Source organism: Nomascus leucogenys, chromosome 1a, assembly GCF_006542625.1.
Source record: "Nomascus leucogenys isolate Asia chromosome 1a, Asia_NLE_v1, whole genome shotgun sequence".
Taxonomy (NCBI): domain Eukaryota; kingdom Metazoa; phylum Chordata; class Mammalia; order Primates; family Hylobatidae; genus Nomascus; species Nomascus leucogenys.
Genome location: NC_044381.1, coordinates 45516484 through 45587658, shown reverse-complemented (window position 1 = coordinate 45587658; position 71175 = coordinate 45516484). Strand labels below are relative to the sequence as shown.

The following is a 71175-nucleotide window of genomic DNA, read 5'->3' as shown; positions in this document are numbered from 1 at the left end:
CCTTGTCAAACACAGGCACATGCACACAGCATGCATGCACATGCACTGGTGTTTGTCTTCATTCTGTCACCAGCAGACTTCCCTGTGGGGTCTTCTCATGCGGGTGTCCCCGCTATGTCACACCGTGCAGTTGTGTCCGCCAGAGAGGACCCTTTATGCGCTCTGCCACCTCATTCAAGGGCCTCACAGGGATGTGAACTTGCCTTCACAAATGCTGGGGACTGGGCCACCCATTATCTTGTTTGGCAAGTCACCACCCCAGCCGACAAAGTCATTGCAGTGGGAGACTCGAAAGCTGGACCCTGTGAGCAACAGGGCAGCTGAAGAACCCACACTCTGTGCAGGCAAAGTACTAGCGAGATAGTGCAGCTACGGGGACGCGAGGACAGACCCTGGGCCCGGCTCCTGGTGTGTGGTGTGTGTGTGTTTGGGTGGTGTGTGCTGTGTGCTGTGTGTTTATTTTATGTACAGTATATGTGATGTGAGTCCAGTGTATGTGTGCAGTGTGCGAGGGGTGTGTGTGTGTGGTGTGTCTGGTGTTGTGCGTGTGGTGTGTATGTGGTATGTGTATATGTGGTATGGTGCATGTGGTGTTTGTGGTATGTATATGTAGTGTGTGGTGTATGTAGTGTATGGTGTAGGTGGTGTGTGGTATATGTGGTGTGTGTGTGGTATGTGTATGTGGTGCATGTGGCATGTGGTGTGATATGTGTATATGTGGTGTGTGTGGTAGGTGTGTTGTGTATATTGTGGTGTATGTGTGATGTGTGTGGTGTGTATGTGGTATGTGTGTGTTGTGTATGGTGTGTGGCACGTGTGTTGTGTGTGGTGCGTGTGTGTGTGTGTGTGGTGTCCTCTGTCCCCGCCTGTCCTGTGTCATGCTGGGATCGGGGAGCCTCTCCCTCAGGGAAGGAGCTCACACCACAAACCCAAGCATGACCCGGGCTTTCGCAGTGACGCTGGGGCCCCTGCTGGGTCCTGTGTGGGTTCAGCAGACCTCAAGCCACACTGAGAAAACACCCCAGAGCCTCACAGACAGCACATGACTGAGAGCTCGGAAGGGCAGAGTCCCCACCAAAGTTTATTACCTACTTCTGTGTTCGGGATTGACATAAAATAAATTCTCATTGGGGTCATGTTCCAAAAACCTTTGAAAAGTTCGACTTTAGTTGAATCATTGTGCATGGAATGAACATGGTTGGGTCTACCACAAAGACTCTCACCCACAGATCATTAAATAAGTATGTTTGGTCTTGGCTATTTCAGAGAATTATGTAACAATGTGTGTGGACGGTGCATGTGGATGCTGTTGATGAGCAGTTGATCTAGTTGGTCTAGTGGCCGTATCCCATAAAGAGAAATAATTTTTTTGGGTATGATAACCAGCTCATGCTGCCTCTAGACCCGCCTCATCCACCATGGTAGCCACAGCCACGTGTGGCAGTGAGCATTGGCAGTGTGGCTGATCTGAATGCAGACGTGCTACCTGTGTGAGAACTGGAAGACTCGGCACACAAAATATCTCAGTAATTACGTTCTGTTGGTTAGATGTTTAAATGATAGTATTTTTGGCACGTTAGTCTCACTGTGCTATATTTTAAAAATCAGTGTTACCTGTGTATACTTTCTGTGTTTAATGTGGCTACGGGAAAATTTAAATTTACATTTGTGGCTTGCATTCTCTTTCTGGGGGCTGTGCTGGTGTCCATGTAACTGGGTGCTGTTTGTCCGCTAACAGGCCCACAGGCACACTACTGTCCTTGTTTGCAGCCCAGTGCCAGCCCCTTTGTGGTTTTCTCATTCATCTGGTACACAAACCCTTCCCAAACTACTCCTTGTCCAGTCCACACTTCCTTAGGAGGAGCTAACCAGAGCCCCAGTTCCTTCACTTCATTTGCTTCGGTTGCATGTGGCTTTGTTCAGCTGGAGACCATGACCCTGAAGAGGGTCTCTGCCGGGGCTGCAGAGAGGGCCTGCGTGGGGCTGCGCAGCTATGTCTTCCATTGCCTCTGGCCTTGCACCACGTGCAATCTTGCCTTTCCTGCCCCTTGCTGTTGCAAGAATGTAAACATATACTCCCTCCCTCCTCCTCTTGCCGACCTAGTCTAGGATGTCTAGGTGACCTGGGCATAGCCTCTTGAATTCTGACTGTTCACCTTCCATTTTTACCAACTCACTCAGGCATTTTTCTGCCAAAATACAATAGATTTCTCTTCTTTTCTGATCAAAACTCTGTGATAGGCCAGGGGTGGTGGCTCACGCCTGTAATTTCAGCACTTTGGGAGGCCAAGGCAGGCAGATCACCTGAGGTCAAGAGTTCGAGCCCAGCCTAGCCAACATGGTGAAAACCTGTTTCTACTAAAAATACAAAATTAGCCGGGCATGGTGGCACGTGCCTGTAATTCCTGCTACTCAGGACTCTGAGGCAGGAGAATCGCTTGAACCCGGGAGGTGGAGGTTGCAGTGAGCCGAGATCATGCCATTATACTCCAGCCTGGGCGACAAGAGCGAAACTCCATCTCAAACAAAACAAAACAAAACAAAACAACTCTGTGATAGTGTGAATGGATGCTCCTCCCCAAATTTTTAAGCAGTTTCCCACTAATAGACATTTAATTTTGTTTGTTATTATAAAAATGCTTCAGTGAATGTCCTTAGGCACAGTTTGGGGCATTTGTGAGTAGATCTGCAGAATAAAATTAGAGATGAAGGATTGCTAGATCAATATGTGTATGTATATATATTTTGAGAGAGTCTCACTCTGTTGCCCAGGCTGGAGTGCAGTGTCACGATCTGGCTCACTGCAACCTTCTTCTCCCGGGCGCAAAAAATTCTCTTGCCTCAGCCTCCCGACTAGCTAGGATTACAGGCATGTGCCACCACTCCTGGCTAATTTTTCTATTTTCAGTAGAGATGGGGTTTCACCATGTTGTCTAGTCTGATCTTGAACTCCTGACTTAAGGTAATCTGCCTACCTCGGCCTCCCAAAGTGCTGGGATTACGGGCGTGAGCCACCGCGCCTGGCCATGTGTGTATAAAAAGTTGTTAGATATAAGCTACCCACTGTGACTTCTAAACAACTTTTGGAAAATATTCATAATTTTAAGAAATCTGGTCATTTTCTCAGTAACTTCAAATAGTTTTCTGGAAAATGAGGATCATAAGAATAAATAACTTCCTTTTAAAAATCTACTTCATATTTTTATGATAAGGACAAAATTGTCAACTCTTGTTTAATTTTACCACACATGGACAAAAATGGCAATTTTGCAAGGAAATCCTAAAATAACTTGACCCTAAAACACTTTTTCTCATCTGAATATTTAAGTGTACTTTGATTTTATAAAGTGCCCTATTTGTCTTTTCACTTTGTTAGTTAAATGTTATAACATCCTGCACCCTTACAAATTGGTCTTAACAACTGTTATTTCAATGTAGCTTTTCCTATGCACTTAAGAAGACCCCTAGAGGAGAATTATCTCTGTGTTAAAAAAAAAACAAAAAACGGTGTCATTTGGCTGGGCGCAGTGGCTCACGCCTGTAATCCCAGCACTTTGGGAGGCTGAGGCGGATGGGTCATTTGAGGTCAGGAGTTTGAGACTAGCCCGACCAACATGGTGAAACCTCGTCTCTACTAAAAATACAACAAAATTAGCCAGGTGTGGTGGCGCCTGCCTGTAGTCTCAGCTACTTGGGAGGCTGAGGCAGGAGAATCTCTTGAACCCAGGAGGTGGAGGTTGCAGTGAGCCAAGATTGCACCACTGCACTCCAGCTTGGGCAACAGAGCAAGACTATGTCTCAAAACAAACAAACAAACAAAAAAACTGTGTCATTCAATGCACTTCTTTTCCATCTAGAAGCCCCTTCAAATGTGCAGAAGCCCCTGGGTGCATCCTGAGGCACTGGGATTGTGCAGTGGGCTCCCCCACAGTGGACACAGTTTAGGGAGTTGGTTAGGCTTGTGCTCTGTTTTTGGAGCTTTGCAAATTGAAAGAAACCCTGTTTATTTTCATGACTTGCTTAAGAATAAAGACACTCAGGTCATTTTTGTTAACTTTACATCTAGCACCCAGAGAAATGTGTCATTGTTTTTAATCTCAATGCTGTTAATCATGGTCTTATACAAAAAGGATTGGGGAGGTTGGGTGCAGTGGCTCATGCCAATAATCCCAGCACTTTGGGAGGCCAAGGCAGGCGGATCACTTGAGGTCAGGAGTTCAAGACCAGCCTGGCCAACATGGAAAAACCCCATCTCTGCTAAAAATACAAAAATTAGCCAGACGTGGTGGCACGTGCCTGTAACCCTAGCTACTCAGGAGGCTGAGACAGGAGAATCACTTGAACCCGGGAGGTGGAGGTTGCAGTGAGCCAAGATCACGCCACTGCACTCCAGCCTGGGCAACAGAGCGGGACTCCATCTCAAAAAAAAAAAAAAAAAAAGTAAAAGGAGTGGGGAAAATCAAAATCCCCAAAGTATGTTAATACCACAAAATAGTAGTGATTTTAAACATACAGAAGTAAGGGAAATTTTTATAGCAACTCTCACTAAGTCATTTTACAAACAGAAGAATATGAAATTACTCTAATGCGCATACATAGTAATCCGGTGTTTTAAGAAGAAACCACCATTTTAAAGTCCTAATGCTATTTATATGTGTGAAAATACAGGTATTTTCAATAGGAATGAAAATGGAATGAAGCCAATAAGAGTTAAATTGATGGCCAGAACGAGTGTCCTGGTTATTTTTATTAATAAAAATCCCCATTTGTGACAAAACAATTGAAATTCAGTTTAACCTCTAGCATGAAAACACTGCTGGCCTCTCCCACTGGGCTGCCAGTTGTCTGGCCTGTGTCCTGGTCATCAAAGCCAGCAAAGCGTGGCTTCTCTTTCTTAGGGCCAGGTGGTTTGTGAGTTAGTGAAAAAGTAAGGATGGGGAGAGAGGAACAGGTTAAAGTACACTTAGAGGAAGTAACTGGCCAGATTCCTAGTGTGAACAAGGCTCTTGGGCAACCACCAAGGAAGTGTCCACAAGTCTGTGGCATAAATAACAGGGGGCAGGAATGGAGGCAGTGGAGACTCTTATAGATTACAAACCTAAAAAAAAGAGGCTTTGGAGGTATACAAACCAAACACAAAGGGTGGACCTTGTTTGAATCCTAATTTGAACAAATCAATTGTAAAAACATATCTCACAGACAGTTGGGGCAATAATATAATATTGCGCTCTGTTTTTGGAGATTTGCAAATTGGCTATTTTTGTTATGTGTGAAAAGTTAACAATTTTATAAGAAGCATCAATGGGTGGAATGACAACATGTCTGGGATTTGCTTTAGAATGTTCCAGCAACATGTTGGCATGTGCCTGTAATCCTAGCTACTTGAGAATCCAAGGCAGAGGGGCCTGGCCACAATTCTGCTTGAGCCCAGAAGTTCAAGACCAGCCTGGGCAACACAGTGAGACCCTGTCTCAAAAAAAAAAAAAAAAAGAAAAAGAATATTCCAGCAAAATGCATCAATAAGCAGATACATAAATGGTGCAGGAGTACTCAAGAGGAATCCAGGATGGGTGGGGGTAGAGGAGATGAAGCCATATAGCAAGGTACAGTTGGTGGTTGAAGCTACGGAAGGGATAACTGGGATCCCTGCCCTCTGCTTTTGTGCATTTTTGGAAAATTTGTAAATAGCCTTAACAACCCCCATTTATTAAATGCCTGCCAGGTACAGAGCACAGTGCCAGCTCCCGGGATACCTCCCACCCAGTTCCTCAATCCCCAGCCATGTTCCCAAGCCAGATCCCCCACTGGAGGGCTCTGCAGTCTGGGACTGGGGTGAAGAGGATAGAGGGATAGCAGGGTGACCCAAAATTAACATCAGGAAAAGTTTATTCCTTAAAGTAAAAAGCCATCAATAAGCATAAAAGAATGAAGAAAGTAATGACTTCATTAGTTGATGATAAAAAGGAGCACCTTGTAAAGAATATATAATAATCCTATCTGTAGATACAAAATATACCTTCAAAATATATAAAACAGGCCAGGTGCTGTGGCTCACGCCTGTAATCCCAGCACTTTGGGAGGCCGAGGCGGGCAGATCACGAGGTCAGGAGTTTGAGACCAGCTTGGCCAATATGGTGAAACCCCGTCTCTACTAAAACTACAAAAATTAGCCAGGCATGGTGGTGGGTGCCTGTAGTTCCAGCTACTTGGGAGGCTGAGGCAGGAGAATTGCTTGAATCTGAGAGGCGGAGGTTGCAGTGAGCCGAGATCTCAACACTGCACTTTAGCCTGGGCGATGGAGCGAGACACCATCTCAAAAAAAAAAAAAAAATTCTGATAAAATATATAAAACAAAAAAGGACAGAATACAAAGAAATTGCCAAGTCAGCTATCACAATGGGAAAATGGAATGTAATTCTTTGAGAAATTGAGAGATCAGCAGAGAGAAATCAAAAAGGGCACAGAAGATTTGAACAATATAATGAATGAGCTTATTATAAGGACAGGCATAGATCCCTGCACCAAAAGGGATCTACGCCTGTTCTTATATCAAGCTCATTCATTATATGTAGCTCATATATTAATTATATGTAGGTAACATACACAATTGTCCTTGTTATTAGAGATGAGTTCTAAATTTCTTTTCAAATAATTAATATGTCAGTATGTTCAATTATTTGCCTTCTACTTTTAAACTTAACTTCCTTGTAAAGCAACCTTTTTCGATTACTTACTCCACCCTAACTCATTCCAATCACCTGCTCCACCCTAACTCATTCCAATCACCTGCTGCACCCTAACTCATTACGATTACCAGCTACCTGCTCTGCCCTGACTCCCATCAAAGCACTCACTCTGTCATTCTCTTTAAGTTAGCCAATTGGAATTAGTTTAGCCTGTGCAGTCTAACCCTAGCCAGTAGGAGAAGGACACAGCAGCAGGGGCCACGTGCCTCAGGGATAAGAACCCCTTCCCCTCCCTTGTCCAAGTGTACGCTCACCATTGCTCCATCTGTAAGGGTGCACCCTTCTATAGAAGTACCTTGCCTTGCTGAGAACTAAAAAGAAAATTTTATATTCTAGTGCTATTTATTTTGCGGCACCAAAACTTTATATATAACATTCAGTATCTACAGGGTACCAAAGTCAGGCAAGCTGATAGAAGAAACAAACAATTTAAAGAAGAGTATCCAATTATGGATAAAGTAAATATTTTAATAGTTATGAGAGAATACTATGAATATTTTATACCTTTGAATTAAAGCCTTAGACAAAATGGACAGCTTTCTAGAAAAGTCAGTGACCAAAACTCATTGAATAAAACAGAAAACCTGAATAGACCTTTAACTGTTAAATGAACGGAATCGCCAAAAATGTATCCACAGAAACAAAACAAAAGGCAAGCCAAGATGATTTTGCAGATGTGACCTACCAAACCCTTCAAGGAACAGATCATCTCTACTTTATACAGTTGCACCTAAGAAGAATAAAAGAGAGAAAGCCCTTCAATTTGTAACCGCCCAAGGGGTTCTCCTTGCCCGCTGCCTAGACAGGGGGATTGTAATAGAGAAAGAGGTTTTTTTGTTTTGTTTTGTTTTGTTTGGGGATGGAGTCTTGTTGTGTTGCCCAGGCTGTAGTGCAGTGGCGTGATCTCAGCTTACTGCAAGCTCTGCCTCCCGGGTTCACACCATTCTCCTGCCTCAGCCTCCTGAGTAGCTGGGACTACAGGCGCCCGCCACCACACCCAGCTAATTTTTTTTGTATTTTTTAGTAGAGACGGGGTTTCACTGTGTTAGCCAGGATGGTCTCGATCTCCTGACCTCATGATCCGCCTGCCTCGGCCTTCCAAAGTGCTGAGATTACAGGCGTGAGCCACCGTTCCTGGCCCTGAGAAGAGGTTTAATTCACGCAGAGCTGGCTCTACAGGAGACTGGAGTTTTATTTTTTTTCAAATCAGTCTCCTGATTTGAATTGGAGTTTTTAAGGATAGTTTGGTGGATGGGGGTGGGAAAGTGGGGAATGCTGATTGGTTAGGTTGGAGATGAAATCATAGGGGATTGAAGTGACTTTTTCTTGCTGTCTTCTATTCCTGGGTGGGATTGCAGAACAACTTGAGCCAGATTACCAGTCTGGGTGGCCTTAGCTTGTGCATTGGAATACAGGGTTTGCAAAATATCTCAAGCACTGATCTTAGGTTTTACAACAGTGATTAACATCCCAAGAGCAATTTGTGGAGGGTCCGACATTGCAGCTGGAGGCTGCCTAGCTTCTAAACCGCAATTTCTAATTTTGTAGCTTAATTTGTTAGTCCTGCAAAGGCAGACTGGTACCCAGGCAAGAAGGGGGTTTATTTGGGGAAAGTACTATTATCTTCTTTGTTTCAAAGTTGAACTATAAACTAAATTCCTCCCAAAGTTAGTTCAGCCTTCTCCCAGGATTGAACAAGGACAACTTAGAGGTTAGAAGCAAGGTAGATTCGATTAGGTCAGATCTTTTTCACTGTCATAATTTTCTCAGTTATAATTTCTGCAAAGGCAGTTTCCAATTCATTCCATGAGGCTAAGATTTTCTTTTTTTTTTTTTTGAGACGGAGTCTCGCTGTGATGCCCAGGCTGGAGTGCAGTGGCGCAATCTCAGCTCACTGCAAGCTCTGTCTCCTAGATTCACGCCATTCTCCTGCCTCAGCCTCCTGAGAGCTGGGACCACAGGTGCCCACCATCACGCCCGGCTAATTTTTTTTGTATTTTTAGTAGAGACAGGGTTTCACCGTGTTAGCCAGGATGGTCTCGATCTCCTGATCTCGTGATCTGCCCCCCTCAGCCTCCCAGAGTACTGGGATTACAGGCGTGAGCCACCACGCCTGGCCGAGGCTAAGATTTTCTTGATGCCAAGTGAATAGTGACAGTCTAGGGGTACCTCTTATGTTCCTGTTACTTATAAACAGAGGTGCTAATAGCCTTTGAACATCTTTGTTTATAGAGAATGAAGGATTTGAACCTAAGGGTTGAGGAGAAGATGTAGGGGAAGAATAAATGAATAAAAGCATTTTAAAGTTTTTAATTCAGTTGGCTTAGATTTTTTTTTTAAGTAAAAGATTTCTAAAGTCTTATCTCTTGAAAACAATATTTTGATCTGCAGTAGGATAGATCCTAAGGACTAAAGAACCATAAAGAAATTTTAAGTTGTATTCCAATGACTTAATTTTAGTAGTAAGATTGCTATTGTTATTTGGAAACTATTACATTTATACTGTAGAATAAAATAAATCAGTAATTTTTGATCATTTAGAACAAAACTTTACAGTGTAAAAGAAGACAGATACAGGCATAAGATTTTAAGTTTAGGGCCAGGCATGGTGGCTCATGCCTGTAATCCCAGCACTTTGGGAAGCTGAGGCAGGTGGATCACCTGAAGTCAGGAGTTTGAGACCAGGCTGGCCAACATGGTGATGTAGCAGGACAAGCCACAGACAAAACCCCTCAGACACTGAGTTAAAGAAGGAAGGGCTTTATTTGGCCGGGAGCTTCGGCAAGACTCACGTCTCCGACAACCAAGCTCCCCGAGTGAGCAATTCCTGCCCCTTTTAAGGGCTCACAACTCTAAAGGGGTCCGCGTGAGAGGGTCGTGATCCATTGAACAAGCAGGGGGTACGTGACTGGGGGCTGCATGCACCGGTAATTAGAACAGAAGAGAACAGGACAGGGATTTTCACAGTGCTTTTCCATACAGTATCTGTAATCTATAGATAACATAACCGGTTAGGTCAGGGGTTGATCTTTAACTACCAGGTGCAGGGTGTGGCACCAGGCTGTCTGCTTGTGGATTTCATTTCTGCCTTTTAGTTTTTACTTCTTCTTTCTTTGGAGGCAGAAATTGGGCATAAGACAATATGAGGGGTGGTCTCCTCCCTTAATTAAATCCCATCTCTACTAAAAATACAAAAATTAGCTGGGCGTGGTGGCGTGCGCCTGTAGTCCCAGCTACTCGGTAGGCTGCGGCAAGAGAATCACTTGAACCCGGGAGGTGGGGGTTGCAGTGAGCCGAGATTGCGCCACTGCACTCTAGCCTGGGCGACAGAGTAAGACCCTGTCTCAAAAAAAAAAAAAATTAAGTTTAGTAAAACCTCTATAATTTTAGATCTGAGTTAGAAATATCAGAATGAACACAGGATTTATTTTTCTCTTTTTACAACACAAATATTACCTAGTTCTGGCCATGAAAACACCTAGAAGCCATGATAACCTGGTAGCAATGAGCACTTCTGTCAGAGGTGTGTGAACCAGAGCAACCCCATCTTAAACAGGAGCTGGGTGAGATAAGACTGAAACCTACTGGGCTGCATTCCCAGACGGTTAAGGCATTCCGAGTCACAGGATGAGATAGGAGATCAGCCCAAAATACAGGTCACAAAGGCCTTGCTGATAAAACAGCTTGCAGTAAAGGAGCTGGCCAAAACCCACTGTCACACGCATCTGTGTGAAGAGACCACCAAACAGGCTTTGTGTGAGCAATAAAGCTTTTTAATCACCTGGGTGCAGGCAGGCTGAGTCCGAAAAGAGAGTCAGCAAAGGGAGTTAGGGGTGGGGCGGTTTTATAGGATTTGAGTAGGTAGTGGAAAATTACCGTCTAAGGGGGTTGTTCTCTGGCAGGTGGTGGGGGGGGGTGGGTCATAAGATACTCAGTGGCAGAGCTTCTGAGCCAGGAGAAGGAATTTCACAAGGTAATGTCATCAGTTAAGGCAGAAACTGGCCATTTTCACGTCTTTTGTGATTCTTCAGTTGCTTCAGGCTATCTGGACGTATACGTGCAGGCTTGGGTTCAGAGGCCTGACACCCACTAAAACCGAAATGGTGACGAGAGTGACCTCTGGTCATCCTCACTGCTACGCTCCCACCAGCGCCGGGGGGTTTACAAATGCCATGTAACGTCAGGAAGTTGCCCTATATGGCCTAAAAAGGGGAGGCATGAATAATCCACCCCTTGTTTAGCATATCATCAAAAAATAACTATAAAAATGGGCAACCAGCAGCCCTTGGCGCTGTGCTGTCTATGGAGTAGCAATTCTTTTTTTTGTTTGTTTTTTGAGACGGATTTTGCTTTTGTTGCCCAGGCTGGAGTGCAGTGGCATGATCTCGGCTCACTGCAACCTCCGCCTTCCAGGTTCAAGACATTCTCCTGCCTCAGCCTCCCAAGTAGCTGGGATTACAGGCATGCCACCACACCCAGCTAATTTTTGTATCTTTAGTAGAGATGGGGTTTCAGCATGTTGGTCAGGCTGGTCTTGATCTCCTAACCTCGTGATCCGCTCACCTCAGCCTTCCAAAATGCTGGGGTTACAGGTGTGAGCCACCGCACCCGGCCGTTGGAGTAGCCATTCTTTTATTCCTTTACTTTCTTAACAAACTTGCTTTCACTTTGCACTGTGGACTTTCCCTGAATTCTTTCTTGTGTGAGATCCAAGAACCCTCTCTTGGGGTGTGGATTGGGACCCCTGTCGTGTAACACTTCTAATTCTCTAATGATTTGGTTGCTAAATACTGTATTCCTCTAAAAAAAGAGTAGGGCTCTTTGAAGCAATGGCTGATTCTGGTCTGGGGCAGGAAATGCACGAGACAAACCTGGGGCACATTTTGTGCCAGACAACAAAAACTAGGGGGGTCATTTTATTTTTTATTTTTTATTATTTATTTTTTTTTTTGAGATGGAGTCTCATCCTGTCACCCAGGCTGGAGTGCAATGGTGTGATCTTGGCTCACTGCAACGTCCACCTCCCGGGTTCAAGTGATTCTCCTGCCTCAGCCTCCCGAGTAGCTGGGATTACAGGTGGGTTCCACCATACCTGGCTAATTTTTTGTATCTTTAGTAGAGAAGTGGTTTCACCATGTTGGCCATGCTGGTCTCAAACTCCTGACCTTGTGATCCGTCCGCCTTGGCCTCCCAAAGTGCTGGGATTACAGGCATGAACAACAACGCCCGGCTCTGGGTCATTTTAGAAGGACACAGCTAATTTGAAAGGAGTCCTACTGGCCAAAGAAATAATAATTTGAGCATTAGAAAGAAAAACTGCTACAATGGATCAAAGCACATCAAATTTATAAAATTCCATACGTATTAATAAAAATATTTAATAAAATGCATTAGCTCCCTTTCAAGGTTGGTGGGTGTCACTCATTTTGAAAATTCATAAAGAATCAAACATGTATCCAGCTTTTTCTGCATGAATGGCACCTCAAGGAAACCATACCAGAGGAGGGAAAGCTCTTCTTTATGGAAAAATGTCAGCACAGAAAGCTAAAGGGAGGATTGGATTAGGAAGTCACCATGTTAAACAGGCTGAAGTAACAGACTGAGACAAAAATAATCAGTGAATGCTAAAGCCATAGGTGAAATTTTGATGGAAAACTTTTAAAGGACAGAGCAGGTTGACAACACCTGAAACCACTGATCAGTTTTGATGGAAGCGATGCTGTGGGAAGCACTCAGCATCACCTAAGAGGTAGCTCACCAAAAAAAGAAAAAAAAATCAACCCTCTAGTTTATTTTTTTAATTTTAATTTTAATTTTTTTTGAGATGGAGTTTCACTCTTGTTGCTCAGAGCTGGAGTGCAATGGCGCAATCTCTACTCACAGCAACCTCCACCTCTTGAGTTCAAGCAATTCTCCTGCCTCAGCCTCCCGAGTAGCTGGGAATACAGGCATGTACCACCATGCCCAGCTCATTTTTTATTTTTAGTAGAGATGGGGTTTCTCCACATTGGCCAGGCTGGTCTCAAACTCCCAACCTCAGATGATCCACCTGCCTCGGCCTCCCAAAGTGCTGGGATTACAGCCGTGAGCCACCGTGCCAGCCGACCCTCTAGTTTAAACTAATGTCTTACAGGAAACCAGGCATGGAGGGATAAATTAATGACACACAAGGAAACGATCTGCCAAATCCAAACTGGAAACTTCTCTAAGCTAAACAACTTGGCTTCTTCAGGGAGTAAACAGTATGGGGAAAAGTAGGGGGAGGAGGCTTTAATACATTGAAAGAGGCCTGGAGACTGATCAACCATATTTTGTCCCTTCCCTCCCTCCCTCCCTCCCTCCCTCCTCCTTCCTCCCTCCCTCCTCCCTTCCTTCCTTCCTTTTTTTTTGAGACAGGGTCTCACTCAGTCACCCAGGCTGGAGTGCATTGGTGCAGTCTCACTGCAACCTCTGCTTCCCAAGTTCAAGCCATTCTCCCGCCTCAGCCTCCTGAGTAGCTGGGACTACAGGCATGTGCCACCACACCAGGCTGGTCTTGAACTCCTGACCTCAAATGATCCACCCACCTTGGCCTCCCAAGGTGTTTGGTTTACAGGTGTGAGCCACCTCACCCAGCCAACCCCTTTTTTTTTTTTTAAAATACTTTAAGTTCTGGGGTACATGTGGAGAACGTGCAGGTTTGTTACATAGGTATACACATGCCATCGTGGTTTGCTGCACCCGTCAACCCATCATATACATTAGGTATTTCTCCCAATGCTATCCCTTCCCTAGTCCCCCACCCCCTTGACAAGCCCCAGTGTGTGATGTTCCTCTCCCTGTGTCCATGTGTTCTCATTGTTCAGTTCCCACTTTTGAGTGAGAACATGTGGTGTTTGGTTTTTTGTTCTTGTGTTAATTTGCTGAGAATGATGGTTTCCAGCTTCATCCATGTCCCTGCAAAAGACATGAACTCATCATTTTTTATGGCTGCATAGTATTCCATGGTATATATGTGCCACATTTTCTTTATCCAGTCTATCATTGATGGGCATTTGGGTTGGTTCCAAGTCTTTGCTATTGTGAACAATACCACAATAAACATACATGTGCATGTGTCTTTATAGTAGAATTATTTATAATCCTTTGGGTATATATCCAGTAATGGGATTGCTGGGTCAAATGGTAATTCTAGTTCTAGATCCTCGAGGAACCGCCACACTGTCTTCCACCATGGCTGAACTAATTTACACTCCCTCCAACAGTGTAAAAGCATTCCTATTTCTCCACATCCTCTCCAGCATCTGTTGTTTCCTGACTTTTTAATGATCGCCATTCAAATTGGTGTGAGATGGTATCTCATTGTGGTTTTGATTTGCATTTCTCTAATAACCAGTGATGATGACTTTTTTCATATGTTTGTTCAACCAACCACATTTAATGAGTGGTTTTCTTTGGGTCCTCACTTGAGCAAACCAAGTGTAAAAAAAAAAAAGAAGACTTTTTAACCGTTTAACCTTTGAAACTTGGGAGAATTTGTACATGAGGAATTTCCATTGAGTAAACTGGAACCTAGTTTGCCATTGGATGTTATTAAAAAATTATTTTACTTTTTAGTAGGTGTGGTAATGGCACTGTAGTTAAATTTTTTAAAAGAGTCTTATATGTTTAGAGATAACTTACTGGGGAGCAGTCATGTGTCAGTTAATGACAGGAATATGCGCTTTTTGTTTTTGTTTTTGTTTTTGAGACAGAGTCTTGCTCCGTCGCCCAGGCTGGAGTGCAATGGCGCGATCTCCCCTCACTGCAACCTCTGCCTCCTGGGTGCAAGTGATTCTCCTGCCTCAGTCTCTTAAGCAGTTGGAACTGCAGGCGTTGCACCACCATGCCTAGCTAATTTATTTATTTATTTATTTTGTGACGGAGTTTCGCTCTTGTTGCCCAGGCTGCAGGAGTGCAATGGTGCCATCTCGGCTCACCACAACCTCCGCCTCCTGGGTTCAAGCGATTCTCCTGCCTCAGCCTCCCGAGTAGCTGGGATTACAGGCATGTGCCACCATGTCTGGCTAATTTTGTATTTTTAGTAGAGATGGGGTTTCTCCATGTTGGTCAGGCTGGTCTTGAACTCCCAACCTCAGGTGATCTGCCCACCTTGGCCTCCCAAAATGCTGGGATTACAGGCATGAGCCACCGCACCTGGCCATGCTAATTTATTTATTTATTTATTTTTTAATGTTTTATTTTGTAAGCAGAGATGGGGTTTCTCCATGTTGGCCAGGCTGGTCTTGAACTCCTGACCTCAGATGATCCACTCACCTCAGCCTCACAAAGTGCTGGGATTACAGGCATGAGCCACTGCGCCCGGCAGACAGGAATATGTTCAGAGAAATGTGGTGCTGGGCGATTTTGTCATCCTGTGAACATCATGGAGTGTACTCACACAAACCTAGATGGTATGGCCTCCTACTCACCTAGGAGGCCATATGATAAAGCCTATTGCTCCTAGGCTACAAAACTGTACAGTGTGTGACTGTACTCGATACTGTAGGCAGTTGGAGCACAGTGGTAAGTATTTGTGTATCTATCATGTCTAAACATAGAAAGGCACAGTAAAAATACGGCATCATAATCTTATGGGACCACCGTTGTCTATGTCATCCGTAGTTGGCGGAAACATATGGTGCATGAATGTGTTTATGGATGGTTAAAAAAGGGGTCATCTCAATTAAGAAGATGTGGCAGGTGAATAAAATGTCTTGTGGGGGGAGGTAGCTAATCCCTTGCTTGGATCCAAGAGTAGAGAAAACGTGGGTTAGACACAGCCATCAGGAAAGGGATCATGGAACATTCAGGAACATCCCTGCTTTCTGGTGACAGGATGTCCCTACTAGTGGATCCCAGTTCTGGCCTGATCACTGGCATCCAGGGGCCGTCTCAGCAGAAGCACAGAATAGGGGCTGGTTACCCACTATGGGACCTCTTTCCCCTTCAGAAAAGTCTTCAGTTCCATAAGAACAAAAGTCAGCCACAGATGTTATGCACCCATGTGCAGGATTTCTGAGCCTGAATTCTCCGGTGACCCTGGCCGTGGATGCTGACTCCCCACCTGAATTCCTTTGGGGGGCTCAGATGTGGGGCGGAGCTGGTTTCTGCCCCTTGCTATGATCTTGAAACTGCTTTTGCAAAAATTCTATCAGTGAGAAAAGTATGACAGTGAAAGAGATCTGAGCTAACCCACTGTGCGTCTTGCCTTCCCCTTAATTATTCCTGGGTTATTGGGCTGAGCTAACTTTGAGAGACTTTTAGGATACAGTGTTAATAGGTCTCCCCCCAGATTCAACCGCTTTTATAAAGCTAATGGGAGACCATCAGGCTGGGAGGTGGAGAGGAGCCTGTGTCCTGCTAAGGCGCAGACATAAACGATTGTCAGCTATTATTCTTGAGGTTTTAAGATATGCAACTTCCCCAATTACTCCTGCAAATAATATCACTGTTGTAGAACCTAAGATATCTTTTCAGTTTTATTTTCATGTCTGACATCTATGGCTCCACCTGGACCCACCAGAAGCTATTGAGCTCGCAGGACGGCAGCTTCCACCTGCTATGATTTCATCTCCACCCCAACCAATCAGCAGCCACCCACACCCCTTCCCCCAAACTGCCTTTGAAAAACCCCTGGCCGGACATGGTGGCTCACGCCTGTAATCCCAGCACTTTGGGAGGCCGAGGTGGGTGGATCACCTGAGGTCAGGAGTTCGAGACCAGCCTGGCCAACATAATGAAGCCCCATCTCTACTAAAAATACAAAAAATTAGCTGGGTGTGGTGGCGGGCACCTGTAATCCCAGCTACTCAGGAGGCTGAGGCAGGAGAATCACTTGGACCCAGGAGGCAGAGGTTGCAGTGAGCCGAGACTGCGCCATTGCACTCCAGCCTGGGAAACAAGAGCAAAACTCCCTCTCAAAAAAAAAAAAAAAAAAAAGAAAAACCCCTAACCCTTGGCCGGGGACAGTGGCTCATGCTTGTAATCCTTCCTAGCGCTTTGGGAGGTCTAGGCGGGTGACTAGCCTGGCCAACATGGCGAAACCCTGTCTCTACTAAAAATACAAAAATATTAGCCGGGTGTGGTGGGGAGCGCCTATAATCCCAGCTGCTCAGGTGGCTGAGGCAGGAGAACTGCTTGAACCCGAGGGGCGGAGGTTGCAGTGAGCTGAGATCGCACCACTGCACTTCAGCCTGGGCGAAAGAGCGAGACTCCGTCTCAAACAAACAAACAAACAAAAACAAACAAAAACCCCTAATCCACGAGCTTCGGACACAGACGATTTGAGTATAAACGCCATCTCCCATGGTCGTGAACGGCCTCGTGTCTATTAAACTCTTTCTTTACTGTAATGCTGTGGTCTTTCTTTATACAATGGGCAGGAAGAAACACCTGGGTGGTTACAACCTGGCTGCGGGATCCCCAGGCCCTAGTGCCCATGGGGTCCTGGTCTCCACTCCTCCCCATACCCCCAACAGTGGACCATGCTGATGGTTACGCTATACGCTTTAGGACCTCACTGCACCCGGGGTCAGGACTTAAACATCAGCTGTTTGTCTGGTGGAATGAACAAAACCTTTCCATTTCAGGTGGTAGCACATAGACAGCAATTCTTGTGATTTAATGTTTTTCATCCCGCCAGGGAAAACCATTTTCCCCTTAGAGACGCTCGTCCTGACAACCTTTTTCTCAAAGCAGTGATATTTCCAGAATTTGTAAGTGCCTGTGTTGGGGGAGGAGGGCTGATTGGAAAGGAGAATGGGGACCTGCAGAAAGAGGAATGAGCTTCCCGCAATGATTCTGATATGAAGAGAAGGTAAAAAGATAATACAGTTTAGAGTTTTCTCTTTTACCTTCAAAAAGAGCATTGCATTATCTTGGGTCTTTTATGTAATCCTCTCAGGTTGCTAATTAGGGGGTGATTTCATCGCTGAGCTGCTCTCCAGAAGCCCTGTTGCTTGGGCTGGGAGACTGCTTTGAAAGCTGAAGTTTGTAAATGTGGCTCAGCTGGAGAAGTGCCCCCACAGAGGCCGTGGCTCTTAGCTGAGCTCAGCGCTTCACGGAGAGGAAGTAGCTTTCCGCATCCACCCACTGAGCCAGTGCACTTGCAGCAACTGCAGGGCTTAGAGCATCCTTCAAACCCAAACCCAAAGGCATATGAATGTGGGTTTCTCCCTTTAAAAAATGGGACTATTTTACAACAGCTATAATTTGGGGACGAAAGTGTCGAATAGCCAGGCGCAGTGGCTCACACCTGTAATCCCAGCACTTTGGGAGGCCAAAGCAGGCGAATCACGAGGTCAGGAGATGAAGACTATCCTGGCCAACATGGTGAAAGCCCGTCTCTACTAAGAATACAAAAAAATTAGCCGAGCATGGTGGCACATGCCTGTAATTCCAGCTACTTGGGAGGCTGAGGCAGGAGAATCGCTTGAACTAGGGAGTCAGAGGTTGCAGTGAGCTGAAATTGAGCCACTGCACTCCAGTCTTGTGACACAGTGAGACTCTATCTCAAAAAAAAAAAAAGTGTCAAATAGTATACTGGCACGGACAACATACAGGAAGCCTCATATCAGTTAAAAAAGGCCTGCTGAGTGTCTTCCAGAAAATCACCCCCAAAGGAAGAAGGAGAGAAGGAGGCTGTCCTAACCTGAGTGCTGGGAAGGAGCAGGGAAGATTCAGGGGAGCCGAGACCAGGTCATACGTTGGAGAGATGACCCAAGGGGCCTCTCATTTTCTTCTTTTTCTCAGACAACTGGTCACTCCCCAGGGTTTGACTCTTTCATCCTCAAAGCAAGTTAAAATAAAGGCAGAGCCAGATGAGGACCCACCTTATTTATTTATTTCACTTTCACTGCTTTACAAATGTCCATTTTTGTGAGGAGGTTCTGGGACCACCCACTCTCTCCAAGGGCCTCTAACTCGCCTTTATCCTGGCCAGACCGTGAGATCTTCCCTCTGGAAAGGTACAGGGTCACGTGCGGAACCCCAAATCCTGTCTGCTCCACAGTTGACTGCACCCTCCCTTCTGTGTGGCCAGTGGGGAGGAAGACAGAGAGGACACTGGTCCTGTCCTTGAGGGCCCAATCTGGATGCTGGCCTAGGCCATACTGGGCGGGTGGCACCTAACCTGGGGCTGTGGTTGGAGGGGCTCTCTTGGATTGGGCTGGTTAGAAGCGACCCCTGCCCTGTCACACAGTACCTGAGATGGGCATTTGAGTATGAACTATTATTATTATTATTATTATTATTGAGATGGAGTTTTGCTCTTGTTGCCCAGGCTAGAGTGCAGTGGCGCAATCTCGGCTCACTGCAACCTCCACCTCCTGAGTTCAAGCGATTCTCCTGCCTCAGCCTCCCGAGTAGATGGGATTACAGGCATGCCCCACCACGCCTGGCTAATTTTTGTATCTTTAGTAGAGGTGGAGTTTCACTGTGTTGGTCAGGCTGAACTCCTGAACTTGAACTTCTGACCTCAGGTGATCCACCCACCTTGGCCTCCCAAAGTGCTGGGATTACAGGCATGAGCCACTGTGCCCGGCCAGAACTTTCAAATGTTGGCCTAGTTCGTATAACATAAAATATAAATCACATTTGTTAATACCACCACCAGTCTCTCACAAGAAGTCTGTAAGTATTGGGAAGCTGTCAAGCTCTTGGTGCTGGGTAGAAGCTTTTCAAAATCCTAATTTTTGCTTGAAATATTTAATGGTATCACTGGCAACAAAGGGTATCAGTTGATTCATTTAAATGGACAGGTTCAAGTTATTCATGTCTAAGAAAATGTCTGTCACATACCTGTGGTCACATACCTATGTCTACATATTTATAGTTCATCTGTCAATTGTTTTTTTTTTTTTTTTTTTTTTTTGAGACAAGGTCTCACTCAGTCACCCAGGCTGGAAGTGCAGTGGCACGATCTCAGCTCACTGCAACCTTCATCTCCTGGGTTCAAGTGATTCTCTCACCTCAGCCTCCTGAGTAGCTAGCTGGGACTATAGGTACCCACCACCACGCCCGGCTAATTTTTGTATTTTTTGGTTGAAATGGGGTTTCAACTATGTTGGCCAGGCTAGTCTCAAACTCCTGACCTCAAGTGATCTGCCTGCCTTGGCCTCCCAAAGTGCTGGGATTACAGGTGTGAGCCACTGCACCCAGTCTCAATTGTTCTTTCAAGAAGAAATGATGTTCCATGACAAAGTGGCTAGTTCAGCTGGTAACTAAAACAATCACACAACTGCATTTCCTCAAGAAAACCCACATACTTTGGTATGCAAAAGTGCCTTCTGCAAACTCCCCATTTTGTCCCACAGAATGTTAAAAAGACTAGTACTCAGGGTTTGAGATTTAATAAAATGAATAACTCTTGAGCATCATTGTGAACATTCTTAAGTGAAACTGGCTTATTTTTTTATTGTGTATCTGGCAGAGAAGCATACAGTGACTACTGAGTATAGTTTGATGCCACTGGCTTGATTCAGGTCCTGACAGCAGTTTATCCATTATTACTTTTGCATCATAAGGGCAAATGTCAGCACAGTGAAGAAGACAAATATCTTTGTGTTATTAAGAAAACAGTTTTGGCCGGGCGCAGTGGCTGACGCCTGTAATCCCAGCACTTTGGAAGGCCGAGGCGTGGATCACCTGAAGTCAGAAGTTTGAGACCAGCCTGGCCAGCATGGTGAAACCCCATCTCTACTAAAAATACAAAAATTAGCTGGGCGTGGTGGTGGGCGCCTATAGTCCCAGCTACTAGGGAGGCTGAGGCAGGAGAATTGCGGAGAATTGCTTGAACCCGCGAGGCGGAGGTTGTGGTGAGCTAAGATCGCGCCATTGCACCCCAGCCTGGGCGGCAAGAGTGAAAATTCCATCTCAAACAAACAAACAAACAAACAAAAAACAAACAAACAAAAAAGAAAACAGTTTTGACCTTGCAAACCACCTCTATGGGTCTTAGGTTGTCACCTGGGGTTCTGCAGAACATGCTTGGAGAACTGTCTACAGTTGGGATGTATTTTTTGGTAAGCTGTCTGGGGGCAGATCATTACTGGTTTGGGTTTGGAGATACAACAATATCAGAAGTTTAGGCAGATGTCTCTGAACTCTTGGCCTTTTTTTTCACAGTGCTAAGACTGCTGCAGGAGCTCCAGACACCATGTCCTCATTCAGATTCAAAGTCATGAAGAGTGGGCAGCACGAGGCAGGGGATTCTTCTTATTCCTCTTGTATCAGAAAGAAGTACATCATTCAGGAACAGCTTTACATCCTCCCACTGGCCAGGCCTGGGGGAGGTTTGGAAAGGAAGTGTTGTGTTGTCTTGCTTCTGTGGAGGGTGGCAGACAGGATTAGCCATGGAGAGGTACAGTGTCTGAACAAGTAGACTGCTTTTGGACTCCATGGTTTCTCATTTTTAGATTTATATTTCTATTTATATATAATATAATATAATATATAATTAAATATATATAAATTAAATATAATATATAAAATATATTTATATTTTATTTGTTATTATGTATATATTTTTTGATACAGGGTCTTTCTCTGTGTCAAAATTCCATTCCATTCTTGCCCAGGCTGGAACGCAGCCTGGCATGATCACAGCTCACTGCAGCCTGGACCTCCTGGGCTCAAGTGATCCTCCTACCTCAGCCTCCTGAGTAGCTGGGACCATAGACATGTAAATAGCCCAGCTAATTTTTAGGTTTATTTTTTGTAGAGAGGAGTCTCACTCACTATGTTGCCCAGGATGGTCTCGAACTCCTGGCCTCAAACAATCCTCTTGCCTCAGCCTCCCAAAGTGCTAGGATTACAGGCGTGAGCCACTGTGCCCAGCCTGTTTCTCATTTTTAATAAAACCAAAGTCTACATTTCTGATTTCATAGTTTCTTTTTTCAGAGTGAGGAGTTACATATATTATTTTGTTTCTGAAATACCTCACAGGAGTTTTTTGAGGATTTAATAAATTAACATAAAATAGGTAAAGTGCCTAAAAGGGGGCCTGGCACTCAATAAACACCACCATTGTTACTATACATCAGGCATCCAGGGCCACCCTGGCCACAAGCCACCTTCCCACTGTCCTCTCTACCCCGCAAACACCACGTTCATGGTGGCCAAACTGAGAAGCTCACTCTTCCCTCTCCCAACCAGCTCTGGCCCCACTCTTGCCACCTCTTTCAAGGTCCAGCATCCTTACAAAGTCTTTCCCAGTCCTGCCCCTTGAAGAAACTCTCCTTCCTCCACACCTCTATTATGGGTTGTGCATCCCCCCCAAAGATGAACCATTCTGAAGTCCTAACTCTCAGGACCTCAAAATGTGACCTTATTTGGAAACAGGATCCTTGCAGATGTAATAGTTAAAGTTGGGTCACATTGGAGCAGGGCGGGCCCCTGACCCAATGTGACTGTGTCCTTATAAAAAGGAGACCGGTGAAGACCTAGGATTGGAGTGACACAGCCACAAGCCAAGGAACTCCAAAGATTGCTGCAGCCACCAGAAGCCAGGAAGAGGCAAGCAAGGACTTCCTAAAGTTTCAGAGGGAGCACGGCCCTGCACCATGCTAATTTCAGACTTCTGGCCTCTGGAGCTATGAGACAGCCCATTTCTGTTGTTTGTAGCCACCCAGGTTGTCTTTGTTACAGCAGCCCTGAGGAACTAACCCAACCTCCATCCAGGAATGGATTGTATTTCCTGCTGCCAATGCTGGAGCAGGGTGGCTTTGTGGCCACGCAGCCCCTCAGAAGCACAGGGCCCTGCACTTGGGGTTCAGTGCTCTGTGATTGCTGTCTTGAAATTCTTAACTATTTTATCAGGCCGGACACCGTGGCTCACGCCTCTAATCTCAGCACTTTAGGAGGCCGAGGGGGGCGGATCACTTGAGGTCAGGAGTTTGAGACCAGCCTGGCCAGCATGGAGAAACCCCATCTCTACTAAAAATACAAAAAATTAGCCAGGCGTGGTGGTGGGCGCCTGTAGTCCCAGCTGTTTGGGGGGCTGAGGCAGGAGAATCACTTGAACCTGGAAGGTGGAAGTTGCAGTGAGCCAAGATTGTGCCACTGCACTCTAGCCTGGGTGACAGAGTGAGACTCTGTCTCAAAAAAAAAAAAAAAAAAAAAAACTTAATTATTTTATCTTTGAATTTGTGTGGTATAAGTGAGGCCTCACTGGACAGTGGAGCATACGTGAGCACTTGGAGCCTGTCTCATGTGTGCTCCTATCTGCTGCTGGTCCGCCACCTCCCCCAGGCACATTCTTGACTGCTCATCTCCCTCCCTTTGGTGTCCTGGGCCCCACATGGCCTCCCCATCCCCACCCTCACCCAGTAACTGCTGGTGCCCTCCATGGTCAGTGGGAGCCTGAGGGTGTATGTGTGGAGGGGTGTGGGGTTGACATCAGATGCTTTTACTACACTACCCGTGGCATCTCAGGGTGGACATGGCCACTCAAGCGGCTGGTGGACTGTGTACCCAAGTCACTCGGCAGGGCCCCTGGGCAAGTATGACAGTTGACACTCACCCTGTCCCAAGAAAGCATGATATTCAGTAGCAAATAAAAACACCATGATAGGTCAAAAGAGAGACCATGGAAGAAAGGGAAAAGCTTTTGTTTATTTTAGTTCCTTTGCTGGCCCATTCTTTTCCTGCTTTTTGAACAAGGGGCTCTGTATTTTCATTTTGCACTGAGCCTTTCAAATTATGTGGCTGGCCCTGGTTGGGAGCTGCAAAGTGATACTCTAACTTAGAAACGAGACACGGGATCCATCAGCTATGACACAAGATGAATTGCTGGTGGATTGGAACCCGGGCAAGCAGCCTCATGAAGAAACAAGGTATGCGTGATGCTATTAGCAGGCAAGGGCCCTGGTCAGCTGAGACGGTCCCGCTTCCTCTGGATAGGGTATCCTGGCCACTGGAATATTTAAAACTAGGAAATTCAGAAAGTTATATTTGCACACTGGGATGTCTAATTTGTTTGTTACACTGATCAGTGCAAAAAATATTTTCCATAATTGTATTTGAATATTCATAAGTGTTGCTAGAAGAAAAAGTCAATTTCACGTCAAACCACCAAGGATCACATTTTCTTCACATGCTGCTCCTTTGCCAGGCAGAAGCGATTCAATGTATGTCGACAAAAAGCAGGACTGAGAAGAACGGAACTGGTCCAAGAACTTACGAAATACCCACATTCAGGGAGACTTTCTCTAAGGAGAAACACCCCTCTTCAGAAGTCCGGGGAGCTTGCATGCTGAGTAGGAAGGCAGAGCCGTACCTCCCTGGAGAGTCTCTGAAGACCCCATCTGCCCAGCCATCCAGCGTGAGCTCTGGAAACCTTCTGCCTTTTAGTCTACGTCAAGACTGGAAGCCAAGCAAGGTGTCACAGCCCTTCATAACTTAATGAGAAATAGAACTGAACACTATCCAAGGCAAAAAGACAGACTCTGTTGAGCACTACTGCAAAAGGAAAGCGCTGAGCACAATTCCCAACACAAGGACAAGTGGGGATTTACAGCCCAGGAACAGGGTGGAGGTAGGGGTTTGGCAGATGGAAAACAGAGGGGACCTTGACGGTAGGGGGGTATCTTGCTAAACTAACTTAATAGGACACTTGCTGCAGGCAGGCCAGGATGATTGGATACTAAGGGCAGAAGAGGACTTAACAGGATTCTTTGCTAAGACTGGCTCAGGCAGGCTGAGCACGGGGTCCAAGGATGAGGCCTAGGTGAAAAAAGTGCCGGAGGAGCCTGTCTAAAGTTGGTCAAGCAGTGAGTTATTATCATGCTCTCGGGAGGAAATGCAGAAAGGACTACCCTTAAATCAGGGGCAGCGGGGAGGGGAGAGGGGCTCAGGGAGGGAGGGCAGGCCTGAGGGAGCCTTCACTGGGGTCTCTCTGGCCAGCATCTGGAGTGGGACTCACTGCCCAGTTTCCCTGTGGTTGTCCAAGGCAAGTAAAGCTGCTTACAGATGCCCACACTCATGTCACCTTTAGATGCCCTGGAAGGAAGTTTGGTATGAAAGTGGCTTTGCATATCCCAGCTACGAAAGTAGGGGCCGCCTAATCCTGTTTCCAGGACTGCATTTGTGAGTGTTCCTGTGTGTGTTGTGCAGAGGGAAACATGAAGGAGAACTTGGCTCCAGCAGCGGTGGGAGAATGCAGGGCTTCATGCTGCATCCTGTGGCACCTGCAGCCCACTCCCTCCCCAGGGAGAGGTCAGGGGGACAGCATTTGGAGGCAAATGACGCAAGCTTTCTGCAATAGGAAGGGGTTTGGGAAAGTTTGGGAAAGTCCATTTGAAGACTGGTTGCCCCAGAAGAGTCAGCAATGACCCTTGGGAATGCCCTTTACTGAGTGAGCCAGGCTGAGCTGTTCTGGAGTCTCTGGTGCACGCATCTGAGGAAGACCCCTCTTCCTTGCTGTCTACACACAGCCGCTCAGAGCAGGCAGTCCAAGGAGAATCTGGGATGGGGGTGGCTGACTCTGTTCCCCCATGATCACACCTCCCTGGAGGGCTTACTCGCTTCACCCAGGTCCCTGATGTAAATAAACTAAATATAAAATCCTAACCCTCTACTCACTGAACAGACCCTCTGCTGGCCAAGAGGATCCCAGAAAAAAGTTAAAAAACCAAATTCCTGGCCACAATGGGAAGGGAGGTTGGACTCATGCCTTGTTACATGCCCTCCCTTTTGGAGTTTAGGCATAACTGACCAGCATAAATGTTAAAATACAGATCATAAGACTAACAAAACAGATTCTTTGTGACAATAAGGTAGCAGATGATAAATAGGACCTAAGTCCATGTCAGGCAAGGATTAAGTCACACACCCCATGGGTCACTCTGACCCAGTCGTTTGGTTAACAGACTTCCTTATCTTAACTGAAAACATTCCTTTCTGCTGACTCAAAATTTTTAGACAAAGTTTTACTCTTTCAACCAATTGCAAATTGAAGACTCTGGAGCAACCTATGACCAGTAAGCCACCACTCTAACATATTCTGCCTTTTTGGGCCAAATCAATGTCTAATCTTAATGTATTGATTTATGACTTTTTCATAACTTCTACTTCCCTGAAATGTGTAAAACAGAGTTGCGATCTAACTGCCCTGAGACCACTGACTTAAGGCTTTTTCAGTTTATGCCTTTCCCTGGGCTGTGGTCACTCAAACTAGCTCAGAATAAACCTCTTTCAAATAGTTTACAGAGTTTGGTTTTTCCATTAACACTGAGTGGGCTGCTCTCCCCAGCAATGGAAATGCAGTGCCCCTTGTTCAACAAGCAGGAAAGGAAGGTGCCAGCAAAGGCACTAATATGCAAAAGCTTTTCTCTTTCTAGCATGGTCTTTTATTTGCCATTGAATGTCACACTTTCTTGGGCACAGGGTGAATGTCAACTTTCACCCTTGTCTGGGGGCCCTGCAGGCCACTAGCTATTCCTATGCCATACCTACCCTGAGACCTTGTGGGGCAAAGGCATCGGACGTCAATCTTCCCCCCACCACCCGGACCCCCAGTGACCACAGAGGACACTAGCGGTTCCTGGGTGGAGGTGGAGATGGGGAGTCCAGGTGTGACCCAGGACACCAAAGGGAGGGGAGGATTGAGCAGTCAAGAACCTGTCTTGGGCTGGGCACAGTGGCTCACTCTTGTAATCCCAGCACTTTGGGAGGCCGAGGCGGGTGGATTACCTGAGGTCAGGAGTTCAAGACCAGCCTGGCCAACATGGTGAAACCATGTCTACTAAAAATACAAAAATTAGTTAGGCGTGGTGGCAGGTGTCTGTAATCCCACCTACTCGGGACGCTGAGGCAGGGAGAATTGCTTGAAGCTGGGAAGTGGAGGTTGCAGTGAGCTGAGATCACAGCACTGCACTCTAGCCTCGGTGACAGAGTGGGACTCCTTCTCAAAATAATAATAATAATAATAAGAAGAACCTGTCTTGGGGAGGTAGGGAGGTAGGGAGGCAGTGGCAGGTGGGAGCACACATGAGCTAGGGTCCAAACACTCACATATGTGCCACTGTCCAAGACCTCTCATATACCACACAAATTCAAAGATAAATTAAGAATTTTGGCCGGGTGCGGTGGCTCACGCCTGTAATCCCAGCACTTTGGGAGGCTGAGGTGGGCGGATCAAGAGGTCAGGAGTTAGGGACCAGCTTGGTCAATATGGTGAAACCCCATCTCTACTAAAAATAAAAAAATTAGCCAGGTGTGGTGGCGTGCACCTGTAGTCCCAGCTACTCGGGAGGCTGAGGCCGAAGAATCACTTGAACCCGGGAGGTGGAGGTTGCAGTGAGCTGAGATCACGCCATTGCACTCCAGCCTGGGCCACAGAGCAAGACTCCATCCAAAAAAAAAAAAAAATCACCAGGCTGGGCAACATAGGGAGACCCCATCTCTAAAAAAAAAAAAAATTAGCCTTGCATAGTGGCATGTGGCTATAGTCCTAGCTACTCAGGAGGCTGAGGCGGGAGGATCCCTGGAGCCCAAGAGTTCGAAGCTGCAGTGAGCTATGATCCCACTACTGCACTCCAGCCTGGGTAACAGAGTGAGATTCAGTTTCTAAACAAAAACCAAAACAACAAAGACTGCAACCGCAGAACACTGAGCCCCAAGTGAGTGCAGGGCCCTGTGCCTCTGAGGGTCTGCATGCCTAGGAAGCCGCCCTGCCCCCGACATTGGCAGCAGGAAGTGCGATCCATTCCTGGATGGAGGTTGGGTGAGTTCCCCAGGGCAGGCAGTATTAATGCGAATGACAGTTAATTTTCTCGGGAGGGTGGCACCGTCAACTAATTAGGAATGCTGTCTACTTTGGCTCATTGTGTGTTCAAGGATAAGACGACAAAACAAAATAGTCTAGATGATTTTGAGAGCTTAGCTGCATTTCATTCCTCTTACCTCTGAGTTTTAGCGTGAAGTCAGGGGCCTCCTCATGCAAGATTTATACTGCTCACAGTTCCTCTCAATTTTTTCCTCCGATTTGTCTATCCATTTTCCCCAGAGGACAGTGAATCGGGGCTCTTGAAGCCTGCTTCACCTAAGAGCACCAGTCAATCCTCCCGCAGGGTTTCCACTGAGCTTTGGCTGCTAAGTACATTTACGCAACCCAGCCAACGGGCTGTGCCTGCAGGCAGCGGCGTCCGCCAATTTCCGTTCATTTAACGGCGAGACTGGGGGAGCCCGCGCTGGCAGGCGGGTCCTCAGGAAGCGCAAATCTCACCTTCCCTGACACCTCTCACCGCTAGATTAAAACTGCGCCCCTCGGTGGCTCAAACCTGTAATCCCAGCACTTTGGGAGGCAGAGGTGGGTGGATCACCTTAAGTCAGGAGTTTGAGACCAGCCTGGCTAACATGGTGAAACTCTGTCTCTACTAAAAATACAAAAATTAGCTGGGTGTGGTGGCACTCGCCAGTAATCCCAGCTACTCAGGCGGGTGAGGCGGGAGAATTGCTTGAACCCGGGAGGCGGAGGTTGCAGTAAGCCGAGATCACGCCATTGCACTCCAGCCGAGGCAACAAGAGCGAGACTCCATCTCAACCAACCAACCAAACCAAACCAAAATAAAACAAAGACCTGCGCCCCTCCTCATGGCTCTTCTTTTGGCATAGCACCTGCAAAATATCTTCCTTATTTGTTTGTGCCCGTTAGAACATAAGCTCCAGACAGGCACAGGGGCAGGACTCAGGGGTCGGTGAGCCTGACGGGAGTCCAAAGTCAGTGGGGGATCCATCTTGTCTTAGGAGAGCAAAGACCTTCTCTCTATCCTCCCCGGTTCCATAGCTGGCTCTATGAAATTCACTGCCAACGGGCAGATGAACGGGGGAACATTTATTAATTTATTAATCTTTAATATCACCTGCATGGGGGCATTGCAGGAAACTAGGTGAAAACCCCCCAAACCAGTGAGCTTTGAGAGCTTTTAAAATAGGAGAACTGGAAGCTGGTGTAGGCCACTTAGGGGAGAGTAACTGATTTTTAGGAAAGATGCATAAGTCTTTATGAGTTTGTGACAAAGTTTGTCTAGGTGTGGTGTGGACTTCTGCTGTGATAAGAGTCCATCCTCCCGGGAGGGAATTTATGAGTTTCTTTTTGAAGGCTCCGTCTTTAGACAGGTAAGGGGAGAACGTCTCTCTGCATTTGCTATTTTTCAAGTGCCTCTCGCTCAAAATAATCAATATACCAAAGCGGCATATTTTAGGGTGGCATATTTTGGTTTCATTCACTGTCTTTAAGTTTTTGATATTTTGTTCATTATAACCTTTTTTGCATTCATTTTGACTTTTTAAGATATTGTATTAAGACATTATTTACCTTGATTACTGAGTTTTTTGTCGCGCCCTTAAGTTTTGCCCCCATGCGAGTGCCTCCCTCGTTTGCCTCCTTCCAGCCCGGGCCTGGCAGGGAGTGGAAACTGTTTTTCTCACTGCTGAATTCCCAGGGCCTACAACAGTGCTCGCCAAAAAATTAATACTCTTGGTTCTCCAAATAAAACATTCTGTAAGGACTGCTCCCAATTTCTTCCTGAACTTCACGAACCCTCCCAGCCAGGACACAGGATGTCAGGGGCAAACACCCTGAACCAACGGAGCTCAGGTTCCCTACCACCCCGCCCAACTCCGCTCCAAGCCCAATTACCCTTCCCCTTCTTCGTCATCTTATCCTCCCCGATGCCTCTTCCAGGGTGCTGGGCCGCGGCAAGAGCTCCAAGGCAAGATTCAAATGCCCTGGGGAGACAGCTGCGGGACACCTGCGGCGGGGCCCGACAGGGAGCGCGAGACTGGAAGAGAGCCCAGGAGGGAAGGAGAGCGACGCGGGTTTTTGGGGAGGGGCGGCGTGGGGCGCTGAAGGGGAGCGCGAGGAGTGGGAGGAAGTGAAGGAGGAGGAAGAGCACGGTGTGGGGGAAGCGCAGGACGCACTAGGTGGGCCGGGACGGAGGGAAGAAAGTGTAGAGGCGCTGGGGAGAGTGCCCAGGATGGGAGAGCCCAGGGGCGGGAGGGCGCGGGAGTGTGGGCGGGGCGCAGTGGGGATGGGGGCGGGGGCGCGGGATGTGGCAGGGGTCGTAGTGGGGGGAGAGTGCCGGAGTGTGGGCAGGGCGCAGTGAGGGGAGGGTGCGAGAGTGTGAGCGGGGCGCAGTGGAGGGAGTGCGGGATGTGGGCTGGGCAACCAGTGGAAGAGGGCGCGGGAGTGTGAGCGGGGCACAGTCGGGATGGGGGCGGGGGCGCGGGATGTCGGCAGGCCGCAGTGAGCGGCAGGGCTCGGGAGTGTGGGCGGGGCGCAGTTGGGGAGGGAGCGGGAGTGTGCGCGGGGCGCAGTGAGGGGAAAGTGTGGGGATGTGGGCGAGGCGCAGTTGGAGGAGAGTGTGGGGATGCAGGCGAGGCGCAGTCGGGGGAGGGCGCGGGAGTGTGGGCGGGGCGCAGTGGGTGGAGAGTGCGGCATGTGGGCGGGGCGCAGTTGGGGAGCATGCGGGGGATGTGGGCGGGGCGCAGTTGGGGGAGGGTGCAGAGACCTGAGGGTTGAGGTTGCCTGGCTGGCTCCGCTCCCAGAGGCGGGTGCCGCGCTGTCGCCCAGGTATCTGGGGTCTCTGGTGTCTGAGTGTCTCATTGTCGGCGCGGACACTCTTGCTCCAGCCACAGGCGAGGCCTGGCCAAGGTGTGGGCGCATCTGGGGCAGGTCTTGAGAGGTCCAGCGCCCGCGGGGCACCGCGGCGCTCGCCGCCGCCTGCCCGCAGGTGATCATCCTCCTGCAGGTGTCCTCGGGCCTCAGGTGGCTGCGTGTCCGCGCCATGGTTGACATTCTGGGTGGGCGGCACCTGGTGACCTGTAAGGGCGCGGCGGTGGAGGCCGAGGCGGCGCTGCAGAACAAGGTGGTGGCACTGTACTTCGCGGCGGCCCGGTGCGCGCCGAGCCGCGACTTCACGCCGCTGCTCTGCGACTTCTATACGGCGCTGGTGGCCGAGGCGCGGCGGCCCGCGCCCTTCGAAGTGGTCTTCGTGTCAGCCGACGGCAGCTCCCAGGAGATGCTGGACTTCATGCGCGAGCTGCATGGCGCCTGGCTGGCGCTGCCCTTCCACGACCCCTACCGGCAGTGAGTGGGGGTCCTGGGGGGCGGGGGCCGCCGGGCGCGTCGCCCCCATGTCCCCCCAGGCCTCTGCCTCAGCACTGGGGAGCTCTTTATGACGCCCTTCTCCCCCACCACCTCCCCGTCTCTCGGTTCACGTCCGGACTCGGGTAAATCACACTCAGTCTCAGTTTCAACCTCCCTTGGAGACCAGGGAGGGTGGAGACCAGGTTCGAAAACCCAGGGCATCGGCACCCCAAGGGGGCTCGTGGAGCATGGACGCCGGCCCGTTTCTGCCTGGGGTCTGGAGCTCCGGGAATCTGCATTGCGAAGGAGCTCCCAGTGGTGTTGATGCTGTGGGTTCGCGGGCTCGGCTCCGGGAACCGCCGGCCCAGTCAGCCCTGGACTCCCGGCGCCGCTGCGTCATCCTCCCAGTTAGTGGGCAGGAAGCACAGGGACACGACCCGGTGTCTGGATGCTGGGATGAGGGATGACCCGCGAGGACATCAGCTCTGTGACAGGCAGCCACAGTGCAGGCCGTGGTTGGTGTGCTGGGAGGAAAGGACGGGGGCTTCAGGACTGGCAGGAACCCAGGTGCTGACCACCTTTGCGGTTTCAGTTTTACCGACACTGATGGAATTTCATCACTAGAGAGGCATAAAACTCATTACTATAAACTTTATTACTCTAACTGTTGGAAAGGAGGGGGTAGGGATTGGCAGAGAGGGGATTACGGGGATTGATTGTTCCGCTTTTGGGGTGGGTCTCCTAAAGTGTAAGAGTCCAGACTTAGGTTTAAAGCAGGCCTCCTCAAGTGTGTTGTCCTGGCCACCCCCTTCTAGGTACCAATGTGAATTTCTGGGTTTTGCTTTACAGAGGCCAGCCTCACATTTCTGGGGATTATCACTAAGTTGTGGCATTACCCCCTAAACTGATTATCATGAAATGACATTCCTTCTGGAAAATGAAAACTGTAAGCTAACTTTGGAAACTTTTGTAGATGAGTAATTAACGGGAAGAAATCTAATTGTTCCCCCAAACATGATTTTTGGTGACTCCCAGTGAAAGAGGAGGCCCAGGCAGGGCACCGCCCAGACTTCCAGGGAGGTAACCTGCTTCTGGGAGCCTCACTCACACCAGGACTCTGAAAGTTCTATTGATAATGAATCTCAAAGATGGGTGTGGTTCACTTTGCAAAAGGATTTCTTATAGAATCAGTTCAACTGGTTCAATCTCTTTTAAAAACAGGATTGGACTTGTTTAGTACTCAAGTTATTTGTAAGCTTTTGAAAGAACACAGGTTTGAAAGCGAGAGACGATGGCAGTATCATTATAGTAATTAGGCACAAAGCTCTGGCCCACCTCTGGGATTTACTTGCCAGGTGATGGCAGGCAAGGTATTTTATTGCTGAGCATATGATACATCACGTGGTTGTTGTTAGGGTTGAGCTGATCACATATGAGCTCATGTGTCCGCTGATTATGTCCCAGCTCTCTAGTCTATTGCCCCATTTTACAGATGTGCCATTGAGGCATAGAGTTCAGTTCTCCTGGCTCTGAGGACCCTCTTTCTGCCGTGCCCTACTTCCTCATTGAGGGAGTGGTGAGCCTTGGTCCCCCGCGGCACACAGATTGGACTGGGGAGGACATCGCTTGGGGCCATGCAGACTGCTCTTCTGTTTCTGATGCTCTGGTCAAGCCTGTGAGCTCCAGCTGGAGGCAGTGAGCTGCGTGACGTGGGTCAGTGGTGCGCTCCTATCTTCTCAGCCTGGCTGGCCTGGGAGCGATTTTTCTTTTTGTAAACTTAGCTGTTTGTCCCTACCCCTTTCCACACTGAACTTCCTTAACCCTGTTGTCATGCATAAGCTAGGAAGTGGGATATTCTGTAGGAATTGTTGGAGCTACGCCCTAAATTCTGCTTATCCTATGTCTACAGGGCCTTGGTGTTCCCATCTGATTGGCTGTTGGTTCAAAGACCAATCCGGTTTAGCCATGCCTTGCTCCAACTCTCCAGGGGTTTCCTGAGTTTCCATTGCCCATAGGACAGAGCCAGACATGGTTCAGGGCCTGGCATCCCCAAGGAGTGTGTTTGGTGAGTGGTTGGAGCAAGTGAGCAAAAGACAGTTCTGCAGAGAGATTTGCTTGGCCACAGCCTGCTCCTGGCTGAGATGACAGACTAGAGTCAGGAGTTGCCATGGCAACCCAGAAGTGTGGTTTATGCTAGCAACAAGGATGTGGCTGTGTTAGTTGAAGGCAGGGACCAACGTTGGTTGCAACAGTGCTGAGGACAAGGACGAACTGGGCTCTTGGATTTTCCCCAAATGCTTAAAGTCCTAAGTTATTACCATGACAACATTCTCTCCTCCAAAAGCAAGCTCTTTTCTCTGTGGACACAGCTCAGGGCCCAGAGGGGATTGAGATAACATTAGGGAAAAAATGTGGTTCTTTGCCTCTCATGTGCAGCTCCAAGGTTACATTTGTCCCCAGGCAGAGGCTGCCAGCATGGGGATTTGAGGGCTGGTACTGAGTATCTCTTGGAATATCAGTGAAATGACCACCTCAACCCTCCTCATTCCTCAAAGCCCAGCCTGCTCTGCATCCCCCTGACTGTGTCAGAGCTTGATTTAATGTTGCAAGTGATTAAAACAATAACAATGACAACTTGAGGAGCTTAAACAGTAAAGGTTATGGGCTGGCTTTAATGAAACACCTATCAGCCAGAAGATGGTGTCAAGGGCAAGCTGGAGGCCACTGAGGATGCAGCTTTGTGGCTTGCCTTCTGCAATGTCTGCCCATTGCTGAGGCTGCAGGTAGTGGCTGCCTGGCAAATCCTGTGTCTCCTCACGGTGGCAGAATGGCTGCTGTGTCTCAGACTGCACATTCCCATACCTTCCTCTTTCCCAGCACACAGCCAGGTGCTGCACCACGCCTCACTGATTCTGATTTGGCTAGTTCCCCATTTCTGTACTATCAAGTGTAGCCAGGGGCCACCAGATAGATATGCTGACTGAGCAGTTGGCCCAGGTGGAATTGGAGGTGGGTCTTTCCCACACAATAAGAACAGCTAGCATTTGTCAAGTACTTATTATGTGCCAAGCCTTATTCTTTATTAAGCTGTTTATTTAATCCTCACAACAACTCCAGGAGATGAATTATGTTATTCCTGTGGTGTAGATGAGGAATCCGAGGTGCAGGAGGTTAACTAGCTTGCCCATGACACACAGCTAGTTCATGCCAGAAAATGAAGGAGGCATGGTTTCCCAAGGAGGGTCACAGATGCTGAGCAGCAAACCACAGGCCTGTACTCCCCGTGCTGTCAGGGGCACCGTGCCCAGTTTCCTGTCCGCTTGCTCTCTCCTACCTCCTCCCAGTTGGTGCAGGGGATGTAGAAAGCCCTGGAAGACTGCTGTGGGATTGGCCAACTTGAGCAAGCATAAACCACCAGATCTTGGGCACCAGGGGTGGGGAGATTGCATTTCTGATGAGTTTCCGGGTGATGTTGGTGTTGCTGCTCCTGGGACCCCACATTGTTCCTGACAGTGCTGGTCAAAGGCTGGTGCATGGACCCATGTCAGTTGGGAATCTGTCATGAGTGCAGATGCTGTGGGACCTTGGGGTGCTTAGGAATCTGTAGGTGAGATACTGCTGCTGCTGGCATCCCAACCCCTTCATGACCCACCAGCAGCCCTCCAAGGAGTCCTCATGGCCTTGGGGAAGTGGTTCCAGGTTCCTGAGATAACAGAGTCCCACCTGGTCTGGCCCCCAGCTGGACCGTCTACTTTCCTTTCTGGAAGTGACGTGTGTGGCCCTGCCCTGTCCCACTGCCCAAAGTACAGATGCTGAAATAACCCATTTGCCAAAACTGCTGGATAAAGAGCCTAAATCAGGCTGCTGGCCATTTTGCTGCAGTGCAGTCTTTATGCAAAGAACTACTTGGTTGTTTCTCTTTTCTTCACCTTTTTCTTTCTTTCTTTCTTCTTTTTTTTTTTTTTTCTGAGACGGAGTTTTGTTCTTGTTGCCCAGGCTAGAGTGCAATGGTGCAGGCTTGCCTCACTGCAACCTCCGCCTCCTGGGTTCAAGTGATTCTCCTGCCTCAGCCTCCCAAGTAGCTGGGATTACAGGCACCCACCACCACACCCAGCTAATTTTTGTATTTTTGGTAGACACAGGGTTTCACCATGTTGACCAGGCTGGTCTCAAACTCCTGACCTCAGGTGATCCACCCACCTTGGCCTCCCAAATTGCTGGGATTACAGGCACTCACCACCACACCCAGCTAATTTTTGTATTTTTGGTAGACACAGGGTTTCACCATGTTGACCAGGCTGATCTCAAACTCCTGACCTCAGGTGATCCACCCACCTTGGCCTCCCAAATTGCTAGGATTACAGGCGTGAGCCACTGCACCTGGCCACACATTTTTGTTTTATGCCTTTGGGAAAAGCTAATTGCTTAGGCATTTTAAATTTAAGGTGTTGTGTGGCCTGGTGCGGTGGCTCATGCCTGTAATCCCAGCACTTTGGGAGGCCGAGGTGGGCGGATCACAAGGTCAGGAGATCAAAACCATCTTGGCTAACACGGTAAAAACCCGTCTCTACTAAAAATACAAAAAATTAGCCGGGCGTGGTGGCAGGCGCCTGTGGTCCCCGCTGCTCCAGAGGCTGAGGCAGGAGAATGGTGTGAACCCGGGAGGCGGAGGTTGCAATGAGCCGAGATGGTACCACTGCACTCCAGCCTTAGATGGGCGAAAGAGCGAGACTCCATCTAAAAAAAAAAAAAATTTAGGTGTTTTGCAGGATTCTTAAGATGCTAGAGAGGGACATCTCTGCCACATCTTTCATGCCCACTGCTGTGGTTCATTGACCTGTGCAGGCTCCATCTGGCCGAGTTCCACACGAGCCTCCCCTGTTGTGAGCACTCATGGCTGTTCGTGAAGGCATTGGTGTCCCCTAAACCTGCAATTTGACATGAATTCACATCTGCTCTGTGTTTGAGACATGACTTTCTCAGTTCTGCAAATACAGTTTTGGCTGAATGGTCTCTGCTGTGTCTTTTTTTTCTACTATGCATGATAGGTTTTAGAGAATAGTTTACATGTTTGTTTTTTCCCACTTTTCCTTTCCCTCCCCAGGTGAGTCATGGGACACCACAGGGAGCAGGTCCGGACTGCCGGGGTGGGGTCTGTGTCCACTGGTTCTTTGGGGAATAGGCCTGTCCTGGCAGGGGTCATGCATCCCCAGAAAGGCCACAGCCCTCCCAACAGTGTCCCCTCAAGGAGGTTCAGTCCACACTGGGCCTGTGTAATGACCAGGCTGGCCTGATTTTCGACATTCTTGTGCCTTCTCTTTTTCTTTGCTCAATCTCAGTAGATTTTTGTTTTGTTTTGTTTTTGGAGATAGGGTCTTGCACCATCATCCAGGCTGGAGTGCAGTGGTGTAGTCACTGCTCCCTGCAACCTCGAACTCCTGGGTTCAAGCGATCCTCCTGCCTCAGCCTCCCGAGTAGCTGGGACTACAGGTGCGCACAACCACACCTGGTTAATTTTTTTTTTTAATTTTGTGGAGACAGGGTCTTGTCATGTCACCCAGGGGTGTCTTGAACTCTTGGGCTCAAGTGATCCTCTTACCTTGACCTCCCAAAGTGCTGGGATTACAGGTGTGAGCCATTGTGCCCAGGCTCGGTAGAGATTTGTTTCACATTTTAGTGTTTCCTAAGAACGAGATTGGGTTTTATTGGTCACCCCATGTTGGTTTTTGTTGGTTCATTTCCTATGTCAGTAATTTTTGTTCTCAATCTTATTCTCCTTTCTTTCTACTTTCTTTGTGTTTGTGCCATCCTCATTTTTCTAGCTTCTTGAATTAGATCCATAAGTCATCTATATACTAAAGTTTTGAATAAGTGTTTTTAAGGCTACAGCTTCCTAAGTGTGTTTAATTGTGTTTACAGCTTGGGATTTGTGGTATATTCCATATTGTTCGGTTTTAAATATTTTGTCATCTGCATTGCTGTTTCCCATATAATATACAGTTAGTTTTAAAACTCATTCTTAAAAATGGTTTCTTTTTGGCTGGGCACAGTGGCTAACGCCTGTAATCCCAGCACTTTGGGAGGCCGAGGTAGGTGGATCACGAGGTCAGGAGATCAAGACCATCCTGGCTAACACGGTGAAACCCTGTCTCTACTGAAAAAATACAAAAAAATTAGCTGGGTATGGTGGTGGGTGCCTGTAGTCCCAGCTACTCGGGAGGCTGAGGCAGGAGAATGGCATGAACCCGGGAGGCGGAGCTTGCAGTGAGCTGAGATCACACCACTGCACTCCAGCCTGGGCGACAGAGCAAGACTCCATCTCAAAAAACAAACAACAACAAAAAAACAAAAAACAAAAACAAACGAACAAAAAAATATATATATATATATATATTTATTTTTATTTTTTGAGACAGAGTCTCACTCTGTCACCCAGGCTGGAGTGCAGTGGCACGATCTCGGCTCACTGCAACTTCCACCTGCTGGGTTCAAGCAATTCTCTGGCCTCAGCCTCCCAAGTAGCTGGGACCACAAGTGCATGCCACCATGCCTGGCTAATTTTTTGTATTTTTAGCAGAGACAGGATTTCACTATGCTGGCTAGGCTGGTCTCAAACTCCTGCCCTCATGATCTGCCCACCTCAGCCTCCCAAAGTGCTGGGATTACAGGCATGTGCCACCCGCGCCTGGCCCCAAAAATGATTTATTGGTTTCCAATTCCGTTACCTTTGGTCTGATTAAGTGATCTATATGTTATTGACCACTTGAAATTCATTAATACTTCCTTTGTGACTTGAGAACATGATTGATTTTGTCACTGCTTCATAGATGTTTGGAAACAAAGCATATTCTCTCTCTGTTGAGCGTAAGGGACCCTGTGTTTTTTCCTGCTTGAGTGATGGTGTGTCTTTGACCTTTATGCCAGAATGTGGCAGGAAGAACTTGAGGGACATGTCAAAGGGGAGATTTGCTAATAGGGTCTCAAATGGGTTTTTCCTTCCACTCAGGTTCACAATCCTGAGGGTGACAGATCAAGGAAATCCGATTACTGTCACTGTGAGGCCCTGGTGACCTGGCCATGGTAAACAGGAAAGGGATTTCACTCGGCTGCCCTGTCTTGAGGGAGTAATCCCAGTGAAGATTACGAGAATTGCAAAACCAAGAAGGCAGATGCTCGTTTCCCTAAACGAATACAAATAATTTTGTAAAAAGACCACTCATCAGGTTATAGATACTGTAAATGTAAATGATGTAAAATGAAGCTAAGAAACCTCTCATCATTATAATGGCAATTGGTGCATGATTGAATTTGTAGGTTGGAAAGTCAAGTGAGGCTCTAGATGTATTTAGAACTCATGGAATTTTAACTTTTTTTTTTTTTCTTCCTTAGAAATGGGGTCTGCCGCCCAGGTTGGAATGTAGAGGCACTAACACAGCTCACTGCAGCCTCGACTTCCTGGGCTCAAGCGATCCTCCCACCTCAGCCTTTCGAGTAGCTGGGACTATAGGTGCATGCCACCACGCCTAGCTAATTTTTTTTTTTTTTTTTTTTTTTTTTTGAGATGGAGTCTCACTCTGTCGCCCAGGCTGGAGTGCAGTGGCACAATCTCGGCTCACTGCAAGCTCCGCCTCCCGGGTTCACGCCATTCTCCTGCCTCAGCCTCTCCAAGTAGCTGGGACTACAGGCGCCCGCCACCACGCCCGGCTAATTTTTTTGTATTTTTAGTAGAGACGGGGTTTCACCGTGGTCTCGATCTCCTGACCTCATGATCCGCCCGCCTCGGCCTAGCTAATTTTTTAACTTTTGTAGAGACAAGGTCTCACTATGTTGCCCAGGCTGGTCTTGAACTCTTGGGCTTAAGCCATCCTCCCACCTCAGTCTCCTGAAGTGCTGGGATTACAGGTGTGAGCAACCACACCTGGCTGGAATTTTAACTTTTACCATTATATGTACCTGATATTTTTCAACCCCTTGAGATGTAGAGGACATAAAAAATTACTGGGTTTATTTGTGGGTTTAGACCTGCACTATCCAATCTGGTAGCCACTAGCCACTTGTGACAACTTAAATTTAAATTAAAAGTTAATTAAAATGAAAACTTCAATTCCTTAGGCACACTAGCCACATTCTGAGCTCTCCCAGCCATATGTGGCCGGTGGCTACTGGATTGGGTAGCACAGATACAGAGAGTTCACTGCTGCAGGCAGCTCTCTGGGGTGGAACTGGGTTACAAATGGTAGCACCAAGGCTGGGCGTGGTGGCTCACTCCTGTAATCCCAGCACTTTGGGAGGCCAAGGCTGGCAGATCACTTGAGGCCCGGAGGTCAAGACCAGTCTGGCCAACATGGTGAAGCCCCGTCTCTACTAAAAATACAAAAAATTAGCTGGACGTGGTGGCACATGCCTGTAATCCCAGCTACTTGGGAGGCTGAGGCAGGAGAATCGCTTGAATGTGGGAGGTGGAGGTTGCAGTGAGCCGAGATTGCGCCATTGCACTCTAGCCTGGGTGACAAGAACAAAACTCCGTCTCAAAAAAGAAAAAGAAAAAGAAAAAGAAATAGTAGCACCAAGAAGAAAGGAGCCCCCACCCCAGCAGGAGGGAGAGCAGGAGCAGGTGGGGTGGGGCACCTGGTGGCTTCCTCCAAGTTGTCTGTACCTCAGGCTGGAGGGAGGGGGCGTGTCCCTTCAGATGTGCATGTGGAAGTGCTAACTTCGGTACCACTCTTCTCTCCTGCAGTGAGCTGAGGAAGAGGTACAACGTCACAGCCATCCCCAAGCTTGTGATTGTGAAACAAAATGGGGAGGTCATCACCAACAAAGGGCGGAAGCAGATCCGGGAGCGGGGGCTGGCCTGCTTCCAGAACTGGGTGGAGGCGGCCGATATCTTCCAGAATTTCTCCGTTTGAAGTGGGAGGGACCTCAGAGGGCCAGGACAGGTGCTGCTTCTCTAGCACTGACGCTGGGGCAAAGAGGAGCATGTTGGGTTCCTTCCTCTGTTGGTGTGATTTCATTGTATTTCAGAGCAGAAGCACTAAGCTGTGGTCAAAAGCAACTATTGCTCAGGAAATAATACACTCCGTATTTTGATCATGCAGCCTGTTTGTATTATAGTTATTTTTGTTATTCTTTGCATACTTTTATCCACCTGTGCTTAAGGAAGGATCCTCATATGTTCATACTGAGCTGTTGGAAATCTATGCAAGACATTTATTTGTAAAAGTCTCTTCAGATAAAATAATATATTTATTGATAACATTGTCCGGCGATCTATTTATTTTAATGATATGCTTTCACAACTATCTTAATAAAGTTAGCAAGCTGCACCATCTTGGCTCACTGCAATCTCTGCCTCCTGGGTTCAAGTGATTCTGTTGCTTCAGCCTCCCGAGTAGCTGGGATTACAGGCGCCTGCCACCAAGCCTGGCTAATAAACAAGTCTATTGCCTTCTTTCTCATTCCAGTCCAGGTGCCAGTGGGAAGAAAAGGAGTCTCTTGACAAATACCATGCTTAAATATGTCTTATTTGTCACAGGTGCTAGTTTTTAATTATATGTCATCTTGGAATTTTCTTCTCTTTGTTTTCTTCACACTTATTTGTAACAGCATTGCAATATCCTAGAAAGCAATGAAATTTTCAAGGGTGTGTTTTCACATCTTCAAGATCAAACCTCAGTGTTACCTAAAAGTTAATAATCCATCGAAGTAAACAATCTTTTTTTTTTTTTTTGAGACAGAGTCTAGCTCAGTCGCCCAGGCTGGAGTGCAGTGGCGCGATCTCGGCTCACTGCAAGCTCCGCCTCCTGGGTTCATGCCATTCTCCTGCCTCAGTCTCCCTAGTAGCTGGGACTACAGGGGCCCGCCACCACGCCCGGCTAATTTTTTTATATTTTTAGTAGAGACGGGGTTTCACCGTGTTAGCCAGGATGGTCTCGATCTCCTGACCTTGTGATCCACCCGTCTCGGCCTCCTAAAGTGCTGGGATTACAGACATGAGCCACCGTGCCCGGCAACAATCTTTATTAATGGTGGTGAAAGCCGTCAGTGGTTCAGATTACTGTCCCAGCTTCCCCTGTGGCCTCTTGCTGGCGGATCTTTCCTGTTACTTTCCAGCCTCATTCTTATCCAATCAGCTGGGATTGTGAAAATACCGATACCCATCTCTAGCCAAGTCCTCACCTGCAGATCTGGTCAGCCTGCTGGGTTCCTCAGCTGAGAATTTGGAGCAAAGCTGACACCACTAGGACCAGGAATAGCAGAGTAAAGAAGCCCAGTGGGTGATACTCAGTGAACCCGTGCCACTGAGACATAAGCTGTTGATTAATTAGTCCCTTCAATCTCCCTCACCCTCTGTGCTGTCACTTAACTTCCCTGACCACTGAGACCCAGCCTCCTGGGGGCCCTGTGGGTTGACTAAGGATGCATTTACGCTAACCTGATTGTTATTCGTGCCCCAAATAAGTCATGTAGGAATGCAGTTTTCTTCCAAAACTCAGAGATGGAATATTTATTTAATTATGGCTTTTTCTTTTCTTTTTTTTTTTTTTGAGATGGAGTTTCACTCTTGTTGCCCAGGCTGGAGTGCAATGGCGCAGTCTCAGCTCACTGCAACCTCCGCCTCCTGGGTTCAAGTGATTCTCTTGTCTCAGCCTCCCCAGTAGCTGGGATTACAGGTGCCCACCACCACGCCCAGCTAATTTTTGTATTTTTAGTAGAGACGGGGTTTCATCATATTGGTCAGGCTGGTCTCAAACTCCTTACCTCAGGTGATCCACCCGCCTCGGCCTCCCAAAGTGCTGGGATTACAGGCGTGAGCCACCGTGCCCGGCCTAATTATGGTATTTTCAATCACACATTCTTGGGAACTGGGTGGACATCTCTTGCATGTAGAGTGTCCATAAAGTGAGTGTTCGTGTGTGTGTGTGTGTGTGTGAACCACAACCACACACTTTTAAAAGGTAGAGAAACGGCCCTCCTGGTAAACATGCTTGTAATTGCCAAGAACTGTGTTGCTGTTTGTGGGCTGGAAGATTTTGCTTTGGGGTGACTGGAGGGAGAGGCAGGGTCCACCTCGGCTGGGCTGGCCCTGTAGGACATGGGCCTTCATCACCTAGGGCTGGGAGAGTGATGTGTCCTTTGAAACATTATTGCTCCCTGAAGACACATTCTTTTTTTTTTCTCTGAGACAGAGCCTCACTCTGTCTCCCATGCTGGAGTGTAGCGGCACCATCTTGGCTCACTGCAATCTCTGCCTCCTGGGTTCAAGCGATTCTGTTGCCTCAGCCTCCTGAGTAGCTGGGATTACAGGCGCCTGCCACCAAGCCTGGCTAATTTTGTATTTTTAGTTGAAACGGGGTTTTTTCATGTTGGCCAGGCTGGTCTCGAACTCCTGACCTCAAGTGATCCACTCACCTCGGCCTCCCAAAGTGCTGTGATTACAGTCGTGAGCCACCATGCTCAGCCGACACATACTTCGATATTATAACATCCCAAACAATTTTTCTTGATGTAAGGCAAAGTATTCCAGCCTTCTTTCCGAGAACTGTGTAATTTGTGACTATTTCTACAAGTGTCTTGTGCCCCTTGTGTTCCAGAAGCAATACGTGCTCACTGTGGACAAACATCAGGAAAAAGATTCCATCATCCTGATGGATGTTTTAGTCCATCTATATGTCCCCTAAAGTCACCACCTTTTTATTTTTTCTGTGTGTACATTGCTTTTCATCTTTATACACTTGCCACCCTGCGTGTGGACATAGACAAGCAGTGGCAGCATGGTGTGGGCACCATGGGGCAGGGGTTGAAAGACATGCAGCATCGTGACCCATCCCAGGCCCACATCTCATCCAGACTCCCTGGTGAGCCCCATGGGCGCTAACATCTGAGAAGCATGGCTCTGCAAAGGTGTCTTGTCCACTGAATTTCTTGAAGTCATTTCACTGATTTCAGCCCACAACTGGGGCATCTTTATCAAAGCCCAGGGTGCTCCACAAGCCATCAGGCCTGGGGCAGGTGGGAGCCCTTCCCTCTCTCAGGAGATGCCCAGCCACTGGCATTCCTGCAGGAGTGCATGCAGACCTCAGGGAGACTCATGAAATGCTGGTCACTGTGCACTGGAGAGGGGCAGTCACTGAGAGAACACACGTATACACGACACACATAACCTACACACACCACAAACACACACACAGACACAGACATTCCTAGAGAAAGGAAAAAGAGGGGTGACACAGAGCTCACCAGTCAGAAGAATTATGCTCTGTTGGGCTGGACTGACTTAGGCCGAATTTATAAACACCATGGAGGTACCTTAAAACCCCATCCTTTCAGTAGGGTGTCCTATGCTAATTTTGATTGAAAAGAGCATCCGTTTTAATCACCTCCACTTTGCCAGCTATCTAGAACCTTTGAGCCATTTGATAAACTGGATTACCCTTCTCTCCTGCATTTTTGTTTAAGAATTATCTGGGCTGGGCACGGTGGCTCATGCCTGTAATCCCAGCATTTTCGGAGGCCGAGGTGGGTGGATTACCTAAGGTCAGGAGTTCAAGACCAGCCTGGCCAACGTGGTGAAATCCCGTCTCTACTAAAAATACAAAATTAGCTGGGCATGGTGGTGGGCACCTGTAATTCCAGCTACCCGGGAGGCTGAGGCAGCAGAATCGCTTGAACCCAGGAGGCAGAGGTTGCAGTGAGCCGAGATCACACCACTGCACTCCAGCCTGGGCAACAAAGAGCGAAACCCCATCTTAAAAAAAAAAATGAAAAAAAAATTATCTTATCTGTTGGGTCAGGTGTGGTGGCTCACGCCTGTAATCCCAGCACTTTGAGAGGCCGAGGTGGGTGGATCGCCTGAGGTCAGGAGTTCAAGATCAGCCTGGACAACATGGTGAAACCCTGTTTCTACTAAAAATACAAAAATTAGCTGGGCATGGTGGCAGGTGCCTGTAATTCCAGCTACTCAGGAGGCTGAGGCAGGAGAATTGCTTGAATCCAGGAGGTGGAGGTTGCAGTGTGCCAAGATCACACTATTGCACTCCAGCCTGGGCAACAAGAGTGAGACTTTGTCTCAAAAAAAAAAAAAAAAAAAAAAAAAAAAAACTGGGTGCTGTAGCTCACGCCTGTAATCCTAGCACTTTTGGAGGCCAACGTGTGCAGATCACGAGGTCAGGAGATGGAGACCATCCTGGCTAATATGGTGAAACCCTGTCTCTAAAATGGTGAAACCCTGTCTCTACTAAAAATACAAAAAAAAAAAAAAAATAGCCAGGCATGGTGGCATGCACCTGTAGTCCCAGCTACTCAAGAGGCTGAGGTGGGCTGCTGAACCTGGGAGGTGGAGCTTGCAGTGAGCTGAGATGGCGCCATTGCACTCCAGCCTGGGTGACAGAGCAAGACTCTGTCTCAAAAAAAAAAAAAAAGAATTATCTTATCTGGCTGTTTGCTTTGTGTGTGTATTTTATTCTATGTACTTGGCACAGTCTGAATGTTTCTGTCTGGTATAATCCATGTGTTGAAGTCCTAACCCCCAGGTGATGGTGATGTCAGGAGGTGGGGCCTTTAGGAGGTGATTAGGTCAGGAGGGTGGGGTGGAGCCCTCATAAATGGGAGTAGTGTCCTCCTAAGAGAGGCTCTTACCCCTTCTAATATATGAGGACACAGTGAGCAGATGCCATCTGTGAACAAGAAGTGGGCCCTTAGGAGACACAGAAACTACTGCCATTTTGACCTTGGACTTCCAGCCTCCAAAACTGTGAACAATGCATTTCTATTATGATACACAGACTCATCTGTGGTATTTTGTGATAGCAGCCTGAACAGATGAATACAGCGCCTATAAGTAGTCTAACCTGAACCCTCCACTGGCTATCCAGGTCTCCTCTCGAGATATGCAGACACATCCATTGGTCTGTCCCTTCTATCTTCTTGAAGAAACCTGTGCTGAAGCCTCCCAACTTCTCCGTAGGTTCTGGTGAGCTATGTGCCTGGTACATCTGTCAATCTGATGCCACCCTTTGGAATGATCCCCAGGCTGCTCCACGGCTCTCTCCTGCATTAAGTTTCTCTTTCTTGTCATTCTGTTTCTTTGTTTCCACCCTTGTTTTGTTGGAATACATCCTCTAATAGTTTCCTAAGGACAGGTGAAAGGGGGCAAACTCTTTGAAGGCTCCTGAGTCTGAAAAGCCTCCATTCTATATATACTCACTGGATGAGTGGCAGGTGCAGAATTTAGGTTGGAAGTACTTTCCTTCAGTGATTTGAAGGCACTACCTCATAGTTTTTTTTGTTTCTTTGTTATTGTTGAGAGGTCCAATTACACTGTGACCCCCGGCCCTGTGAGTGGTTACTGTATTAGGCCATTCTTGCATTGCTGTAGATACCTGAGACTGGCTCATGGTTCTACAGCCTGTACAGGAAGCATGATGCTGGCATTTGCTTAGCTTCTTGGGAGGCCTCAGGAAGCTTACAATCATGGCAGAAGGTGAAAGGCGAGCAGGCATGTTACATGCCCAGAGCAGGAGCAAGAAAGGGAGGGGGAAGGTGCCACATGATTTTTTTTGTTTTTTTTAGGTGGAGTTTTGCACTTGTTGCCCAGGCTGGAGTGTAGTGGTGCTGTCACCGCAACCTCCGCCTCCCAGGTTTAAGTGATTCTCCTGCCTCAGCCTCCGGAGTAGCCGCGATTACAGGCATGTGCCACCATGCCTGGCTAATTTTTTTGTATTTTTAGTAGAGATGGGTTTTCTCCATATTGGTCTTGCTGGTCTCGAACTCTTGACCTCAGGTGATCTGCCCACCTTGGCCTCCCAAAGTGCTGGGATTACAGGCCTGAGCCACAGTGCCCGGCCTGCCACACACTTTTAAACTACCAGATCTTGGAAGAGCTTAGTCACTATTGCAGGGACAATACCAAGAGAATGGCACTAAACCATTCACGAGAAATCCATCCCCATGATCCAATCACCACCCACCAAGCCCCACCTCCAACAATGGGAGTTACAATTCAACATGATATTTGGGAAGGGACACACATCCAAACTACATCAGTGACCAAGCTGAACCTGGGTCTGCCCACCCAGCACAGCAAAGCTAAACACTGACATGGTGATTGCAGTGAGAGAAAGTGAGGCATTTATTGCGAGGTGCCAACAAGAATCAGGCAGCTCAGGCTTAAGACCCAAACTTGATGGCTTACATGTAAGGGTTTTTAAAGGCGGGAGGCAGAGGTTACATGCAAAGTAATAAATGAATACATGGAAGCTACGCATTGGTTTGGCCTAAAAAGGTGGGACATCTTGAGGCAGGGAAGCTCATAGGTCATAGGTAGATTCAAGGATTTTCCGATTTGTGATTGGTTAAGCTTTGTCTAAAAACTTGGGGTCAGCAGAAAGGAATCTTGAGCTCTGGCCTGTGGGTGTGACTTCCTCCAGGCCCCTTAGTAGGAAGAAATTTAGAATAGAGAACAGTGGTCACAGTTCGGTCCTCAATTCTCTCTTCTCTGAGGTCTATGTGCCAGTAAATGACATTTTCCTTTTGGTATGGTCCAGGTTTCTGAAAAGCAACTCAAGAATATTGTTAAGGTGTAAACTTTAGTTTCTGTAGGGAACCGAACATTCTGTGGCTCTGACTTCCTTGGCTATTGCGTGAGGCTCTCGTCACCTTCTTGTTTTCTAGGTTGCTCATTTACTTCTTAAGACTAGGTAGGTGCCTGGAATTTCCCTTAAAGAAACTCAAGATGTTCCTTTATTTCCGTGCTTGTCGGGGGTGGCAGGCCTCCAAGAGGGGTCCCTGCTGCATCTCAAGTGTGGTCTATTCTCTCTCGGAACTTGTCAGATATTCTCCTTGCCTGTTGTTCTATACTTTCATGATGCCTTAGCAAGCCTCTGTTTTCACCCTAGGGCCTGTTGGCTCTTGTGAGCTGTTCAGTCTGGAAACACACTCGTTTTCTTCTGGGAAATGTTTCAGAGTTATTTTGCTTAATTTTCTGTCTTCTGTTCTGTTGGCTTTGTCTTTCTGCAATCCCTAGTATTTGAATGTTGGACTTTCTAGATTGGACCTCTAACATCCTTATATTTTTCTCTTCTATCTGCCATCTCTTTTTATTTTTGTTCTACTTTTTGAGAGATTTCCTCAAATTTATCTTCTAGCCCTTTATCTGCTATCATGATTTTAATACATATAAAGAGTTCTTTGTTGTCTGAGTCAGTTTCTCTCTGTCTCTCTTCTCTCCCTCCTTCCCTTCCTATCTCTTTCTTTCATAGCGTTCTGTTCTAGTTCCATGAAAGCAATATCTCCTCATACCTCCCTAAGGATATTAACCATATTTTTAAAATGTCTTCTTTCTGCACAGTTTCTGTTTACCCCAAGTGGCTTCCCCTTCCCCTGTTGCTTCTCTCTCCTGTTTATTTTGGGAGGGACTTAGCAGAACATCAGTGGGGCTTGGTAACGCTGAACTCCCCTGTAGAGTGATCCTGCTGGGGCCATTCTGTTAGCAAGATTGCTCTTTCTGGCTTATCACATTTACTAGAAAGCATCCTCTTATCTCCTATCAGGATGAGGGATGAAAGGCTCAGTGTTCTGGGAGCTGGGTAGGATCATACCTTTTCATGAAATTAGCCTGATTTCACTTTGGCACTCTTACTTTCAGCCACGTATTTCTCAACCAAGAGAGCCCATTTGCCACCTCAGGGGTGGTAAGTTCAATCACTCAGCATGTGGAGGTGGGAGGGAACCTGGAGATCAAACCACTTTGTAAACACTTCACACTCTTCCTTATAGGTGCCTGTATTGCTACTTCAAGGGGGCTTCTGGAGCCACTGGCCCCCAGGCATTTGAGGATTACTTGGGATAAACCAGTTGGTTCTCACATTTTCCAGCTGTGGCCCAGATCGCGCTTGTGTGTCTGTGGAGTCAGCCTCCACTCCCCTTCTGCTTTTACAGCTTCCAAATATGTTTTTGTTTTGTTTACTCTTTTGTTTGCCATTAAAAAAGCAAATCCTTTGCTGTCATTTTAATGGCTCTATTAGTGAGTGAAATTGCATGCATGTGTTTAAACTGCCTATTTGCCTGATTGTTGAGAAAAGTTAATTTTATGTTTGTAATTCTACAAGGAAGACTCCTTTTAAAATTTTACTTAATTTAGTGAACTGACAAAATGCCATGTGAATCTAGTTTTCTGCTTTAAACATGCATTCTTTTTTTTTTTTTTGAGATGGAGTCTCTCTCTGTCACCCAGGCTGGAGTGCAATGGCGATCTCCACTCACTGCAAACTCTGCCTCCTGGGTTCACGCCATTCTCCTGCCTCAGCCTCCCGAGTAGCTGGGACTACAGGCGCCCACCACCACACCCAGCTAATTTTTTGTATTTTTAGTAGAGATGGGGTTTCACCGTGTTAGCCAGGATGGTCTCAATCTCCTAACCTCGTGATCCACCCGCCTTGGCCTCCCAAAGTGCTGGGATTACAGGCGTGAGCCACCGCGCTCAGTGAAACATGCATTCTTAACCTTTATAATACCTCCACAGTTGTAATGACAAGTTCAAAGTTATTTCTACAATATCTGTCTGATTTTGCGTTGGAGTATGAGAATGAGAACAATTGTGCCCAATTGAATCTGACCACTTTACACCAGAGGTAGGAAGTAGTGGAAAAATTGCCCATGACTAAGACCTAAAAGGATGATTTTAAACTAGGTGCAGCTAGCTAGGAATCTTAGATCTGAAATCCTGGATGATATCCTTCCACTCCACGTGAAAAACCCATCTATAATCTAATGTCCCATGGGACCCAGTCTTGCCTTCAGTGAATGCCATAATAATTGCAAAAACCAAACTCCAATTGTTACTTGCATCATTTGAAAAATAATTGAGGAGATCCACTTCACAACCCAAGGCTACTCATCTAAAACCTCCCTTGCTAGCCGGGCATGGTGATGTGCGCCTGTAATCTCAGCTACTCAGGAGGCTGAGGCGGAGAATTGATTGAACCCGGGAGGCGGAGGTTGCAGTGAGCTGAGATCGTGCCATTGCACTCCAGCCTGGGTGACAAGAGCGAAACTCTGTCTCAAAAAAGCCCAAACAACAACAACAACAACAAAAAACCCTTGCTTCTCCTCCCCAAATAGCCCTCCAGAGTCTTCCATCCACTCCTCTTGAGGCACAGCCCATGTGGCTCTGCTCCCCACCCTCCTTTTCCTTGTCTCTGAACTCCTTGCTACATAGCATGTTGCAGCATGTCTGGTTGAATCTGCATCGCTTTACTTTTTTCTCCTGGTGCTACATCTGCAGCTGGGTCTGACCCAGAGGCCCTTTCCAGCGGGTCAGGGAGGTGGAGAGTCCGACAGGGTAAGAAGAACATTTTTCTTGTCTAGCTGTGGAGTGACAGAGAGAGGGCTGGCTAGGGACATAACAAATCATATCTCCTTTATACTTCATGTAAAAGATCTGATATTATTCCAGATATATTTACCTGGAATAAATCCTCAAGATTAAAGCCTTATGGTTTTTTTGGGTAAGCATTTGCAGTGATAAGGCATAAGAGACATCATTTTTCATTCCTATGTTCTTTTTGCTCTTCTATTTTCACTTTCTGAAACAGAAAAGTAATGATCTTTATTCTTCTTTCCTTATGTATGTGTTGTCATGATTTTGTTACAAATAATCATCTTCAGGTAAATGTATTGTATTAGTACAAGGTTTTAGATATCAATTAATTAATTCATCCATTCATTCATTCAACAGGCATTTGGTTCTTCTCTCTCCAGGCCTGGGCTGACATGAAACTCATCGTTATAATGGTATATGATGAGGTGGTGGAGTCAGGGCCTCAGGCAGGGGTGAGCCTCAGAGGGAGAAGATAGAGTGGGGCTGGAGGAACCTGTAAGGACCACTGCCCCATTCTGACACCAGGGACCTTTATTTATTTTTATCATTATGTTTTTGAGATGAAGTCTCCCTCTGTCACCCAAGTGGGAGTGAAGTGGTGAGATCTCGGCTCACTGCAACCTCCACCTCCCACGTTCAAGTGATTCTCCTGCCTCAGCCTCCTGAGTAGCTGGGATTAGAGGTGTGAACCACCACAGCAGCTAATTTTTGTCTTTTTAGTAGAGATGGGGTTTCACCATGTTGGCCAGGCTGGTCTCAAACTCCTGACCTCAAGTGATCTGCCCACCTTGGCCTCCCAAAGTGCTGGGATTACAGACGTGAGCCACTGCACCCAGACATGGCCCTTTAAAGAAGACCTCAATGACCACTTCCTGGAGAGGAAATCTGATGCCTTTGGCAGGGAATGATCATCTCTTTCTATCATCTATTTTCTTTCTATGTTATCTATCTATCTATCTATCTATCTATCTATCTATCTATCTATCTATCTATCTATCTATCTATCTATCATCTATCTATCGTCTATAGCTGTCATCTATTTATCTGTCATCTATTATCTATCATGTATATATGTACAATGTATGTACATATCTATTTATTTATTTATTTATTTATTTATTGAGATGGAGTTTCACTCTTGTCACCCAGGCTGGAGTGCAGTGGCATGATCTCAGCTCACTGCAACCTCCACCTCCCAGGTTCAAGTGATTCTCCTACCTCAGCCTCTGGTGTAGCTGGGATTACAGGCATTTGCCACCATGCCCAGCTTATTTTTTATTTTTAGTAGAGACAGGGTTTCTCCATGTTGGTCAGGCTGGTCTTGAACTCCCGACCTCAGGTGATCCACTCGCCTCGGCCTCCCAAAGTGCTGGGATTACAGGCGTGAGCCACTGTGCCCAGCTGTATCTGTCTATTAATCTGTCTAATCTGTTATCTGTCTTTTATTTACCTTTCTCTTTCTCATCTATCTTTATCTCTGTCAACCATCTGTCTATTATACATTTACTGATATTTCTTTTTCTTTAGACCTCTTGATTCTTATTTTGATTTTATTTTGGTAAGAAGACTTCACATAAGATCTCCTCTCTCAACAGATTTCTAGCTGACAATACAGTATTGCCAACTATAGGCACAATGTTTTGGAGCAGATCTCTAGAACTTACTCTTGTTGCACAGATGAAACTTCATATCCATTGAGTAGTATCCATTTTTTCCTCCCCCAGCCTCTGGCAACCACCATTCTACTCTCTATTCCTGTGAGTTTGACTACTTTAGACACCTCCTATAAGTGGAATCATGCAGTATTTGTCCTTCTGCACCTGGTTTATTCCACTGAGCATGATATCCTCAAGGTTCATTTGTGTTGTCACAAATGGCAAGATTTCCCTCTTTTGTGAGGCTGGATAATATTCCATTGTATGTGTGTACCACATTTTTTATCCATTCATCTGTTGATGGACATGATGGTTATTTTTCCATCTTGGCTATTGCGAATAATGCTGCAAGGGACATGGGACTGTAGGATCTTTCTGGGATCCTGATCTCAATTCTTTTGGATAAATACCCAGAAGCAGGATTGCTGGATCATATGAGAGTTCTATTTTTAATTTTTTGAGGAATTGCTCCATATTGTTTTCCATAGCAGCTGCATAATTTTGCATTGCCACCAACAAGGTAGAAGGGTTCCAATTATTCCACATCCTCTCCAACGCTTGTATTTTAATTTTAATTTTTTTAAAATTTTGAGACAGAGTCTTGCTCTATCTCGCCCAGGTTGGAGTGCAGTGGCATGATCTTGGCTCACTGCAGCCTCTGCCTCCCGGATTCAAGTGATTCTCCTGTCTCAGCCTCCTGACTAGCTGGGATTACAGGTGTCGGACACTACACCTGGCTAATTTTGTGTTTTTAGTAGAGACAGGGTTTCACCACGTTGGCCAGGCTGTTCTTGAGCTTCTGAACTCACATGATCCACCCGCCTCGGTCTCCCAAAGTGCTGGGATTACAGGCATGAGCCACTGTGCCTAGCCAACACTTGTATTTTTGTTGTTGTTAATAATAGCCATTCTAACAAGTGTGAGGTGATACCTCATTGTGGTTTTGATTTGCATTTCCCTGATAATTAGTGATGTTGAACATCTTTTCATATACCTGTTAGCCATTTGTATGTTTTTGGAGAAGTGCCTATTCAAGTCCTAATCCCATTTTTAATTGAGTTATTAATTTTTTGTTTCGCTTTTTCTATTGAGTTGTATGAATTCCTTATATGCTTTGGAAATTAGCCTCTTAATCAGATATACAGTTTACAGCTATTCTCTCCCATCGCATAGGTTGCTTTTTCACTCTGTTGATTGTTTTCTTTGCTGTGTTGAAGCTTTTTAGTTTGATGTAATCCCACTTGTCTGTTTTTGCCTTAGTTATCTGTGCTTTTAGTGCCAGATCCGTTAAATCATTGCCAAGGCCAATGTCATGAAGATTTCCTTTATGTTTTCTTTTCTTTTCTTTTTTTTTCTTTTTTTTTTGAGATGGAGTCTTGGTCTGTTACTCAGGCTGGAGTGCAGTGGCGTGAACTCGGCTCATGACAACCTCTGCCTTCCGGGTTCAAGCGATTCTCCTGCCTCAGCCTCCTGAGTAGCTGGGACTACAGGCACACACCATCACACCTGGCTAATTTTTATATTTTTAGTACAGACAGAGTTTCACCATGTTGACCAGGCTGGTCTCAAACTCCTGACCTCAGGTGATCCACCCAGCTCGGCCTCCGAAAGTTCTGGGATTACAGGCGTGAGCCACCGTGCCTGGCCGATCCCTTATGTTTTCTTCCAGGAGTTTTACAGTTTCAGGTCTTACATTTAAATCTTTAATCCATTTTGAGTTGATTTTTGTGTATGGTGTAGACAAAGGACACATTTCATTCTTTTGCATGTTTCATTCTTTTCTGGTTTTCCCAACACCACTTACTGAACTTCTTTCATCAAAGTTTTGTAGTTTTCAGTGTTCAAGTCTTCCATCTTTTTAGTTACGTTTATTCCTAAGTATTTTATTTCTTTTGATGCTATTGAAAGTGGTATATTATCTATCTTTCTATCTAATCTATTATCTATCTATCATCTATCTAATCTATCTCTATCATTTCTAATCTATCATCTTTCTATTATCTATCTATCTATCTATCACCTATCTATCATCTATCTGTCTATTATCTATCTGTCTGTCTATCTATCTATCTATCTATCTATCTATCTATCTATCTATCATCTAATATGTTTTCTTTCTCCACAGACAGACTGTGACTTCCTTGAGAGCAGAAATTCCATCTACCTGGTTGATAGAACTGGTACATAGTAGATTCTCTATAACTATTTGCTGACTTAGTGAATTGTTTTTTTTCTCTGGGGGAGTCTTGCTCTGTTGCCCAGGCTGGAGTGCAATGATGTAACCTAGGTTCACTGCAACCTCTGCCTCCCAGGTTCAATAGCTTCTCCGGCCTCAACCTCCTGAGTAGCTGGGATTACAGGCGCCTGCCACCATCCCCAGCTAATTTTTGTATTTTTAGTACAGACAGGGTTTCACCATGTCGGCCAGGCTGGTCTCCAACTCCTGACTTCGTGATTTGCCTGCCTCAGCCTCCCAAAGTGCTGGGATTACAGGCGTGAGCCACCGCGCCTGGCCTTGAATTCTTTTTAATGTCTATGCAGCATGTTAAAGTGGGTATACTATAATTTATTCTCTACAGTCCTTGGTTGATAGAATTGATGCCAGTCTTTAACTTTTACTGCAATAAATGTCCTCGTATATATGCCAACCAGGACTTTTGTTGGACTACAATTAACTTCAAGATGAATTGGTGAAAGAATAAAAAAAAAGATTCATCTCTGTTTTTCTAAACAGTGTGCCAGTTGTCCCATCCTGATTTAGGGAATAATCTGTCTTTCTCCCACTAATAAAATAAGACACTAATACGTAAGGCACTAATCTCTCACTTATACCACAAGGGCCTGGAGCTGTGACTTAAGTACTTGGGCCTTTCTTCTCTGTGTGGGGAGCAGCCCAGACTCCAGGCCAACCCCTGGGCTCTCTGCATCCGGTTGCTTTCCACTCCCTACAGCAGGACCAAGACCAGCCTGAATTGAAGGAGGTACTGATGCTCAGAATTCAGGGGGGTCCTCACTTGGATGATGCTTGGTGCTAGTCCCTCCTTAAATTTTGCAACCTAGGTACGTGACTTGCCTCACCCAGTCCCAACCCTGCCCCTAAGGTCGTGTTCTTACTGTGTGACCACAGGTCGTGTTCTTACTGTGTTACTACTGTGGGTGGAGCCAGGCTGGGCTAGGGGATACCCAGGGGAAGTGACTTGCTTTTAAGTTAGAGATGATCAAGTACACAGAATTCCCTATAGCCCAACACTGCAGCCACAGGCACATGCGACTATTTGAGCACAAGAAATATGGCTAGTGCAACTAACTGCATCTTTAACAATGTCTTATTTTAATTAATTTAAATTTAAATTTAAATGCCCACATGTGGCTAGTGGCTACTGAATGGGATGGCACAGGGGGATCCATACTAAGAACTTCAGCTTTCCTCTCTCTGGCCAAGACTTGGTCACATGGCTGTACTTGAGTAGAGAGGGCCTAGGGGTGTCATCCCTGGCCAGATAGCCATGGACCCAGTTCCGCACTGGGGAGGGTGAGAGGCAGGCCTGGTGCCACTGAAAAGACTGAGGGGACACTGGGCCCCCCAGGGGATCAGCAGTAGGGGCCACAACTCTAAGAGTCACCTGCATCTGGCGTTATCTTTCCGTATTTACATTTATACATGGGCCTCTTTCTGGTCCTTCCATGTAGTCCATCAATCTGTTTGTCTTATCAAGCTATTTGAATTTCTGTATCATTATAATGTTTTATCATCTGGTAGAGCAAATCTTCCCTGTTTTCTCTTCTTTTGCAGAACTTCCTTGGGTATTCTCACATGTTTAGTTTTTCTGCAATAAGCTAAATGTCAGTATGTAGTTCAGAAGAGAATCCTGTTGTTTTTACATGAATCCACATTCATTCCACATTTGTTTATAATATGGTTTGATGAGAACCCACTTGGTTACATTATGGAGGCTTTGATCCATCAAGAAGATCTGAGTTATCATTTATTCAAATTTTGTTTTATATCTCTTGATGAATTATTTTTTTCTTAGACAAGGCTTCACTCTCACCCAGGCTGGAGTGCAGTGGCACAGTCGTGGCTCACTGTAGCCTCAATCTCCCAGGCTCAAGCGATGTTCCCACTTCAGCCTCCTTAGTAGCTGGGAATACAGGCATGCACCATCACACCAGGATAATTTTTTTGTATTTTTTTTGTAGAGACTGGGTTTTGCCATGTTGCCCAGGCTGGTCTCGAACTTCTGGCCTCAAGTGATCCTCCTGCCTCGGCCTCCCAAAATATTGGGATTACAGGCATGAGCCACCATGCCTGGCCCACTTGCTGGAGTTTTCATGTTTTTTCCATACAAGTCTGCATGGCTTGTAACTTTTCACATATGTTGTTGCTGTTGCCATTGTAAAGATAATCCTTTCTTCCTTTTTTTTCTTCCTTCAAACTTTATATATAGAAAAGAAGTTCTGTGTAGCATGTTGTTTCTTGCCAGCCACCTTATTGTTTTTAAGGCATTTTAGTTGCATCTGGATTTCCCAAGCACTTGGAGGTGCCATCTTCCAATTTTGCCTTCGTTTGTATAATTTTTCATCTCTTCGGCTTTTCTCTTGCCTTAAATTGACATTAATAATGGCAGAGGCATAATGAAAATATGTCTGGTGTTTTGATATCAAGTTTAATACTTATTTTTGGTTTAAGATATGCTTTGTATAATAATATGCACTTATTGTTATTAAGTGTTTTAAAAATTTAATCAGGAATGCTGAATTTTTAAAGTGCCATTTTAGCTGTATGCAGACAATTATGTGGTTTTTCTTCTTTGACTTATTAATATAGTGAATTATGTTAATAGATTCTTAATTTGAATTTTCCTTGCCTTCCTGTGGGATAAATTCTATTTGGCCATGATTTATTATTATTTTAATGAGTTTTAGAATTAGATTTGCTGATATTTTTATTTAGGTTATTTGCAGAGATTGTTTTTTGTATGCTATTTCTTCTGCACTTTTTGCTCCCAGATCTTGCCATTCCCAGCAATGTGCGGTCTTTTCTCCAGACCTCTGCAGGATGCCTCATGTTTGCAAACCTCCATGCCCATTCAGGGCTTCGTCCACCCACCTGCGTAGTTTGCAGTGTACTCGGTGGTTTTTCACAGGGTGTCACTCTTGGTTTTGCTTGTTTTAATTTTTTAAAATTAATTAATTTTTTTATTTTTATTTTTATTTTTGAGACAGAGTCTTGCTCTGTTGCCCAGGCTGGAGTGCAGTGGTGTGATCTCAGCCCACTGCAACCTCTGCCTCCCAGGTTCAAGTGATTCTCTTGCCTCAGCCTCCCAAAAAGCTGGGATTACAGGCACGCACCACCATGCCCAGCTAATTTTGGTATTTTTGTAGAGATGAGGTTTCTCCATGTTGGCCAGGCTGGTCTCAAACTCCAGACCTCAAGCGATCCCCATGCCTTGGCCTCCCAAAATGCTGGGATTACAGGCGTGAACCACCATGCCTGGCAGGTTTTACTTGTTTTTAATTTTCAAAGATGTACTTCACTTTTTGGTGAATAGAATATGGAGATGTACTAGGTCTGAATCCTTTATTTAGATGCAAACTCCTGGGCAAGTTTGTTTACCTCATCATGCCTCAGTTTCCTCTTTTGTAAAATGGTGATAATTATCACACCTATCTCATAAGGTTGTTGGGGGACTAGATAGATTGTGAATATATGCAGACTTCTTAGAAGAGCATCCAGCACCCAGCAAACATTATGTAAATGCTTGGTTCATTTGGTTAGCTTCAGAGAACCTCAGATTTAACAGGAAGAGCCCAATACTGGCTTTTGTTTTGTTTTGTTTTGTTTTTTTGAGACGGAGTCTCGCTCTGTCGCCCAGGCCGGAGTGCAGTGGTGGGATCTTGGCTCACTGAAACTTCCGCCTCCTGGGTTCAAACGATTCTTCTGCCTCAGCCTCCCGAGTAGCTGGGATTACAGGAGTACACCACCACGCCTGGCTAATTTTTGTATTTTTAGTAGAGACAGGGTTTCACCATGTTGGCCAGGCTGGTCTCGAACTCCTGACCTCAGGTGATCCACCTGAGTTGGCCTCCCAAAGTGCTGGGATTACAGGCATGAGCCACTGGTGCCAGGTACCCAATACTGTTTTGATGCTTTCTTTTCTTTTCTTTTCTTTTTTTTTTTCAGACGGAGTCTTGCTCTGTTGCCCAGGCTGGAGTGCAATGGCGTGATCTTAGCTCACTGCAACCTTTGCCTCCTGGGTTCGAGCGATTCTCTAACCTCAGCCTCCTGAGCATCTGGGGACTACAGGTGCGTGCCACCATGCCAGGCTAATTTTTTTTAGTATTTTTAGTAGAGACGGGGTTTCACTATATTGTCCAGGCTGGCCTCGAACTCCTGACCTTCAGGTGATCCACTCGCCTCCACCTCCCAAAATGCTGGGATTACATGTGCGAGCCACAGCTTCTGACCTTGTTTTGATGCTTTCACATGATCAGAGCTTGGAGCTGTAGGTGCTTTGGAAGATGTCTCCACTGTGCAGGAAGAATGTTGAGGTCTGTACATGGGAAAATCTTAAAGACCTTAATAATCTTAAAGCTAGCTGGCAGAATCAGAACTGATGTTTTATTTTCCTGTTGAAATTCTCTTTCTCTCCTACCACAGTTTGGCGCTGGTAACTGTGCTGCGCGTGTGGAGTGGGCAGGGAAACTTGTGATTCCACCGTTGCTATGGCAAGAGCTCCTGTTTCCAAGCAAGGGTTGAATTAAACTAAATGGCAAGTTCCTGTGTCAGTGGGTTTAGTCCAGTCCTGTGTAATTCACCAAGGGCTTTACTCCGTCAGGAGGAGGGGCCCAGTCCCACCATGAAGCCTTGAACACCTAGGGGCGTCTCACTGGGCAAGATGGGGGTGCAGGCCAGTCCTCCTCAGAATTGTACCTTGCCCATTTAACGTCTCCACCGGAGACCTTCAGCCAGGAGAGCCAGGACCACATCTATTCAGAGAAACATTTTCACCATCAGAGGGCACGCAGGGAGGGGGTGGCCACATAGGGCCCATGTTTATCTCTTCCTTGCAGACTTGAGTGGCTTCTGGTCCCCAAACAAATAGAGAAGGTGAATAGGTGTCCCAAAGCTGAGGAGCATGTACCCAGAGAAGGCGGTTTCTCCCTCCCTCAGTCCCCCATAGCCCACCTCCAGACGGAATGCATCTGATTCCTGTTGGCGTGTCCCTAAATAGCTGACCCCAAGTTCAGTTCTAATAGCACCAGAACCTTTAACACTTTTGTTGGTGTTGTTTCTGGAGTGTGTGCTCATTCATTCACTCTATTGTATTACTGGGGGCTTTCTCTATCCCAGCCCTTGTGCCTGCCCTTGGGACAAACATGTTCTGACTCTGTGGATAGGTGGAGTAGATCCTAGGTGGGGACAGCTCCTAGGGCTCTCCTGCGAACCCCTCTTCGGCCTCCCACCCATAGTAGGAAACGGGCCTGAAATGGGCCATGGGGGAGTATACACGGAGCAGAAATCAGAAAACACTTCTAAGTAGCGGCTCCTCCTGCAGCTGGGTGTTAAACATGCCCAGTACACCCTGCAGGTAGTCACACACAGGACGAGTGACGGGCCTTTGGAGATGCCCTCGGATCGGGTGAGCCGTGCCCCCACCAGGCGGCATGCTCAGCAGCGGAAGCTCCTGCCGGCCAGAAGGAGCTGCCGACCCTGGCAAAACACAGGGCGATCGGCCTGTGCTGTGTGACCCGGGTGTTGGGAGGTGAAGGGGGATCATGAGTCTCCCTCTGAGTTGAGGCTGAGCCTCGCTTTAATGACGGACACCTTAGCTCTCCATCCCCCGTGTCACCCTAAGAGTATCTGAGTTAGGAGAAGGAGGCCCAGCACTTTGACACCACCCTGGATATTGTTCTTTAATCCTCCTGGTGAAGAGGCACCCAAGACAGATGGATCTAACTCACGTGTGGCCGGGATGTGCTTGCAGGCTGGTGCCATAAGCCTCAGTCCGTGTCCCACAAGAGGCCATTGTGCAGAGACTTTGGTGCCAGCACTGCAGCCTCTGTTCTGCACTGTTGAAATTAGCACCCTGTGTGGGCCTGGGTAATCTTGCTTGTTCCCATTAATATGTCCAATTAATATTGCCTGAAGGGCAGATTTACTTGTGGACCAGGGAGTTCCCACCTGAGGGGCAATTACTAGCTTGCTATTGAACATTTATTGAAATTGTTCCTATGATTGATTGAAGGACATAAAATAGTCAATTTTTTTTTGTTTTTTGAGACAAGGTCTTGCTCTGTCACCAAGGCTGGAGTGCAGTGGTGACATCTCAGCTCATTGCAGCCTCTACCTCTCGGGCTCAGGCAGTCCTCCTACCTCAGCCTCCTGGATAGCTGGGACTACAGGTGTGCACCACTATGCTCAGCTAATTTTTGTATTTTTTGTGGAGAGGGCATTTTGCCATGTTGCCCAGGTTGGTTTCGAACTCCTGGGCTCAAGTGATCCCCCTGCCTCAGCCTTCCAAAGTGCTGCGATTACAGGCATGAGCTACTGTGCCTGGCCATACAGTAGTCTTGAAACCTGAAATACTCATAATATCTTGGGTGATATTGGAGAAATGCTCTAACAGAGATTGGTGCCCCAAAGAGTTCCATAATAAAATGGACATGTTTTCTATAGGATCATCACACTGGGGGATTGAATAGAGTTACTCATTGCACTCATGAGCAGGTGGTTGAATGCATGGAAATGGTAGGCTGGTGGTTGCCAAGAGCAGGGGGAGGGGAAATGGGGCATGGTTTTTAGTGGGTGTGAAAATGTTCTGGAGATGGGTTGCCCAACAGTGCAGATATACTTACCACTGCTAAACTGTACACTAAAATGGTTAGGATGGTGTTATGTTATGAGCATTTTGCCACAATTTTAAAAAAGATCTGTATAGACAGTTCTCCAAAGAAAATACACAAGTGGTCAAAAAGTACGTGAAGAAGTGCTAAATGTTAGTAGTTATCAAATAAATGCAAATCAAAAGCACCGTGAGATACCACCTCCCTGCCACTAGCATGGCTAGAATGAGAAAGACTGTTAATAACAAGTATTGGTGAGGATGTGGAGCCTCTGGAACATCTGTATTCTTGCTGGGATTGTAACATGGTACAGCCTCTTTGTAAAACAGTTTAGTGGTTTCTTTAAAAAGTTAAATGTTTTCATATGGTCTAGCAATTCCACTCATATATATACCCAAGAGAACTGAAAACATATGCCCCAGAAAGGCATATACACAAATGTTCATAGCAGTATTATTCACCATTGTCAAACACTGGAAGCAACCCATATGTCTGCCAATTGATGAATGGATACACAAATGTGGTACCATACTGTAAACCAAAGAGTATCTGAGACAAGTCTCAATCAATGTAGGAAGTTTATTTTGCCAAGATTAAGGACATGCCTGTGACACAGCCTCAGGAGGTCCCAATAACATATGCCCAAGGTTAGTTTTATACATTTTAGGGAGCTTAGTTTTATACATTTTAGGGAGACATGAGACATCAATCAATATATGTAAGATGTACATTGGTTTGGTCCAGAAAGGTGGGACAACTGGAAGCAGGGAGGAGGCTTCCAGGTCATAGGTAGATAAGAGACAAATGATTGCATTCTTTTGAGTTTCTGATTAGTCGTTCCAAAGGAAGCAATTAGATATGCATTTAGGTCAGTGTGCAGAGAGATGACGTTGAGCTCTGTCTGTCCTTTGTCCACAGGAATTTTAGTAAGAAATAGAGCAGTGGAGATTTTGAGGTGGGGACTTCCTTATACAGCATATTTGGGGCTGGATCCTTAGGAAGAGGATTTTTAGCTGATCTGAATAGAGGGAAGGAGCCAGCTTGTCGGGGAGAGGAATGTTTTCCAGACTTGAATGGATTTTTGCGAAGACTGGAAACTTGCAGAGGGCCAGGGGCGGGGGATCCTGGCAGGGGCCAGGTGGTCTGAGCACATGTGTTTGCAGATGTAGGGCCTGTCCCCTGCCATCCTGGGGGCATAACTCTAAGGACAGTGCTGTTTTTCCAAAGGGCACACGTTGCATAACTTACTTTAAATAATTTCTTTTTGTAGGACTCTTTGATTTTGAAACTGCATTTTTAAGCTTAAAAGGAGGTCATTAAAAGATCTGGCATTAAGCTCACCCTCCCCTTCTTATTCCTTTAAAGCCATTGCTGTGAATTAGGTGAGGGAAAGATATTGAAGAGGAGTTGGACACCCCGAGAGTGCAGCTGTTCTCCCCCCCGCACCATCCCTGTCCTGCATTCTGTGAGTCTGTGCTCATCAACAATGTGCTGTGACCATGTGACTCAGCAATCCTGCTGCTGGGTATATACCCAAAAGAAAGGAAAAGGAAGCCAGTATATTGAAGAGGTATCTGCAACCCCATGTTTATTGCAGCACTGTTCACAACAGCCAAGATTTGGAAGCAACCTAAGTGTCCATCAACAGATGAATGGATAAAGAAAACATGGTACGCATACACAATGGAGTAGTCTTCAGCCATTAAAAAAATGAGATTCTGTCATTTGCAATAATATAGATGGAAAAGAAGGCCCTTATGTGAAGTGAAATAAGCTAGGCACAGAAAGACAAACATCACATGTTCTCTCTTATTTGTGGGATCTAACAATCAAAACAATTGAACTCTTGGACATAAAGAGTAGAAGGTTGGTTACCAAAAGCTGGAAAGGGTAGTGGGGTTGGGAGGAAGGTGGGAATGGTTAATGGGTACAAAAAAATACAAAGAATAAATAAGACCTAATATTTGATAGCACAATAGTGTGATTACCATCAATAATCATTTGATTGTACATTTAAAAATAACTATAATTGCATTGTTTGTAACACAAAAGATAAATGCTTGAGGGGATGAATACTCTGATTCTTCATAATGTGATTATTATGCACTGCATGCCTGTATCAAAACATCTCATGTACCCCATAAATATACACACCTACTATGTACCCACAAAAATTAAAAATAAAAAAATTAGGCCAGGCATGGTGGCTCATGCCTATAATCCCAGCACTTTGGGAGGCTGAGGCAGGTGAATCACGAGGTCAGGAGTTTGAGATCAGCCTGGCCAACATGGTGAAATCCCGTCTCTACTAAAAAATACAAAAGATTAGTTGGGTGTGGTGGTGGGAAACTCTAATCCCAGCTACTTGGGAGGCTGAGGCAGGAGGATCGCTTGGGCCCAGGAGATGGAGGTTGTAGTGAGCCGAGATTGTGCCACTGCACTCCAGCCTGGGTGACGGAGCGAGACTCCGTCTCAAAAACAAAACAAAACAAAAAAACAAACAAACAAAATATTGGAAAACACAAACAAAAACCCAATGCGCTTGACTCTCCCGACATGTGAGTCCCCAGCAATGGACCTAGACTTCTCAAGATTTCTCGACTCCTTTTATTTTTATTTTTTATTTTTTTATTTTTATATATTTTTTTTATTAATTTTTTTGCACACAAAACAATAAACATTTTCTAAAAATACATACAAACAAAAAGATGCGTATCAAACATATTAGGAAGGTTGCACATGGGAAGACCTCAACTCCTTTTATACCTGGTTCAACAGGTGACTGCTTCTTCCTCACGCTGGGGGCTCACACCTATGTGGTGGCCCTGGGCCCCCAGCTCCCACGTGGGCCAGGTTTCCTCGTGACCTCCAAGGCCTCCTGAATTCTCCCCGTGCAGAGTGAGCAAAGAGCTTGTCTGCTGAAGATAAAGTCTCCCAGGGGTGCTTGCTGAAGGAGGAAGACAGTCTTCCAGTTTGCTAGCAGGTGACAAGGGAGACATGTCTGCTGTCTTGAGAGGAGAAGGGGAAGAGGGAGAATGGCCAATGGAGGTACGGGAGGGCCAGGGCAGCTATTCCTCGGGGCCCACAAGCCTGGAAGGATGCTCCTCAACTTGTGTCTTCTTGGCTGGGACTGCTCCCTTCCCCATGAACCCCTCAAAGGGAAAGGTTGCAGAGCTTGTTTTCCTGGGGCTATGGGGTAGACTAGAGGCGGCCTGTGGCAGGGAGGTCGGCCCTGCTTTCCTCTGCATTCTCTGGGATGTAGGACCCTGAGCACCAGACACAGCCCCTGCCGTGTTCCTGCCTGAGTGTCTCCATGAAGTGCTTCTTCTTGGCCATGCTTAAGGGGCTCCAACACTGTGTTCCCTGCAGCCTTATCCCCAACTGGGGTGAACCACCACCCATAGAGTGGTAGGTAAGGGGGTCCCAGCTCCCATCCCCCAAGCCCCAGGCTACTGCTTATGGCTGCCCTCAAGGTAGAGGGTGAGGGAGGGTCCTTGCGAGGTGTCCTGGCCATGAGGAGCAGAGGGGAGGCAGGGGAGTGGGGTGACTGTGCTGAAACAGGTTGAAGCACACACAGCTGCCATCCAGAGAGGAAGGTCTGTCAGAGCTCCAGACAAGTGAGAGGTTAAAAGCGCGTGGATTTCTGAGCAATTCTTAGCATTAGGAAGAGGAATTAGCTCCCTGATTCCTTTCCTGGATGCTTATTTCTACTGCTCATGGATGGGGTGTGTGTGTTTGTGGCTGGGGGCAGCATGAGACCATCAGGTGTTTGTGGTGCACCCCTGGGCAGGGGTGAGAACAGCCCTGCACAGACAATGGACACGGTGGCCTCTGTTCCGGGTGAGCATCTCTACGGTCCTAAGAGAACTGCAGGTGCCAGCGCAGGCTGCCTCACATGATACCACAGGCTGGGGGCTCAAACGGCAGACATTCATTCTGTCACTGTTCTGGAGGCTGAAGATCAAGGTGCTGGCAAGTCTGGTTTCTGATGAAGGCCTGCTTCCTGGCTTGTGGACACTGTGTCCTCACATGGCCTTTCCCCTGTGCTTATGTGGAGAGAAAGAGAGAGAGATAGATAGATAGAGAGAGGGAAGAGAGCGAGCGAGCACAGCACCGTGCATCTGTTCCTCTTTTTCTAAGGATGCATCATCATATTGAATCAGGGACTTACTTATGACCTCATTTCAAAAGTGTGAGTCCCTAATCCAATATGTCCTTCCAAGTGCCATTTCTAAGCCATATCGGGGCTTAGGGCATCAACATATGAACTATGGGCACATGATCCTGTCCATAACAAGAACCCTGGGTGGTTGGGAGTCATCAATGCTTAGAAACCCTGGGTCCAGCAGTGGGTCTGGCAGCAAGAGCAGTGTCCTGCTGTGGGACCCGCCCCTAGGCGCAGGCCCCTGCCGTTATATTCAGTCCTCATGGCACTCCGTGTCCAGCGTCTTCACGGTTGAGGTGGATCCATGGAGAAATTGGGAAGGCTTCACGTGAAATGACTGAGAATTTGGGAAATGTCGTTATGAAAACAAGTTAAGAGCGGGGTGGTAGAGACCACCCCTGGCAACGTCCTCAAGCATACAAAGTGCAGGCGCTGTTAATCTCCGAGGCAAAATGGAGTTCCATCACAACCAAAATAACTGGACACAGGATAAGAGACACACCTGTCCTCAAGGCGAGGGTTCCCGGGCCCCAGGTGAGCTGCGCTGGACCCCAGGTGGAGACGGGCACAGCGGCTCCCAAGGGTACAAATCTTCCTTGCCTGAAGCAGTCCCTGCCGGTCCTGGAGTGGTCCGTGACGCCTGTTCAGGATCTTTGTAGTTGGACAAATGTGTGAATTTGGATACAAATAATGCAGAAAAACAGTTATCTACTGATCTGGCTTCTTTCTTTCTTTTTAGTAATGAAATTTATTTGGTAATCAATTACTTATCAATTACAGGAAGTTTGGGAAATAAACATAATCTGCCACTCAGGGTTGGCTGTTGCCGCTGGCTGTGTATTTTCTCTTCCCTCCGGTTGGATTGCAGGTTGGGAAGTCAGGTCCGGCTGGTCAGCCAGGAGCCGCTGGCCAGGCCTACCAGCTGCTCCACACTGCCCCCTCGTGGTCATCTGCTAGGCAGCAGGCCCCGGACGCTCAGCCCCATCTCCTGACTTCCTTAGGGCACAGGAACTGGTGGAGCTCAGCCTCGACTGGGGTTCAGACATTGTCCACAGGCCTTTCTGACCAACCTGGACTCCATGCAGGGAACTGATTCACGGGGAAAGGGCTGGCCACATTCAGGGATGCCCAGGCCATCTGGGGAGCAGTGGATGGAGCAGGGGACCTTGAAGTTGGAGAAGTAGGTGCTGGTGGGCAGCCTGTATCTTTGTCTATGTGACAGCCACTCTGCTCCCCGCCCAGGAACTTGCAAAGGATGAACTGGACATGGGGATCACAGGAAAGGCTTGATTTCTTGCTGATTAAGTGGCTGGGTTGTCAGAACACCAAAGTATGGGGGCATGCTGGCCAATGCAAAACATTTGTCCTCCCAGAGGCACACTGGTGGCCTCTCTTGCCCTTTCCTCCTGTCTTCACTACCCCACTGATGCCACCTTTCATAACCCGAGACTCTGACACTGCAGCATGTGGTTTGGCTGATCTTGACTTTCTCAGCAGGAGATGGAACTCAGCTAAACATGGTTCTCTTGATTGCCTGAGGCCCCTGCAATCCGGAATGGCTGAAGGACAGGGGGCTTCCTGACCTCTTCTAGCTACAGGTGTCACGGGGTGGAGTCAGGTGTGGCCTGATCAGGGATCAGGTGCTGTGGCAGGACTCATTTCTGCAGCTTCAGGGCTGGTTCCTTGCTGGGACAGACTCCCTCCTGGCAGCAGCTGGTCACAGAGGTAGCTTTGGTACCCATTGTGCTTGTTCAAGTCCAGTGGAGGTGGGGCTGGTCGTGACAGCCTCCTGATGCTTAAGCCAAACTCTCAGAATTAAGTCTTCTTCCTGCTGTCACATGCCCTCCGTGGAGGGCCATTGCACTCCAGCCTGGGCAACAGAGCAAGACCAAGTCCAGGGCCAAGGAGACGGAATATGCTGCTGGGTAGGCTTGGGCCACATACCTCTTTCCTAGGGCTGGAGTTAGCAGCTCCTTCCCCAGAATCTTATGACTGCAAGTCAGGGGAAGAATAGACTCCTCAATGAAAACCTGGGGGGAGAGGAAGTGGTGAGTGGGTGATGCAGGGTGGCCCCAAACAAATGTCCACCACATGACTGTCTCTTAACCTTCTGAGGGCTGGTAGCCAAATGAATTAAAAAATGATGGGTGTGCGCAGTGGTTCACGCCTGTAATCCCAGCACTTTGGGAGGCCGAGGAGGGCGGATCACGAGGTCAGGATACTGAGACCATCCTGGCTAACACGGTGAAATCCCATCTCTACTAAAAAAAATTAGCTGGTGTGGTGGCACATGCCTATAGTCCCAGCTACTTGGGAGGCTGAGGCAGGAGAATCACTTGAAACTGGGAGGCAGAGTTTGCAGTGAGCCAAGATCATGCCACTGCACTCCAGCCTGGGCAACAAAGCAAGACTCCATCTCAAAAAAAAAAAAATAATAATTTCTTTTTTTTTTTTGAGATGGAGTTTCACTCTTGTTGCCCAGGATGGAGCGCAATGGTGCAATCTCAGCTCACTACAACCTCTACCTCCCGGGTTCAAGTGATTCTCCTGCCTCAGCCTCCCAAGTAGCTGGGATTACAGGCACCAGCTACCAAGCTGGGCTAATTTTTTGTATTTTCAGTAGAGATGGGATTTCACCATGTTGGTCAAGCTGGTATCGAACTCCTGACCTCAGGTGATCCACCTGCCTCGGTGTCCCAAAGTGCTGGGATTACCTTGCCTGGCCAAAAATGATCATTTCTTTCCCACTAAATTTAAAGAAGATAGATGTCAGCCAACAGTGGTGGTAGCTTCTCTCTCTCTCTTTTTTCCCTTCTTGTTAAATTTTAAAGATATTTTATTTTTTACTTTTTAAACTTGATTTTGAAATAAGTTGGAACTTAAAGTTGCAAAAACAGTACAAAAATTTTCCGTATGCCTTGCCCCAGTTTCCCCAGTGTTTACACCTCACATAATTATGTTAAGATAGTCAATCCCAGGGACTTAGCATTGATGCAGTACTGTTAACTAATCCACTCGTCCTCTTCCAATTTCCTCCATGGCCCCACTGATGTCTTTCTCTGATTCAGGAACCAGTCCAATATCTCATGCTGTATTTAAGTCATCAAATGTCCTTGGTCTCTTTTAGTCTGGAATGGTTCCACAACTTTTCTTTGTCTCTAATGACCTTCAGACTTTTGAAGAGTACTGGCCATGATTTTGTGGCACATTCCTCCTGATTAAATGTAGCTTATGCATTTTTTTGCAAGAATATCATAAGAGTGACGTGGTATCCTCCTCAGTGTGTGGTATCAGAGGGTACATAAGGCCAGCATGTGGCATGACTGATGATGCTAACCCGGCTCACCTGGTGAAGGTGCTGTCTGCAGCTTTCTCCTCTGGGCAGTTGCTGTTTTTCCCTATGTAATTAATCTGTATCTCCACACTGGCCTTTTCATGCACTGACTCACAGTGTCTGCCAAGTTAAGTCTTTTAGCTGCTGTCCCAGCCACTGCCTTGGAAGGAGCTTCTGTCTGCAGGCACCCACTACAGGAAACGGGCGAAGCCTAATTGGAGCTTCCCTGAAACCAAGAGGACAAAGTCGGCTGGGGGTCCACATGGAGTTCCTCCTCAATGACCTCCAACACCAGTGTGTCCAAAGACAAAGGCAATGCTGCCACTTTTGGGGGGAGTTTGGCAATAGTGAGTATGAGTAATTTTAAATGAAGCAACCCCCCCCCTTTTTTTTTTTTTTTTGAGATAGAGTTTCACTCTTGTTGCCCAGGCTGCAGGAGTGCAATGGCGTGATCTCGGCTCACCACAACCTCCGCCTCCTGGGTTCAAGCGATTCTCCTGCCTCAGCCTCCTGAGTAGCTGCAATTACAGGCATGCACTGGCATGCCCGGCTAATTTTGTATTTTTAGTAGAGGCGGGGTTTCTCCATGTTGGTCAGGCTGGTCTCAAACACCTGACCTCAGGTGATCCGCCCACCTCAGCCTCCCAAAGTGTTGGGATTACAGGTGTGAGCCACTGCACCCAGCTGCAACCACTTTCTTAACCCATTTATTTGTGACTATGTTGTTTCCAGATCAGTAAGAGCATATTGTGGAATGGACTTTGCTGCACATAAGTACCTGCTGATGTCTATGCTTTTCTCTACAGTTGAGAAGGTTCTGTTTTTCAAGGTGAGCCTAACCATGGGCAAGATGACCACATTTGTGGCTGGTTCTGGTGGCTGCAGCCATGGAAGAGGAGTGGCTTTGGCACATCTTCTTATGGACTTCGGCTTCCTCTCCTGTCACCACTCCCCACCCCAGAGCTCATTCTGGTTCTCATTCACTACTTCTGTCATTCCTCACCTGGCTTCTGGAAGAATATTTGAGTTGCAGGAGGTTTCGCTACTCTCTAGTCCTATATTTGTACAAAGAAATGGAATTTTGTTTAGGAAGGGGAGGATGTTCTTCATTAGAAATTTTGACAGTCTTGCTCTGTCACTCAGGGTGGAGCACAGTGGCACGATCCTGGCTCACTGCAACCTCCACCTCCCGGGTTCAAGCAATTCTTGTGCCTTAGCCTCATGAGTAGCTGGGATTACAGATATGTGCCCCATACCCGGCTAATTTTTGTATTTTTAGTAGAGATAGGGCTTTGCCATGTTGGCCCGGCTGGTCTCGAACTCCTGACCTCAAGGGATCCTCCCACCTTGGCCTCCCAAAGTGCTGGGATTACAGGTATGAGCCATTGAGCCTGGCCCAACGATACCCCTTTTCTTTGGCTTACTAGTCTAGGAGCTAGTTGGGCATTTCTTCTAGTTTGGGCCAGCTTGATGGTCTCCACTGGACAATTCCATGTGTCTGTGGCCAGTGGGCAGCCAGGCAGCTAGGGCACCTTGATGCTGCTCTCTGTGGCCTCTTATCCTCTGGCAGGCCCGATTGGGCTCCTTCCCATGGTGGTTTTGGGATTCCAAGCCTGTGCAGCACTGTTCAAGTCTCTGCTTCTGCTGCATTTATTACTGCTGCACTGCAAATGTGGACGAAAGCCCTAATGCCTGGCATGCTCATGGAGACCCGCTCAGTGTTATCTTCTTAGTTCCTTTGGAATATCAGGGTTCACTCTTTTAGCAGGGCACAACTTCCAAGAGTGAGAGGGAATGTTCTCTGAATTCCCCCAATCCATAGCTCACTCTTCTTAGGTCGAGCAGGAATAATGGTATTCGACGCTGCATGGTAATCTGGCCCTAAAATGGATTTCCGTCACCCCACTGGTCTCTGGTCAGCATCTGAGGGGTCTGACTGTTTACGGGTGACTCCACCCTACACAGACACCCCCGCTTTGGGGTCATGCAATCTTAGAATGGTGCTGAGATGGTGCTGCTCTGATGCTTTGGGATGAAAGCTAGACTTTGGTCATGGTGGTGGTGGTTTATCATTGCTGTGGATTTAATTGTGTCTTGCATTTACCAAATTCATATGTTGAAGCCCTCACGCCCAATGTGATTGTGTCTGGAGACAAGGTCTGTAGAATGCAATTAGGGTTAAATGTGTCAGAGGGTAGGCCCTAATCTGATATGACTGTGGTCCTATAAGGAGAAGAAGAGAAAGAGCTTCTTTTCTCTCCACCATGTGAGAACACACTGAGAAGGCACTTGTCTGCAAGCCAGGAAGAGAGCCCTTGCCAGGAACCAAATCAGCTGACACCTTGATATGGACTTCCCCACCTCTAGAACTATGAGAATGTAATTTTCTTTTAACTGTAAGCCACTCCGTCAATGGTATTTTGTTTCAGCAGCCTGAGCCAACTAATACATGCGGCCACCTTCTCTCCATGCCTGCACTTTCTGTTCCAAGCCATCTGGTGGAAGCAATCCAATTGCCTGCAGAATCATCTGAAAGCATCACTGGGAAGAAGCTGGTGGAACTAAGAAGTAATTCTTTAGCCTGACAGCCAGTCTGTTTTTAGTATTTCTAAATATGAAATCATCTCAGAAGAAGTCAAGGGCTGTTGAGGTGATTTGCCTGAGGTCCTACAACTCATCACTGACTGTGTTTGGAGTAAGGAAGCAATTAACTTTAAATGTGATTATAAGGGTGGGGCCTTAATCTGATAGGACCAGTGTCCTTAAAAAACAGGAAGTGTGTGCGTTCACTGAGAAAAAGCCACGCAAGAACACAAAGAGAAGGCGGCTGCTGCAAGCCAGGGGGAGAGCGCTGCCTAGAAACGAATCCTGCCGGGCATCCTAATCTTGGAATTCTAGCCTCCAGAACTGTGAGAAATAAATGTCTGTTGTTTAAACTACTCAGCCTGTGGTATTTTGTTATGACAGCCTGAACGAACAAATACAGTCATCTAATGTCCAGAGAGAAAAAACACATTTGAGACTAAGAAACCATCCACTCAGGGAGGATCAGTCATCAGTCCTCCTGAGTCTGAGCCATCTGAGCTATCAGCCCAAGTTCCTAGAGGCTCTAAGCACAGGGGAGTTCACCTGTGGCTAGGCTCCTGAGCGACAATGAGGTGTGGGGTGTGGGTGTGTATTTTCTCCTGTTGCATTTCTGTTTTTTTTTTTTTGTTTTTTTTTTGAGATGAAGTCTCGCTGTGACGCCCAGGCTGGAGTGCAGTGGGACGATCTGGGCTCACTGCAATCTCCACCTCCTGAGTTCAAGCAATTCTCCTGCCTCAGCCTCCCGAGTAGCTGGGATTACAGGTGCACGCCACCATGCCCAGCTAATTTTTGTATTTTTAATAGAGACAGCTGGCTTCAAACTCCTGACCTCAAGTGATCTGCCTGCCTCGGCCTCCCAAAGTGTTGGGATTACAGGCGTGAGCCACCATGCCTGCCTCTCCTGTTGTATTTCTAAGTCAGTTCAGAAGTGAGTCCTGATGAAGAGGGTAAAGGGTTAGAGGCAACAGCTTCAGCTCTATTTGAAGTCTTAACTCATGACATCTCATTTCTGAATGGTGAGACACAAAGATCACCTCTTACATGTCATTAAGCACAGAACCCTTGATAAATTAATGAGAAAGCACAGTCTCACTTCGTTTTATGAAGTCTAAGTTGTATAGCTATGTCCCTCCTCACATGTATGCACATTAGAAGTAAAGACACACCCCAGCACGTCAACTCAGTTTTCCATGGAGAAATTATTTTCTTAAGTTTTTTTCTGAGCCAGACACACCAATAATACCAGGCAGAGCTGAAGTTCTACCATCATTGTCTTGGAAAATGGTCAGTTCTGTGCACTAATCCTAGATGATTTCTTTTCCCTGAGAACTGATTTTAACATTCTCTTTTTTTTTGA

General features: G+C 46.8%; 1 protein-coding gene and 1 pseudogene across 4 annotated transcripts in view; one reads left to right on the top strand and one right to left on the bottom strand.

Moving 5' to 3' along the window:
• The first annotated feature begins 30241 nt into the window (after positions 1–30241).
• NXNL2 (nucleoredoxin like 2) lies at positions 30242–61799 on the top strand. Of its 3 annotated transcripts, XM_003279041.3 has the most exons (3): positions 30242–30855; positions 57071–57193; positions 61099–61799. In XM_003279041.3, exons 1-2 carry the CDS (start codon positions 30554–30556, stop codon positions 57174–57176), a joined length of 408 nt encoding a protein of 135 aa, XP_003279089.1. In that variant the 5' UTR covers positions 30242–30553; the 3' UTR covers positions 57177–57193; positions 61099–61799. The 3 variants fall into 3 exon arrangements, with proteins under 3 accessions (XP_003279089.1, XP_003279088.1, XP_004087071.1); XM_003279040.3 differs by lacking the exons at positions 57071–57193; positions 61099–61799 and adding an exon at positions 39593–40164; XM_004087023.2 differs by lacking the exons at positions 57071–57193; positions 61099–61799 and adding an exon at positions 42038–42143 and having other exon boundaries at positions 30261–30855.
• A 9359-nt stretch (positions 61800–71158) lies between these two features.
• LOC100579213 overlaps positions 71159–71175 on the bottom strand; it is an 893-nt pseudogene continuing 876 nt past the window's right edge. The window contains exon 1 of the transcript XR_001114259.2: positions 71159–71175. This exon is cut by the window's right edge and continues 876 nt beyond it. The product of XR_001114259.2 is annotated as a 60S ribosomal protein L7a pseudogene (transcript).

What these genes read in the sequence shown, in the direction of transcription:
- NXNL2 (XM_003279040.3), top strand. Translation starts at nt 30,554, where the DNA reads ATGGTTGACATTCTGGGTGGGCGGCACCTGGTGACCTGTAAGGGCGCG. An exon ending in TTCCACGACCCCTACCGGCA is followed by an intron (nt 30,856 to 39,592) that starts GTGAGTGGGGGT and finishes TCTCTCCTGCAG; the next exon opens with TGAGCTGAGGAAGAGGTACA.